At 37.0% G+C, this 72,089-nt stretch overlaps 1 protein-coding gene across 1 annotated transcript; it reads right to left on the bottom strand.

Annotated features, from left to right (window-relative positions):
• Positions 1-44,543: 44,543 nt before the first annotated feature.
• Positions 44,544-45,146, bottom strand: LOC147396597 (uncharacterized). Its single transcript, XM_086450148.1, has one exon. It carries the CDS (start codon positions 45,144-45,146, stop codon positions 44,544-44,546), a length of 603 nt encoding a protein of 200 aa, XP_086306274.1.
• Between the last annotated feature and the right edge of the window lie 26,943 nt (positions 45,147-72,089).

Genomic DNA, 72,089 nt, shown 5'->3' with positions numbered 1-72,089 from the left:
TTGGGTGAGGTAGAAGAGAGTCCACCGAAGGAAGGAATAGGTGGAGATAATGTAACACCAAAGACCAAAATGAAGTTCAATTTAATGAAAGATGCTTATGTTTTTTTATAATATCTATGCTCAAAAAATAGGATTTTGTACCAAAATTAGAAGTACTTGGCGTGAAGAAGAAGTGACAAAATGTCTCTTCACATATGTTAAGGATGATAAAGTTAAATATAAAACGAGATGCATCTGGTCATCAAGATTTGGATGCAAATTCAACAAAAATGTCATCAAGAGTTGGATGTAAAGCTAGAGTTAATGCAAGAATAGATATAGATGGTATATGGTACTTAACAAAGGTGAATCTCGAACATAATCATATGGTTAGTTTAACAAAGTCAAGATTTTATAAGAACAATAAAAGATTGAATGAGCAAGTGAAAAAACAAACCTGAATTGAATGGTAGTGTCGAGATACCTATGCAAATCTTTTCTTTCATTTGCTGCTCAAGTGGGGGGGAATTGAAAATTTGTCATTTGGTGAAAAAGAAGTTAGAAATTATGGTGAATGCGCAAGACGTTTGAGGTTTGGTGAAGGTGATGCTGAAGTGATACACTAATATTTTATGCACATGCAAAAACATAATTCAAACTTTTATCATTTGATGGACATTGATGGTGAGGGACATTTAAAGCATGTATTTTGGGCCGATGCAAGATCTAGGGCATCTTATCAATATTTTAGTGATGTCATTTCATTTGACACAATGTATTTAATGAATAAATATGACATACCGTTTGTACCTTTTGTCAGAATCAATCATCATGAACAATCTGTATTATTGGGGTGTGGCTTGCTTTCAAGTGAATCAATAGAGAGCTATGCATGGCTTTTTACAGCTTGGATATCATGCATGTTAGACCAACCACCTAATGCAATTATCACTGACCAATGCAAATCTATTCAAGGAGCCATGTCTGAGGTATTCCCTAAGACTCAACATCGCTTGTGCTTATGACACATTGTAGACACCCCAATTTACACGAATCCGTAGGAAAATCCAAAATTTCTCGAATTGATTTCGATTTAGAACTCAAGATTTTCGATGGACCCGTATTGCCACTTGGCATCATTATTCATGCATACATGCATAGTTATTGCATCTCATATCCTAAATCCAAAGCCAAGTCCATCCTAAACCCAAACCTAAGTCCATATCCTAACCCAAACCCAAGTCCATATCCTAATCAAAACCCAAGCCCACTCCAAGTCCATTCTCTCACCCCTTCACAAGATGACACATGTTGATACCTCATAAGCCCTCAATACCCAATGCATTATCTAATTGGAAGGTCAACTTCCCTTTTGTGAAAACTCAAGAATGCCCTTCTCAAAAAGTTTAGTCAAACCAAAAAGGTTATTTAGTCTTTAGTAATAATCCATAAAGGCGGGAGAACTTCTCATTATGCCCTCAAAAGGTGGGAATCTTCAAGTACATACATAGAGTTCTCCCATTGGTCAATTTCAAAAATACACTTCCACCCTTACTTTGTGAGTTATTTACAAATGAACCAAGGTCTACTTTTCACCTACCACTCCACCTTTACACATGTCATTCTCCTACTCACCCTCCTAAAAGTACTTTTGTTCTCTCATTGGTCTATTTCAAAAATATACCTCCACCCCTTGCTTTATGTGTTATTTACAAATGAACCATGGTCTATTTTTTACCTACCACTCCACCTTTACACATGTCACTCCCTTATTCACCCTCCCAAAAGTACTTTTATTCTCTCATCTCTATTTACCAAAAAACCAAAGATCAAATAATGTTTTTAGGGTTTCTTCACAAATGTCATATTTACCCTCATACAAATGAAAAATCAAAAAAGAAACAACCTAAACCTTATGTCCATTCTCATTATTTTTAGGGTTGGACCACTTTATCTCCAAAAGTTCTCCAAAAACTCTATAATACCCTCATTTTCTATGAATAATTCATGCTCTCAAGCCCCCATCTCTCAACCTAAAACTCTACTAAATTCTCTACTTACCTCTCATCTCTCAACCTTCAATTCTCCCAACCCACCCTAAACTACATCTTTTAATTCTCAAGTTCATCTCTTAAACTCAAGTTCATTCAAGGCTTCCAAGGGGACAAGGTGGGATAATAGTTGTTTATTTATTTCTTAAACTTGCATCTTCTTCTTCTATCCCTCTCTTTTTCTTTTTAGAAACCTTTATGATGTAATGGAGAACCCTCCTTCATCCCGAGTAGGTTGAACCTCAACCTTGGGCATGGAATGCTTAAGGCGATTTGATTGAAAGGATGGAGGTTGAAGTCTTTTTTAACCCATTCTCATATCATACATCATAATGTACACTATGCACATACATTACACATGTTTGGCTATGATGAAAAAATGTGTAACTCTCTTGATGGGGTTAAAACACTAAGTTTCTAGTTAAACATGCATGCATTAAGGTTATAGATCTAAGAGAACTCCTTTCATGAAACTTTTCTAAAATTATAAACCAACAATTCAACTCATGCAAAAGTGTGCTGACTTCATAGAATATCTTCTCCCATAAGATATTTCTTATGTCAACACCAACATCAAATCCTTTTCTAAAGAGGTACATACACACCATGTGCACCCACCCACTTCATGGATCTCATGCATTTTACTTGTTATTTTAATCTTTTAAAAATGATCAAATCTAAAGGTAATCACCATAAGTGGAGAGAATGGGGTTCTTAACACCTTCCCATTCTCTAATCGAATTCCCTTACCTAGATCTTAGGTAGACCATATATTTTCCATGATTGAGAGTCACTACAATGCCATAGAAAAATTATTTTCGAAAGAATCGATTCGGGTGCCCATTCACACCTATTTTCAAAAAAGAATGGTGGCGACTCCAAACAACGTAGCATTGAGGTTCAAAAATGAACATTCTCATGTCTACAACTTGGTGACTCAACTGGGGAGATTGCGGGTTCAAACCATGACCACTTGGCCATTTTTACAACAACAAAAAAATTCAATATGTGTTTACTAACATTGTTGTTGTTTGTGTTTTGTTTGATACTTTACTTTCTTTTTCTTGAGGAATGGTTGTAATATATTCTTTAACATTTTGTGGGTTGAATACTTGTAAAGGGGGTTGATACTTGTTTTTTTTAAAATACACTTGTACACTTACGATTGCATAGCCCATTACACAAACCTCCTCTACCTATAAAAATTTAAACCCAGATGCTTAGTAGTTTCACGACTCGAGATCGCTTATTTCGGGTATGACGACGAACACATCCAACCCAATCACCAACCTAAGACATGTGTACTTCGGTATGCATTGAGGTTTGAAGAATGGGTAACCGTGAAGTCACCTATAGCCACATGCATTAAATACGATTAGAGACTTAGGACACAATTTTGGAAAAAAGGATTTATCAACCCTCTCATTATTGTAATCTTTTTTCCAATCCAAGGAGATGACTTTGTAATTTTTTTTTAGCCCACGAAGACAAGTTGTATAGATTTTAGGCTTGTTTTTATTTTATTTCTTTACATGTCCCCTTAGGTAAAAGGGAAAATCTTTGTTTATATTTTGCATCATAAAAAAAAAAATTGTACCCTAAGCCAAAAAACAAAGGCTATGTGCCTCAAAATCTTTAAAAAAAAAAAAAAAAAATCGACGAAAATTAAGGTTCTGGTCCGTTTTTAAAGAGCGGACCAGTACAAAAGCATTTCGGTCCGCTCATTAAAAACGGACCAAAAAAAAAAAGAATTTTTTTTGCTCATTTCGTCCATTACATCAGTCTTGACAACTTTTCTTTTGAACTTTATTTTTCTTTTGAGTTTTAAGACTTAAAAATGATTAAATATATCGTTTCTATCGTTAAACTTAGGGCCTACCACTCGTACTTTGTGTTTGATCCAAACGGAGCTCGCTTCTGTTCTACCTATCGATATTGATCTCGACCCAATGCGGCACACTATAAAGCTTGCCATCATCCATCATCGAGGATCAACTTAAATTGAGCCCACAATTCGTAACCATTCCGAATCGGGTCCACGACTCGTATCCACACCAAAATGGGTCCACGACCCATACCCACTTCCAATTGGGTCTACGACCCATATCCATTTTCAAATGGGTTCACGGCCCATATCTGTTTCCAAAAGGGTCAATGACCCATATCCGTTTCCAAATGGGTATACGATCCATATCCAAATCAAAATGGGTCCACAACCCATATCCACTTTCAAATGGGTCCACGACCCATATTCACTTCAAGATCCATTCCCAAATAGGTCTTTGACCCATATCCATATCCAATTAAGTCCACGACTCATCCAATTGAGTCAACGACTCATATCCACTTCCAAATGGGTCCACGACCCATATCCATATCCAATAGGGTCCATGACCCATATCCATTTCCAAATGGGTCTACGACCCATATCCACACCAAAATGGGTCCACGACCCATATCCACTTTCAAATGGGTCCACGACCCATATCCACTTCAAGATCCATTTCCAAATGGGTCTTCGACCCATATCCATATCCAATTGGGTCCACGACCCATATCCACTTCCAAATGGGTCAACGATCCATATCCATATCCAATTGGGTCCACGACCCATATCCAATTGGGTTCACGACTCATATCCATTTCCAAATGGTCCACGACCCATACCCACTTTCAATCGGGTCTACGACCCGTACTTACTTTCAAATGGGTCTACGACCTATATCCGCTTCAAGATCCATTCCTAAATGGGTCCACGACCCATATCCACTTCCAAATGGGTCCATGACCTATATCCACTTCCAACTGGGGCCATGACCCGTATCCATATCCGATTGCGTCCACGACCCATATTTACTTCCAATTGGGTCTACAACCCACATCCTTGCCCAAGGGGTCCACGATCCATGGCCACTTTATGATCCACCTAAGTTGGGTCCATATCCACGACCCACATCTTTTTCAAGTCGTAACTACAACCCGTACACAACGCAAACTATAGCTATCAGTTAATCTACATCTACAAACTATTTTTATCAGTACTGACAAACCTCTAGCTCCGTGCTGGCAAACCTCCGACTCCGTACCGATGACCCTCAAACCCCGTACTGACAAACCTCCGGCTCTGTGTCGATGACCCTCCAGCCCCGCGTTGATAAACCTTTGGCTCTTTGCCAATAACCTTCCAGCTCTGTGCTGACAAACCTCCGGTTCCGTGTCGATGACCCTCCAGTCCCGTGCTAATAAACCTTTGACTCTTTGTCGATAACCTTCCAGTTCCGTGCTGACAAACCTCCGGCTCCGTGTCGATGACCCTCCAGTCCCGTGCTGATAAACCTTTGGCTCTTTATCGATAACCTTCCAACTCTATGCTGACAAACCTTCGGCTCTATGCCGATAAACCTCCAGCTCCGTGCTAATAAACCTCCGTCTCCGTGCCGATAAACCCCCAGCTCCGTGTTGACAAACCCCAACTCCGTGCTGATGAACCTTCGATTTCGTGTCGATAAATTCCAACTCCGTGCTGATGAACCTTCGACTCCGTGCTGATAAACCTTCGACTTCATGCTGATAAACCTCCGGCTCCATGCTGACAAACCTCCAGCTCCATGCTGACAAATCTTTGTCTCTGTGCTGACAAACCTTCAGCTCCGTGCTGACAAACCCCAGCTCCGTGCTGATCAATATCTGGCTCCGTGGAGATCAATATCTGGCTCTGTGCTGACGAACCCCAATTCCGTGCTGACAAGACAAAAAAAATTTCAACCTCAACCAAATTCAAGGCTTTCTTAATGCAACTTTACCATTTAATCCAAATCCGACCTAATAAATTATCATGCATCTTTATTGTGTAAACGATATATTAATGCCTGACCTTTTGTCCACATGTGGCCAAACGACCCAAAAAGAAGTACTTGCCACCTAACAATCCTCCATATTTTCTGCGCTCGCAACCAATTATAAGTACCTCGGAGCAACCTCAACAGTCGACAACAGAAGCCATAACAGACCTTACTTCAAAGCTAGATATAGTGGTAAAGGTGTTCGAAAAACATGATAAGATTCTGGACTTACTAATGGCAAATCCAAGTATCATTCAAGTTGTACAAATTCAAGCATCCGGCTCGAATCAGGCCATGCTAGAACAACCACAACAACTGCCACCAGTGCAGAATACCTTACCACCCATGGCTCCCGCCAATCAGGGGCCCCCAATTCACATCCATTGTAATCCACAACGACCTGAGGTCATTCAAGAGGAAGAATGTGAATTCAGGACGACTGAAGTAAGGAGTACTATAGAAGAGAAACTTGCCAACAAGCTCGAGGCAGTCGAGGAGGAGATTAGAAAGATGAAAGGCATGGACTTTATAAGCGGAATGAGGTTCAGAGACCTCTACGTATACCCCAATGCACCATTACCACCAAAGTTCAAGTGCCCTGATTTCAAGAAGTATAACGGCATCGGATGCCCTCTGTCACACTTGAAGCTTTACTGTGGATCCATGTGCCAATTTGGGGATGACGATAGGTTGTTGGTTCAGCTCTTTCAAAGGAGTTTAATAGGGGCAGTCCTTTCGTGGTTCTCTCTATTAGATCATTCTCGAATCAAGAGCTGGCAAGATCTGGCTACACTATTCTCGGAAGAATACAGATTCAATACGGACATGGGATTGGATAGAAATGACATGGCCATAATGACTCGAAAGCCAAAAGAAAGTGTGAAAGAATATGCCTAAAGGTGGCAGAAATCAGCTTCTAAAGTGAAGCCACCAATGACTGAACAAGAGATGAACACCATATTCATCTCAACTTTGGGCCATTCATTCTATACGCATCTAGTGGGTCATACAACTGTAAGCTTCTCGTCATTTGTCCAAGTGGCAGATCGAGTTGAGGACGTTATTCGGTCAGGTCTGATCTACGACTTGTCCAATCTAGGGGTACCAACAAGGGGGTCTACTCAACGAAAACCAGTAGTCTTGAACAAGAAGAAAGAAGAAACACAAGTTAACAATGTACAACCTGCTCGACCTTTCTTCATCTCAACACCAAACCAGAGGTCGCCAGCACCTCAGGTCCCCTTCAAGGTTAACCCACCCCAAGCTGCACCTATCCCACAAGTATTTCAGTTCGGACAAAATCCAGTGTTTGGTCAAAACCCATAATTTACCCAGAATCATCAAACCAAGCAGCGCAGACCCAACAGGGTCCCTCGAGTCTTCACCTGCCTACCTATGACTCTGTCAGAACTACTCCCAGCATTACTCAGGGGAAAATATCTCACTAAGAGGTAGCCAAACCTAGAAGCAATAAAGGGACCAGGGTATAATCCCAATCAATTATGTGAATTCCATATGGGAGCACCGGGGCATGCCACTGACCAATGTTGGCAACTCAAGCACCAAATTCAGAATCTAATCGATAGAAAAATAATCATCTTGGATGGTTCAACAACCCAGGCACCTCAATAGAATATCAATCAGAACCCGTTACCAACACATAATGGAGGAGGCAATGGGCCGACAGTCAATGACATAAAGAGGCATGAATCGAGCTTCAACCCTTCAATTTTAATAGCACCTATTGGCTCTAAGGTTAGAGTCAATTTGAGGAAAGAGCCAACATCATCGAACATCAATACATTACCACGAGATACAACCAACCAACCACTATCCCAACTTCCAGTTAACCTGGCCAATCTCACCATTCACCCCAATTTCCAAACCTCAAATCCTTCACGACCCCCTTTCATAATACCTTACACCTCACCAACTGCAAGTCCTTCCTCTCGACCACCTCTTATCATACCTTACTCTGCACCTACTTTCAAGTTTCAAACTTTTCCTTCCGACCACCTCTCATCTTATCTTATACCAACTCACAAACCCCAAACATCACTACGTCAATCGCCAAACCCAACCAGCCATCTCTTATCCTCCATGTAAAGCCAGATCCTCAATCCATGACCATCATATCCCCTAAACCCTTCCCATACCGCTCCAGCCAAACCATCCCATGGAGTTACGAGACGATGATTATGACGTCTACAGGGGTTGAGAAGCAAAAAGAGGCCATGGTAATAGACATTGGTCGTATGACCAGATCAGGGAGGTGTTACAAAATATCAGAAAAAGAACAAAAAAGGCAGAATGAGGAAGAGGACAGAAGAAAAGAAAAAGGGAAAGGAAAATTGGTAGAGGAAGAACAAATACCACAAGGGGAACCAGAGAGGAAGAAGAGCAGAGTAACTGATAAGGAGACAGCTGATCTCCTCAAACTCATTCGAAAGAGTGAGCACAACATAGTAGAGCAGTTGAACAGAATGCCAGCTCAAATCAGTATCTTTGACCTACTTTTAAACTCAGAACATAATCGTTAAGCATTACTCAAAGTCCTTAGTAGTGCACATGTACCTGAGACCACCTAGCCAGAAGAGTTGGAAAAGACAGTGGGTCAGATCATAGCCCCTAATCCGATCACCTTCACGGAGGATGAACTTATTAGCGAGGGGTGTGGACACATTGAGCCATTGCACATTATGGTAATGTGCAAGGGTATGATGGTATCAAGGGTACTGATCGACAACGATTCGACTCTTAATGTTTGTCCCTACAAACTCTACACAAGTTAAACGTAGACTTGTCTCACCTCAAGCTAACTAGAAGGACCGTAAGGGCTTTTGATAGTAAGAAAACTGAGTCGTTAGGAGAATTGGATCTCCCCATCACCATCGGATCATGTACTTTCGAAGTGACATTCGAGATTCTGGACATACCCTCAGCATTCAATCTCCTTTTAGGAAGACCCTGGATCCATACCGCAGGGGCAGTCCCTTCTTCCTTACACCAATGAGTCAAATTCATCATGGGACAAAGGGTGATATCGGTCCTCACAGAAAATCTCATACCAGTCGATCGATCACCGGATGTGCCTTATATCGATGTAGAGATGACCGGGGATAAAGAGGGGTTTCACGCATTCCAGTTCATATCTATCAATCATATCCCAAGAGGAAAGGAGAAAACAAGGCAGAATAGTCAAAAACGAACCTAATGATCGGACGAGTGATGAAGAAGGTGGGATATCGTCCGAAACAAGGGTTAGGGCCTAAAAGAAAAGGGAGGGCCACTCTGATCAGTACCCGAAAACATACTCCCTACTTTGGTCTCGGGTTTAGGCCTACAAAGAAGGATATCCTTGACATAAATGATAAGAAGAGAGAGCTTCAACTTGCACGAAGACAGAATCGAGAGCCTAATGTATGGAACTTGGGCAAAGTACCACACATCAGCATCAGCTTTCCACAATAACAAAAAGGGCCGGATAATCTATTAGAGCCATTGTCAACAAACCGCACAGGAGAACCAAATGTTGTAAGTATCGAGCCCGTTCAATCGTAAGAAGACTCATTGGTTGAGTCTCCACATTCTTGTACAGATAGCATGGACATCTTGTTCGGACGAGATTTCAAATGTGGTCAAAAGGAAGAAGAAAGAGAGCCCGCCAAGGCGGAAGTCACAATGGGCGAAGAAGAAAAATCATTGTTCCCCTTTCAAATCGATTGGGGATCTGTCATGAATCCACCCACCCTACAAGTACCCGGACTTGACGACAGTCAACCGGAGGTGATGGTCATATCTGATCCATCAAGGGAGCCACTCTCCCGACATATCTACCCTGCAAAAGAAGGGCAAGTTTTCAAGTATTGAGAGGAATACCCAATCACTTATGAGGTCGCCATGGGGTCCAGAATCCCTACGGCCTCCAAAAAAAATGTCATTAGCAAAATCTCATCTGCCCGAGGACCATAATTAGCCCTCGTCCTCGGAGCAAGACTGTTTTGGGGGCTTACCTTCGTTGCTAATGAATTTGCATGATTTTTCTTTATCTTATTTCAGGAATACAGATAGTCCACAAAATCCAAAAAAATCAAAAAGTTTTCAAAGTCCAAAAAAATCAAAAAAATTTCAAAATCCAAAAAAATAAAAAACTCTACAAAATTCAAAAAAATCGAATATCTTCAAAAACTCAAAAAAATCAGAAATCTTCGAAATACCAAAGGTTTTCAAAGAATTTTCTCAGTTGAATGAGCCTTGTGACAGAGCATAGTATGAAAGAGATGAATACGACTTTGACCTCGAACTCGACTTTGATCTCATGGGGATCAAAGAAGAGTCAGAGGAAGAGGTTGAGTATCCCCCAAAAGAAATCAAAGAACTTATAGAACGTCACGAGAAAGGTGTTCAGCCAAATATAGAGGATACAAACTCAGTGAACCTAGGCACCGAGGATGACCCACAGATCGTTAAAATCGGAGCCCTATTAACGATCGAGCAGAAAGAGGAGATGACAAAGTTCTTACAACAGTACCAAGATGTTTTCGCATGGTCCTACCAATACATGCCCGGTTTAGACACAGATTTAGTCGTTCACAAGTTACCTATCAAAGCGGGAAGCAAGTCGATCAAGCAGAAATTACGAAGGTTGAAATCAGAGTGGACACTTAAGGTCAAGGATGAAGTAATGAAGCAGTTTTAAGTAGGATTTCTCACAGTATCCACCTACCCTGAGTGGCTCGCTAATGTCGTTCTTGTACCTAAGAAGGATGGGAAAGTACGTATGTGTGTGGACTGCTGTGATCTGAATAGAGCCAGTCTTAAGGATGACTTTCCATTGTCGCATATCGACACTTTGGTTGATAATACAGGGGGACACGGTATGTTCTCCTTCATGGATGGCTTCTCGGGTTATAATCAGATAAAAATGGCAGAAGAGGACTAAGAGAAAACTGCGTTCATTACACCTTGGGGCACCTTTCACTATAAGGTTATGTCATTCGGTCTCAAGAACGCTGGGAAAACTTACCAATGAGCCATGACGGCCTTATTTCATGACATGATCCACAAAGAGATAGAAGTATACGTAGACGACATGATAGCTAAATCCAATCTCGACGAAGATCATCTAGTAAACTTAAAGAAACTGTTTGATCGATTAAGGAAGTACAGCTTAAGACTTAATCCGGCAAAATGTGTATTTGGGGCCATGTCAGGAAAGCTATTGGGGTTCATTGTCAGCAGAAAAGGCATCGAAGTCGATCCAGCTAAAACGAAGTACATTATAAATATGGAGCCACCCAAATCAGAGAAAGATATCAGGGGATTCCTAGGGAGAATTCAGTACATTAGTCGATTCATCGCACAACTAACTCCAATCTGTGAGTCAGTATTCAAATTACTGAAGAGGAATGAGCCGAAAGAATGGAATGAAGACTGTCAGGAAGCTTTCGACAAGATTAAGAGATATCTGCTTAATCCACCAGTCTTAGTTCCACCTACACCAGATTGACCTCTACTGATGTATCTTTCCGTACAAGAAAACTCCATGGGCTGTGTACTGGGGCAACATGATGAAACTGGTCGGAAAGAGCTAGCCATCTACTACCTTAGCAAGAAGTTCATAAGTTACGAGGTGAACTATTCGACTCTTGAGAAGACATGTTGTACCCTTGTCTGGGCATCACAACGGCTACGCCACTACTTGCTTAGCTATTCGACTATGCTCATTGCTCGAATGGATCCTTTGAAGTACCTTTTCGAGAAGCGGGCACTAATGGGACGTACCGCAAAATGGCAACTACTATTATCTGAGTTTGACATCACATATGTCACTCAAAAAGCCATTAAAGGACAAGCTATTGCTGACCACTTGGTAGAACACCCTCTGCCCGACTATGAGCCACTAAAGACAAATTTTCCTGATGAAACCATTTTATTTGCTGAAGTCGAGAGCGATGATGAAGAATCTAGTTGGAAAATGTACTTCGATGGAGTAGTAAACCAAAAGGGAAACGAAATTGGGGCAATCTTGGTTAAGCCGGACGGAACGCATATCCCTATTGCGGTTAGACTAAGGTTCCAATGTTCGAACAACGAAGTCGAGTACGAAGCATGCATTATGGGGTTGAAAGCAGCGATCGACCTCGAAGTGGATGAAATAGATGTATTTGGAGACTCAAGTCTGGTAGTCTATCAGACAACGGGAGAATGGAAGACCCGAGAGCAGAGACTGGTTCCGTATCACGAGTATCTTGAAGATCTAAGTTCAAACTTCACCCGAATCTCCTTTACTTATATGCCGAGGGCTAAGAATCAGTTTGCAGATGCATTAGCTACTTTGACCTCAATGGTCAGCATCTCCGAAGACACCATAGTCGACCCTCTTGAGATTGGCATTCAAGACGAGCTTGCGTATTGCTTACCTGTGGGGGTCGAAGAATCTGAGGAAAAATCATAGTATGCAGACATCAAGGCATTCTTAGAGGATCGAACTTTTCCACCTGATGCCACAACGACGGACCAAAAGACTATTCAGAGATTGTCGGGACAGTTCTTCTTGAGTAGCGGAGTCTTGTACAAAAAGTCACATCATGAGGTCCCCCTCAGGTGTGTAACACAAACAGAAGCTCAACGCTTAATCGAGACTGTGCATTGAGGAGTCTGTGGACCTCACATGAATGGGCATATGCTCGTAAAGAAGATAATGAGAATGGGTTACTACTGGATGACTATGGAGAGCGACGGATATCAACATGTTCGAAAATGTCATTTGTGTCAAATCTATGCCAACAAGATCAACGTGCCACCTTCAAAATTACACAATATGACTTCTCCTTGGCCTTTCTCACTCTGGGGCATGGATGTCATCGGGCAGATCAATCCTCAAGCTTCCAATGGGCATCGCTTCATCTTAGTCGCCATCGACTACTTTTCGAAATGGGTAGAAGTAACATCTTACGCCAATGTTACAAGGGGTAATGTCTTGAAGTTTGTAAAGAACAACATCATTTGTCGGTACGGCCTCCCAAGCGGGATAGTAACCGATAACGCCAAAAATCTCAAGAACAAAGACATGTCTAAGATGTGAAAGGATTTTCAGATCACCCATCACAACTCAGTCATTTACAGACTAAAGATGAATGGAGCAGTTGAAGCCGCTAACAAAAACATCAAGAAGATCATCGAGAAAATGGTCGTTACTTACAAAGATTGGCACGAAATTTACCCTTCGCTCTACATGCTTATCGAACGTCAATTCGAACTTCGACTGGGGCAACGCCTTACTCACTGGTCTACAGAATGGTAGTAGTCTTGCCCGTTGAGGTCGAGATTCCCTCCCTTCGGATATTAAAAGAAGTCGAATTGGATGAAGCAGAATGGGTCCAAGCCCGATTCGATCAATTGAACTTAATAGAGGAGAAACGACTTTCAGCAATCTGTCATGGGCAAACTTATCAACGGAGAATAGCACGAGCTTATAACAAGAAGGTTCGACCTAGAGAGTTCTTGCCAGGAGATCTTGTCTTGAAGAAAATTTTATCAATACAAGAAGATGCGAGAGGGAAGTTTTACCCGAATTACGATGGGCCATTCGTCGTCCAAAAGATACTATCTGGAGGGGCGCTGATCCTTACAGAGATGGATGGGGAAGTCTTTCTACAACCGATCAATGCTGATACCGTAAAAAAATATTACGCCTAAAAGTCGTTCCTTGAAATGAAGAGAGGCCATCTTTCTATTACTTGAACAATTATCTACCTTTAGTTAATCTTTTTTGAGCCATCACATTCATTTCTTAACCTAGGACCGAGGCAAGTCACGACAAAAAAAAATCATCATCAAAAGTCAAAACAAAAAAATCAAAGTATATTCCTGGCCCGCATGAGGATAAATTGTGAACAGCTAAAAGTAAAAAATAAAATTCAAAAAGTCGAAAATCTCGAATCGTTGATCTTAAGCTCGACCCAAATCTCCTACCTAAATGAGTTCGTGAGACGCTAGGAGAAGACATAGATCATACTTTCGAAACAAAAATAGACCAACCCTGTGTCCATCCTTTACCTAAATAAATCTAGATTCAGCCTTTCTTATCCTGCCATAACCCTAACCTAAGCCTACGTTTCATCCTATTTAAAGTCCTCTTAGATTAGGGAATGGTTCAAGGTAACTCAACTACGGTGGAAACATGTCATGAGAAATATTGTCAAGTGCAGTTGATTTTGCCACTCAAATCGGATTTCAAGCCACCAAAGTCGTTGGAAGACCCGAAAGGGGAGGTCAAATCGAATATTTGAAAAAAAAAGTGACTCAAAGTGTAGAGTCATTGATCTCGAAGCTCAACTTAAGTCACCGCACCATGAAAATCATCGGAGGAACTCGAGAGGGGAGTCCAGATTTGTTATTCAAGAAAGAGCGCCACTAAAAGAGTAAAGTGTTCGATCTCGCAGCTCAATTTAAGTCACCAAGCCACAAGGGGCACACAGAAATCGAGAAGGTATTCAAAGTGAAAATCTATAAAAGAAGCAAAGACTGAAAGGGCATGGTGAAAACCCGTCAGGGCACTGTTAGTAAAAAAATCAATCTATGGCAAGATCAAAACCACCGACACGATGAAAATCCAAAAAGGGCGTTGATGTGCAAAAATATGGAAATCAGATCTGGTGAAAACCGTAATTGGCACCAGGGGCAAAAATGAAAAAAAAAACTAAAACTAAAAAAAAAAAAAAAACAACAACAACTCCTAGCCCACAAGATTATAAACTGCGAACGGTAAAAATCTCGAAGTACTCAATATTCCAAGGATAACTCAGTCAAAATTCTCAGCCTCGGGGATGACTCTAAAGAGGCTAAGGATTAGTTGACACTTGTATCCTCAGCATTTGGCAAAGGCACCACGATCGTTAACTTTCAAAGTTTTCAAACACAGTCTGTCACAGATCATTCGACAAAAGAAACCTTTTAAAACCTAAAACAAAAACAAAAAAAAATGATGCATCATCAAAATTACTATTTTTGGCCTATGACGAAGAATCTAGGACTTTTCTTAAAATCAAGAGTTTTTGAAAGCAGTAGATATATCTGAGGCCATTATGTAAAAAACCTATTTCATTCATTTCAAATAGTGCTACATCATTCTCATAAAAAATATGGTACAAGAAGGAATAACGGGCAAAGAGCCACTCAAGCATTTCCCTGGGAAGCGTAGTAAGTATCAAGTCATCCTCTAAGGCTTTGATCTGAACAGCTTTGGTCAATAATGATTCTCTCCATATCCAAGGCATGATGACACACCAAATACTCAAATATCATACTATCATGCAAGTCTCTCTCAAGGACAGTCACGCTACACTAAGCTCTCTCAAGATGATCCTATAACTTCCATGAAGGAGAAACTAAGTTCGAAATTCAAAATCAACGAGGGAAAAAGAAAAAAAATATCTCAAAATTACATTGCATGATTTAAAATGTCAATCACTTAAAAAAATCATCAAAATTCTATATAAGATTTCAAACGAGCTCCGTGCCACGAAATCAAGGGTTTCAAATAGGTTAACCTTGTCAGACCCTGTGCTTGGGTAACCACATTCTACAAAAAAAAAAAATTCCACAACCCATCCGACATTTTTAATCATCATGCAATAAATTATTTCGGATTCGTGCAAGTAAAGGGTCTAATTTTTTCTTTACAGTTCTTTGCAAGCAACTCCTGCAAAGAGGGGCAGCTGTAGACACCCCAATTTGCACGAATCCGTAAAAAATCCAAATTTCCTCGAATTGATTCCGATTTAGAACTCAAGATTTTCGATGGACCCGCATTGCCACTTGGCATCATTATTCATGCATACATGCATAGTTATTGCATCTCATATCCTAACCCAAACTCAAGTTCATCCTAAACCCAAAGCCAAGTCCATCCTAAGCCCAAACCCAAGTCCATATCCTAACCAAAACCCAAGCCCAACACCAAGCCCACTTCAAGTCCATTTTCTCACCCCTTCACAAGATAACACATGTTGATACCTAATAAGCCCCCAATACCCAATGCATCATCTAATTGGAGGGTCAACTTTCCTTTTGTGAAAACTCAATAATGCCCTTCTCAAAAAATTTAGTCAAACCAAAAAGGTTATTTGGTAATAATCCATAAAGGTGGGAGAACTTCCCATTATGCCCTCAAAAGGTGGGAATCTTTTAGTACATATATGGAGTTCTCCCATTGGTCCATTTTAAAAATATACTTCCACCCTTGCTTTGTGAGTTATTTACAAATGAACTAAGGTCTACTTTTCACCTACCACTCCACCTTTACACATGTCATTCTCCTATTCATCCTTCCAAAAGTACTTTTGTTCTCTCATTGGTCCATTTAAAAAATATACCTCTACCCCTTGCTTTATGTGTTATTTACAAATGAACCAAGGTCTACTTTTTACCTACCACTCCACCTTTACACATGTCACTCCCTTATTCACCCTCTCAAAAGTATTTTTATTCTCTCATCTCTATTTACCAAAAAAACCAAAGATCAAAGAATGTTTTTAGGATTTCTTCACAAATGTCATCTTTACCCTCATACAAATGAAAAATCAAAAAAGAAATAACCTAAACCTTATGTCCATTCTCATTATTTTTAGGGTTGGACCACTTTATCTCCAAAAGTTCTCCAAAAACTCTATAATACCCTCATTTTCTATGAATAATTCATGCTCTCAAGCCCCCATCTCTCAACCTAAAACTCTACTAAATTCTCTACTTACCTCGCATCTCTAAACCTTCAATTCTCCCAACCCACCCTAAACTACATCTTTTAATTCTCAAGTTCATCTCTTAAACTCAAGTTCATTCAAGGCTTCCAAGGGGACAAGGTGGGATAATAGTTATTTATTTATTTCTTAAACTTGCATCTTCTTCTTCTATCCCTCTCTTTTTCTTTTTAGAAACCTTTATGATGTAATGAGAACCCTCCTTCATCCCGAGTAGGTTGAACCTCAACCTTGGGCATGGAATGCTTAAGGCGATTTGATTGAAAGGATGGAGGTTGAAAGCGCCCTCGATCCGCGGGGTGCGCGGATCCGCTTTTGACCCTTGAGGTTTGGGAGTCGCCACCTAGTTATTGTGGTCTAGGAACCAAACTGACTCTAAAATGGATAAAAACTAATCTACTACAGAAAATCCGAATTCGGGGATCATGTTACGGGGTTGGAAGGTGTTAGGCACCAACCCCGCCCGGCCATTGCCGGTCTCTACTTATCCCAAATAAAGTTACATCGCTAATGACAAACCTAGATTAAAAAAATAATAAAAAAAACTTACATTCGATCTACAAAAGTGCTATTCCCTCAGATTTGGTGAGAATGGCTCCTTGTACCGTATTCCTTACTTCGTTCTATCTCCGGATCTGATTCCTGATCTCCGAGATAAGGTATCTCCTTCTTGGATCTGGGTGCTTCAAATTTGTTGTGGATTTTTGAGATGTTTTTGAGAGGTTTTTAGGTGTTTTTGAGGCTAAAATCGGAGTAGGGGTGTTAGGGAAGGAGTTGGGGCTCCAAAATTAGGGTTTTGGGGAGGCTATGGAGTCTTCTTTACCTACTTTTCCTAGGGTTTTTTCTTTGATACGAAAATAGGGTGTGGAGGCTCTTATTTATAAAGTTTTTTAGAAGCATTAGGGTTTGATTAGGATTTCTTTTAGGGTTTTAATTAGGGTTTTGACTTAGTCTTTAGGGTTTTAATTTAGGGTTTTGACTTTAGTCTTATGAGATTGATTTGATTAGTTTAGATTAGGATTTTGATTTAGGGTTTTGAACTTGGTCTTATGAGATTGACTTGATTAGATTAGGGTTTTGATTTAGGGTTTTGACCTTAGTCTTATGAGATTGACTCGATTAGTTTAGATTAGGGTTTTGACTTTAGTCTTATGAGATTGACTTTAATACTTGACTCTAGTCTTACTTAATTGACTTTAATTTTGACTTTGGTCTTATTTAATTGACTTTAGTATCTTGACTTTAGTCTTGCTTGGTTGACTTTAAATTTTTGGAGAACCCCCCTCTATTATATCTTTGATTCTTTAGACCCCCAAATGGAGGGGTCCTTGCGAACTATCAACAATTTTTCTTGAAAGCCTGATTGATCAATTTTTTTGGTTTAAATTTTATAATTAATTTTATTAATGTTTCACTTTACATTATTTAATGATTTATTTATTAATTTCGAAATTTTTAATTACTAAAATTGTGAAATTACCATTTTGCCCTCGGAGAGGATTTTTTACGTTTTAAGTTGTTTTTCAATGTTCCAGGATGTTTTGGAATCAGTTTTTCGTAAGGAATTCAATGGGAATGTTGGTTTTTGTCATTTATGAAGTTTTTTTTGTATGAAATGGTCGTGAACTTTATGAGGGGTATTTTCATAATTTTGTCAAATTTTGTGAAAATTGGCGAAGTGGTTTACTTGGTTTCGATTTGTTGTTTTATGTGTTTGAGTGGGTTTTCCTAAGCGTAATGCAGGCTCTAGGGCTGTTTTGATGTTAGGGGTATTTTTGTAATTTAATCATTTTTAGTGATTTTTATTGTGAAGCTTCTTTTTGATTTGCAAGATGATGATTTCTACGTTTCTGGGGTCATATTTACCTAGCGTAGCGTGATTTCTAAGTTTTGTCAGTTCGAGATACCTCATCCGGATTTCTGAAACATATCTGGTAACAAAATAAAGCATTGGAATAGACATCCATCATTGGGAACCTTTGCGATCGGGTTGACGACTTGATTAATCAGGCGGATGCAAAAATGGGGTGTCTACAGATGCCCCTCTTTGGTAGAGGATTGAAGCAAACTAGATAGCAAATCTATTTTGGTAGATAGTGCGATATTTGAATGCCAAAGCTAGTGACAGTTCATTTTGCAGCCTGATTTAACAATTCGTCGGGGCGTTGGGATCCTTGAGCGTAAAACTTTCCCGAGCTAGAAAAATGTCAGGTCCTTGAGCGCGAGCTCTCACTGGCAGTGTCAGATCCTTGAATTTTAGAAAATTCTCCTTAACTGATGTAACAACTGTGCAAGTGTGTGGGCTCAAAATCTGAGATAGATTTCAAAGAGTTTGAATTGGAAATGAGTCAAAAATGAAGTAAATTTAAACTGAGCATAAATCCAAGAAAACCCTTGGCGGCATCTGAGCATAATTTCGAGAAAACCCTTGACGGTAACTGAGCATAGTTCCGAGAAAACCCTCGGCGACATTTAGGCATAATTCCAAGAAAACCCTTGGCGGCATCTGAGCATAGTTCCAAGAAAACCCTTGGCGGCATCTGACCATAGTTCCGAGAAAACCCTCAGCGACATCTGAGTATAATTCCAAGAAACCATTGGCGGCATCTGAGCATAGTTTCGAGAAAACCCTAGGCGGCATCTGAGCATAGTTCCAAGAAAACCCTTGGCGGCATCTGAGCATAGTTCCGAGAAAACCTTCGGTGGCATCTGAGCATAGATCCGAGAAAACCCTCGGCGGCATCTGAGCATAATTCCAAGAAAACCCTTGGCGGCATCTGAGCATAGTTCTGAGAAAATCCTCGGCGGCATCTGAGCATAATTCCAAGAAAATCCTTGGTGGCATCTGAGCATAGTTCCGAGAAAACCCTCGGCGGCATCTGAGCATAATTCCAAGAAAACCCTTGGCGGCAGCTGAGCATAATTCCAAGAAAACCCTTGGCGGCATCTGAGCATAGTTCCAAGAAAACCCTCGGCGGCATCTGAGCATAATTCCAAGAAAACCCTTGGCGACATCTGAGCATAGTTCCGAGAAAACCCTCGACGGCATCTAAGCATAATTCCAAGAAAACCCTTGGTGGCATCTGAGCATAGTTCCAAGAAAACCCATGGCGGCATCTGAGCATAGTTCCGAGAAAACCCTCGGCGGCATCTGAGCATAATTCCAAGAAACCCTTTGGCGTCATCTGAGCATAGTTCCGAGAAAACCCTCGGCGGCATATGAGCATAATTCCAAGAAAACCCTTGGCGGCATCTGAGCATAGTTCCGAGAAAGCCCTCGGCGGTATCTGAGAGCATAATTCCAAGAAAACCCTTGGCGGCATCTGAGCATAGTTCCGAGAAAACCCTCGGCGGTATCTGAGCATAATTCCAAGAAAACCCTTGGCGGCATCTGAACATAGTTCCGAGAAAACCCTCGGCGGCATATGAACATAATTCCAAGAAAACCCTTGGCGGCATCTGAGCATAATTCCAAGAAAACCCTTGGCGGCATCTGAGCATAGTTCCGAGAAAACCCTCGGCGGCATTTGAGCATAATTCTAAGAAAACCGTTGGCGGCATCTGAGCATAGTTCCGAGAAAACCCTCGGTGGCATCTGAGCATAATTCCAAGAAAACCCTTGGCGGCATCTGAGCATAGTTCCGAGAAAACCCTCGGCGGCATCTGAGCATAATTCCAAGAAAACCCTTGGCGGCATCTGAGCATAGTTCCGAGAAAACCCTCGGCGGCATCGAGTATAATTCCAAAAAAACCTTTGGCTGCATTTGAGCATAATTCCAAGAAAACCCTCGGCGGCATCTGAGCATAGTTCCGAGAAAACCCTCGGCGGCATCTGAGCATAATTCCAAGAAAACCTTTGGCGGCATCTGAGCATAGTTCCGAGAAAACCCTCGGCGGCATCTGAGCATAATTCGAAGAAAACCCTTGGCGGCATCTGAGCATAGTTCCGAGAAAACCCTCGGCGGTATCTGTGCATAATTCCAAGAAAACCCTTGGCGGCATCTGAGCATAATTCCAAGAAAACCCTTGGCGGCATCTGAGCATAGTTCCGAGAAAACCCTCGGCGGTATCTGAGCATCATTCCAAGAAAACCCTTGGCGGCATCTGAGCATAGTTCCGAGAAAACCCTCGGCGGCATATGAGTATAATTCCAAGAAAACCCTTGGCGGCATCTGAGCATAATTCCAAGAAAACCCTTGGCGGCATCTGAGCATAGTTCCGAGAAAACCCTCGGCGGCATTTGAGCATAATTCCAAGAAAACCGTTGGCGGCATCTGAGCATAGTTCCGAGAAAACCCTCGGTGGCATCTGAGCATAATTCGAAGAAAACCCTTGGCGGCATCTGAGCATAATTCCCAGAAAACCCTTGGCGGCATCTGAGCATAGTTCCGAGAAAACCCTCGGTGGCATCGAGTATAATTCCAAGAAAACCCTTGGCGGCATCTGAGCAAAATCCAAGATAACCCTTGGCGGAAACTGAGCAAAATCCCCGTTGGCGGAAACTGAGCAAAATCCAAGATAACCCTTGGCGGCAACTGAGCAAAATCCAAGATAACCCTTGGCGGCAACTGAGCAAAATTGGCGAAGGAATGAAGGACTTTTGGGAAAGAATGAATGAATTTGGAAAAGACTGATCAGAGTGAATTGAATAAATCTGGAAGATACTGAATCTGGAAGAGAAATGATCGAATCCAGGAATGATTGGATCTGGGAATACCATATTAGTTGATCTCTGGACACAATCAAATGTGAGATCCGAAGTGCTTTTGTTTGAACCTCAAGGATTTATCCAAAAGTTTTATGAATTTAAAACCTGAGTTTTTATTTCTTTTGAACCTCAAGAGTTTTTTGAAGAACTGTTATCAAGAGGGTAACATTAAGTTTGGAGTTCTCATTATCTTTTAGGATTAACATTGCTCAAAAACAAAATGTCCCTAGTTTGACAATAAACATGGCATTGAACACATCATTAAAAAATGCCCCTAGTATAAGGGGGAGAATTACATATTTAGAGGAAAAAGAAAAATGCCCCTTGTATGAAGGTTTGAAATATTTGATTATCACAAGCGCAATAAAGATCCAACTTTTAATTTTGATTAATTTTATTGAAGATTTTGAGTCAGGCTCAAGAAAATAAAATATTTCCTTTTGAGACTCATCATAGAATTCACCCTTCTCTCCATTGGTTCACTTGGGGAAGTAAGAATTTTCAGATCGATCATAGACAAGATACTTGTGGCTTCTGAATCTATGCCTGGTTTAAGCTGAGTATTGAACTTGATGATTCGAACTTCTGATGTTTCAGCTCGGGCCGCTTTCAGCTTGGGATTTTCTTCTGTTTTTCTTTATTGCTCTAACTTTTGCCTAGATCGCCTTTTCAGGTTTTCAATCTACCGAGCTTGCTCTAGCTTTTGCCTAGATCGTCTTTTCAGGTTTTCGATCTAGTGAGCTCTTTCTTTTTTCTTTGCTCTGATTGTTGCCAAAATTATCCTTTCAGATTTTCAACCTTGTGAGCTTGCCTTAATTTTTGCCTTAGTCGCCCTTTCCGGGTTTTCAACTTAGCAGGCTTTTTCATTTTTTTTTTTATCTTTTTCTTCTCCTCTGAAGTTCTAGAATTACTGTCTGATCATGCTTCGCTACCCTCCTTGACTTTTTCACACGGTACTTAGGAGGACTTTTATAGGTAGGCTTGGGACTAGGCATAAAAAGAAAGGAATTTTGAGGCTCAAAAACCCAAATGCCCCTTGTGTGGCATTTCATTTAAAATTTTTTCTTGACCTTTCTTCCCCATTTTGGATGATATTTCTTTTTCTTTTGAATTTTTTTCTTTTTAGATTTTTCCTTTGTCGGGGAATCTATATATATTTTTTATTTTGTTGTGGTCGGGCCTGAAGTAACTTCTCAGGTTGCCTACGTACCCCAAATTTTTGGGATCAGACCAAAACGTAGTTCAGATATTCCCTCCCCTAGGTTAGGTGATCGGGCTAAGAAATAAAAGGCACTATTTTTCTCTTTTTGAACAGACTGCAAAAGGGGTTGAGAAAGGAGAATAAAGAACTAGGTAATAGGAAAATTGATTCGGCCAAAAATGGCCTCCTTAAATGTAGTACCGTTTGATTTGGTCAAGGTTAGTTGGTTCTAGTAACTCGATTCCATCATGATCTTGAAGTCTGACAGTTTTTCCTGACAGTATTTCCTTAATGAATGAATTTCTCCAATTGGGTTCAGACTTTCTCCTATAGTCGAGGAGGAGTATTCAATTTTCTTTGAAGTCTGATAGTTAAATCCTTGACTTGTAAATGATGAGGTTTGACCTTTTTGTCAAATGCACGGGTGACTCTTCTTAGATAAGCTTGCACATGGTACAGGGCTTTAACTCGTTTTCTTCGATCAAGTTTAATTCTTCATACTACTGTCGAACCCAATCTGTTTCTAACAAATGATTTTTCAACAAGACCCTGAGAGACGAAATTTCCATTTCAATTGGCAAGACTACTTCCATGCCATACACTAAGGAGTAGGGAGTAGCTCCAGTAAAGGATCGAATTGAAGTTCGATATGTCTATAGCGTGAATGATAATTTTTCTAACCAATCTCGACGTGATTGACATATTTTCCTGATGATAGTCTTGAGACTCTTAATAACTGCTTCAACCGTTTCATTGATCTGAGGATGGTAGGGGGATGATTTGTGCTTCCGGATTTTCTACTCTAAACATAGAGTAATGATTTATGCTTTGAAGTACGACCCATTATCAGAGATCAGTTCAAAAGGTACCCCTATATCGACTGATAATATGTGATTTGAAACTCAAGATGTAGTAAGAATAGTGCTGATACATTTTATAACATCTTCTTTGATTCCATCGATATAGACGAGTATCTATTCCGTCTTGAACAACACCCAAGCTTGTACCTAACATACCCTCATATGATAACACGAACAAGTCTTTTGAAATTTCTGAGTAAATTCATTATCCCCTGGTGTTCCTTTAGGGATAAGATGGTTTCGATTTGAATCTCTTTAGGAATTATTTTTTGTTTCGAGGTCAAAGACCTTCCTTTCTCGATTAAAGGTTGAGCCCGACTCTTATCTTCTTGTTTAGAAACGAAATCTATTAAATTATTAGTTAATTCGTTAATGCGCTCGAGGTATTCAAAAATTTCCTTTATCCGATCAATTTCAGATGGGGCAACAGACACCTATAGACTCGATGAACTAACCTGACTCAATAGGAAAGAGTAGACTCAATCTAAGGAAGACATGACCTTGCTGGAAAAAAAAAACTCGAGCTAACCCAAATGACTCATGAAAACTCAAGACAAGTACCCACACGAGTTTGATTAGGACTGAGGACTGAGATATTACTTACAACCGGTAGGATTGAAGCACTATAATCTTCAAAGAATAACTGAACGATGTTGAGAAATTTTGAGGTCATTTCTAACTGTTGACTTGATATTGACGTTTACTCTAACTGACCGGATTTACAACCCTAGCTAGACGATAGACGATTGAGCTTAGATACAATGATAACCCTTAAAACCTCTTTGAAGGTGAATTTAACCAATTTCAGTGTCACCCCCTTGATAACATTTTAAATGAACCCTGAGATTTTATAGAATTTTGTACACCAATCCGTTAAACAATTCATCCATTCAATGATTATTCAGAAGAAAAATAATTTTATTGCACTCTTGAAAATAATGTTTTTATTGAATAACAATTTTCACAATACTGATTATTTTTTGCAATCATTTTCTTTTTAGAAAACATATTTTGATAATTTTATAAGGTCCATGCAAAAAACATATTTCAAAAAAATTTCATGCAAACATAGATCTTTTGTAAATCATTTTCTTTTCTTTTGGAAAATATTTTTCTCTGAAAAATAGTTTTTTGGAAATCAAAAATCGTTCTTATTATTTTTGAAAAACGTTTTTTCTTAGAAAATATTTTTTCTAGAGAATAACACTTTTTCTGGAAAACACTTCTTTTGGAAAACATTTTTTTTTTCTGGGAAATATTTTGCCTTTGTAAACTATTTTTCTTCTTTGAAAATTTGATTTCTATTTCGATTTAAATGGCCCGATCCATCAGGACTGTTGGATCGGGATGGACTGGGTCATTATCATAAAAAAATGGATTCTTTATTTTGTCGGTGCACCCATTTTGATTTTCAAAAACAATATTTTTGATCCTTGAGGACAATCATACACTCTGATCTCACCATTCACATCACTCACATACATTCATCAATCAATGGACTCCATTCAATAAACAACCCGGGAACACCCACGATAAGTTCGAGTTGTGACCTACTGGGAAGGTTTCTAGACTCTAAGCTTACTACGTGCAATGCATTTTTATCTAGCCACCCTTGCCCAAGCACACCTATATACGTTTCGATACGTGGTGACTTGGTTTGATATACCTTATAGGTGATAATTTAAAATCTCAATTCACTTCTCTGAAGCCAAAAACAGCCAGTTTGATCTCCAGTTGAGAGGTGGCGCACAATGCTGAGCAAGGGCCCACTTAAATACCTCTCGTCTAGAATAGACGTAGTTTATCCCCCTCGTATAGTAGGGTACAGCGGGGCAAGATCTGCTTAGGCACCGATTTTGACCAAGAAGTGCAATTGATACACTTAGATTATCTTTTATACCTACGGGTACGAGTCAAGGGTTGTAGCTTTCATAAATGGTTTGGCATCCCACGAGGGGACCGACCACGTACTAGTACTACGTTGGCAATCGGGACATGTGACTGTGTGGCTCACAATAGGTCAAAGGTTCAGGTCGCTCCAGCCTGGGTGCATCAATATACCTCTCAGAATCACCTGATCAGACGGTATTGATGCCCCCAGTTTGATATACCCTAAGGTACGTGACTGGAGTTGTGGTTTCATGAATAACGTCGCATCTCCGAAGAGACCGGGCTACGCACTAGTGCCACGTTGGCTATATGGGACGTGTAAGTGGGTAAAACAGTAAACGTGCTTGTGGTGTGTGCAAAATAGGGTGGGGTGTGCCCGGGGCCTTTTTCAAACACGTGGGCCCATGGGCCAGATTATGTCATCACATATGGATATCAAATGAATATTGATCAAGAAAATAATCCAAAACCCATCACATTGAAATTAAGATGAAATCAAACCCATCACAAATATATCTTTGATCTTGGCAAATCAATTAATGAGCATGGCATATAATAATTGATCAAACAAACATTGCAATAGGCATAATTTTTATAATTTTTAAGGTCCAATCAATGATCACTTTTTGGTGATTCAAAATAAATCGAGATTCCAATAGGTATTACATTGATGATAGAATGACAATGGTTGAGATGAGCTCACTCTCAAGAACATTAATTGTGCCAACATTAGATAAATTCAGATTTCTATGAATTAAGAAAATACAATCTGAAATTGCATCGATGATATCTAAGGCTCCCGATAACGAAATCGAGTGAACTCAAGTTCTAAATTAATCTACTCGATGAGATCTATATTTTATTAATAGGTGTCCAGACTTAATTCTCACCAGAATGTTCTGTAAAAACGTTTCAACGTTGCTGTCCCAACCTTCATTCAGAAACAATTCCAGATTTACAGATTGAACTTGCATCGATGATATCTAAGGCTTCTGATAATGAAATTGAGTGAACTCAAGTTCTAAATTAATCTACTCGATGAGATCTACGTTTTATTAAAGGTTCCCAGACTTAATTCTCACTAGAATGTTCTGTAAAAAAGTTTTAACGTTGCTATCCCAACTTTCATTCAGAAATAATTCCAGATTTACAGATTGAACTTGCATCGATGATATCTAAGGCTTCTGATAACGAAATTGAGTGAACTCAGATTTTAAATTAATCTACTCGACGAGATCTATGTTTTATTAAGAGGCTCCCAGACTTAATTCTCACTAGAATATTCTCTAAAAATGTTTTAATATTTCTGTCCAACCTTCATCATTCCATCATTTTCATAGGTCAATTTGAATCTTTCATTATTTAGGGGTCATCAAAAAGTGATCTTTAATTGGAGAAAAAAAAATGCAATACCCAAAATCATCTACAATCAAGATAAAAAATAAATAAACAGAAAAAATAAATCCAACTAAATAATAAAAAAAACTAGGTCATCTTGGCAATGCTCCCATACTTGGGGTTTTTCAAGTTTGATCCTCAATAGTCCCCAGTGGAGTCGCCACTAAAAGCGCCCTCGATCCGCGGGGTGCGCGGATCCGCTTTTGACCCTTGAGGTTTGGGAGTCGCCACCTAGTTATTGTGGTCTAGGAATCAAACTGACTCTAAAATGGATAAAAACTAATCTACTACAGAAAATCCGAATCCGGGGATCATGTTACGGGGTTGGAAGGTGTTAGGCACCAACCCCACCCGGCCATTGCCGGTCTCTACTTATCCCAAATAAAGTTACATCGCTAATGACAAACCTAGATTAAAAAAATAATAAAAAAAACTTACATTCGATCTACAAAAGTGCTATTCCCTCAGATCTGGTGAGAATGGCTCCTTGTACCGTATTCCTTACTTCGTTCTATCTCCAGATCTGATTCCTGATCTCCGAGATAAGGTATCTCCTTCTTGGATCTGGGTGCTTCGAATTTGTTGTGGATTTTTGAGAGGTTTTCAGGTGTTTTTAAGGCTAAAATCGGAGTAGGGGTGTTAGGGAAGGAGTTGGGACTCCAAAATTAGGGTTTTGGGGAGGCTGTGGAGGCTTCTTTACCTACTTTTCCTAGGGTTTTTTCTTTGATACGAAAATAGGGTGTGGAGGCTCTTATTTATAAAGTTTTTTAGAAGCATTAGGGTTTGATTAGGATTTCTTTTAGGGTTTTAATTAGGGTTTTGACTTAGTCTTTAGGGTTTTAATTTAGGGTTTTGACTTTAGTCTTATGAGATTGATTTGATTAGTTTAGATTAGGATTTTGATTTAGGGTTTTGACCTTGGTCTTATGAGATTGACTTGATTAGATTAGGGTTTTGATTTAGGGTTTTGACCTTAGTCTTATGAGATTGACTCGATTAGTTTAGATTAGGGTTTTGACTTTAGTCTTATGAGATTGACTTTAATACTTGACTCTAGTCTTACTTAATTGACTTTAATTTTGACTTTGGTCTTATTTAATTGACTTTAGTATCTTGACTTTAGTCTTGCTTGGTTGACTTTAAATTTTTGGAGAACCCCCCTCTATTATATCTTTGATTCTTTAGACCCCCAAATGGAGGGGTCCTTGCGAACCATCAACAATTTTTCTTGAAAGCCTGATTGATCAATTTTTTTGGTTTAAATTTTATAATTAATTTTATTAATGTTTCACTTTACATTATTTAATGATTTATTTATTAATTTCAAAATTTTTAATTACTAAAATTATGAAATTACCATTTTGCCCTCGGAGAGGATTTTTTACGTTTTAAGTTGTTTTTCAATGTTCCAGGATGTTTTGGAATCGGTTTTTCGTAAGGAATTCAATGGGAATGTTGGTTTTTGTCATTTATGAAGTTTTTTTTGTATGAAATGGTCGTGAACTTTATGAGGGGTATTTTCGTAATTTTGTCAAATTTTGTGAAAATTGACAAAGTGGTTTACTTGGTTTCGATTTGTTGGTTTATGTGTTTGAGTGGGTTTTCCTAAGCGTAATGCAGGCTCTAGGGCTATTTTGATGTTAGGGGTATTTTGGTAATTTAATCATTTTTAGTGATTTTTATCGTGAAGCTTCTTTTTGGTTTGCAAGATGATGATTTCTATGTTTCTGGGGTCATATTTACCTAGCGTAGCGTGATTTCTAAGTTTTGTCAGTTCGAGATACTCATCCGGATTTCTGTAACATATCTGGTAACAAAATAAAGCATTGGAATAGACATCCATCATTGGGAACCTTTGCGATCGGGTTGACGACTTGATTAATCAGGCGGATGCAAAAATGGGGTGTCTACAGAGGTTGAGGTCTTTTTTAACCCATTCTCATATCATACATCATAATGTACACTATGCACACACATTACACATGTTTAACTATGATGAAGAAATGTGTAACTCTCTTGATGGGGTTAAAACACTAAGTTTCTAGCTAAACATGCATGCATTAAGGTTATAGATCTAAGAGAACTCCTTTCATGGAACTTCTCTAAAATCATAAACCAACAATTCAATTCATGCAAAAGTGTGTTGACACCATAGAATATCTTCTCCCATAAGATATTTTTTTATGTCAACACCAACATCAAATCCTTTTCTAAAGAAGTACATACACACCATGTGTACCCACCCACTTCATGCATCTCATGCATTCTACTTGTTATTTTAATCATTTCAAAAATGGCCAAATCTAAAGGTAACCACCATAGGTGGAGAGAATGGGGTGCTTAACACCTTCCCCATTCTCTAACCGAATCCCCTTACCTAAATCTTAGGTAGACCATACTTTTTCCATGATTGAGAGTCAATACAATGCCATGAAAAAATTATTTTCGAAAGAATCGATTCGGGTATCCATTCACACCCATTTCCAAAAAAGAATGGTGGCAACTCCAAACAACGTAGCATTGAGGTTCAAAAATGAATATTATCATGTCTACACACATAAAAAAGAAGGTTCCTGAGAAATTGGGTAGTTTCAAATAATGCAAAGAAATTGTTCGAAAGTTAAAAATGACAGTGCATAATTCTTTAAAAGTGAAAGAGTTTGAATAGGCATGGGGGAAAATGATTGAAGATTTTGCATTGCAAGATAATGATTGACCTCAGTCTTCATACAAAATTAGGTATAAATGGGTCTCAGTGTTTGTGAAAGATCACTTTTGGGTGAGAATATCCACGACTCAACAAAGTGAGAGTATGAATGCTTTTTTCGATAGTTATGTGTAAAGTAATTTATTAATCAATATGAGATTGCATTGGAAATGAAGTATGAAAAGGAAGCTTTGACGGATTTTAACTCATTTCATAAGGAACGAGAATTAGTTTCGAATATGCCTATGAAGGAGCAATTGCACTCACTTTATATGAGCAACATATTTGCAAATTTTCAAAAAGCAGTGTAGAATGTGGTAAATTGTTGATACACACTTCTATCTTAAAATGGATTTCTTTTTGCATGTGATGTAAAAGAAATGATGACAATTGAGGGGATTAGTGAGGCCATCATGAAGAAGTTGGAAGTTTTTTACAATGTAGAAAAAGTAGAGGTGCAATGCACATGTCACTCATTTGAGCTTCGAGGTATTTTATGTAATCATGCAATATGCGTTCTTGATAATAATGATGTCACAAAGCTTCCATCTCAATACATTGGACAATGATGGAGAAAAGACTTTAAGCATTTGCATGGCCTCAAGTGTTTTGATGAAGTGGGTATGTTTATATGTGATCCGATAGATCGTTATGATGACATTTATAAGCAATGCCATGAAATTGCAGAGATTGGATTGATGTCAGATATGAAATACAACTTAGCGCTAAATGCTATTCAAAAAGTGAAGGATGAATTGCTTGTTTTCAATGAGGAAATCTTGACAAAAATCTAATTGGAAGTGTTGAAGAAACAAATACCATTAAGATTATTAATCCCATTCAAGTTAGGCGTAAAGATTGGCCTCGTGAATTAAGGTTGAAGTCAACGGTTGAGAAAGTCATGAATGAAAAAAAGAAAAAAAGATTAGTATTTTTTTTATATTAACAGAACTGAGTTTTTTTTTTTTTTTTTTTTTTTTTTAATGTTTTAATATTATAAGTTTAAAATTTTATTACAGACATGAAACAATCCAAAGAACATGTTGTCGAATTCTGTCCATGAGACTAACAACAACCAACAGGTTAGTATTTGTTGTCTTTCCTAGATGTAAGTTTTATTCTAATATAAATTATTTACTAACAATGATTTTATATAAATATTGCCTGGAGAGTCACCCGTGGAAGAAGTGAATAACATCATTCTATATCTTTTATGCAACTAAGCATCCAGATTGAGCATCAAGTTAACCCATTCATTGAAACACAAGAAAACATAAATATAACAGTAAGTTAAATGATAGTAAGTACGTACATGTATTGAATATTTATTGTTGGGTCTAATTTATGTTAATGTTTAAAAATTTGTAGGAAACATTCGAGTTGATTGATAGTCAAGTTGGGGTGCAATCATCTATTAGTAATCCTTCACCTTTTAATACTAATGGGCCACCAATTCATATTCTAAGATTCGTTGCAAAGTATCGGTAATATCTATTAGTGTTGAGCATTTTAAGCAAATATTTAGTTGAATTCTGTTAGTATCTTTTGACTAACAAATTTACCTTAATTCAGATAATTACTAGTCATGAAATGAACAAAGTGTCTAGGAAGTTGCACATTTTGCTAATTTACAAAATTTTGGGGACTTCTAATTAGCAAGTCTCAATTTTTTTTTAAGCCTGGTTCTATTTTTTGTATTACAAGTGATTTTCTCACTCATAAGTAGACAGTGCATGGCATTTGATCCAAAACGTTTGTGTTGTTTTTAATTATTTAGAGTAAATTGGTTCAATTGGATATGTTATTTTAAGCTTTAGCTTTATATGGAGAGTTAATTATATAGCTTATGTTTGTACAGGGCGAGGGTCACACAGTATCAAAGTACTGACCCTAGATGGAAATATATTCCTTAGGCTTCTAATGACACGTGATTGTCGGAAGCCTTAAGAGTATTGTGTTATGGAATTAGAGAAAAGGGACATGTGTTTTCAATTAAAATATCCGGTTATTCAAATTTGGATTTTTTGTGGATATTGGGTTTGATATAATAGATATCTTTTTTGTATATTTTGGAGTGATTAAGTAATGGTCTTGATGTGTCTGGAAAGATGGTTACTTTTCATTTGTATTAAAGAAAACTAAATTAAAAAGTTATCTTAATTTCTCTCTAAACTAGTTAAAATGTAATTTTTATGGTTAAGACATGATTTTTGTTATAGAAGAATGACATTACAATGTGAAATTTATGTTCCTTAGGATTCTATTTTTTTCTTCTCTCAATTGTATCTTTTGATAAACATTATACATTACTTCTTATCCATGTATTCCTTTGGGCTAGGCATAAGATGATGCTTCAATATACAAATGTGAATAGAGACGTTGTAATGGGTGATATACATTGACTTTTGTACCAAATACTCAAACTATAAATTCATTTACTTTTGTCTAAAATACTTAAACTATAAATTCAATAACTAGAACAAAAAAATAGACTTGAAATCAAAGAAATTGAAAGAAATATGAGTGCACTCTCTAAGTATAAATTGAAGACCAATCCATATGCATATAATAAAATCAAATCCTCTTTTACAAGAATAGAACTGACCCACTTGAAACTACCAAAACCTACAAGAAAACGAAGGAGGTGAAGATATGGGAGGTAACCCATCTCCATTTAGGCCAGTTGGAAAACCAACAACTAGGGTATTGCAGGTGATATATTTACAAAGGAGGATTAGTTAATTAACGTTAAAGAAGGCAACTGCTTGTAAAGATGGGTTAGCTGACAAGATGAGAGGCAGAGACTAGAGCCATTGTTTGTGCCCACACCTTCAGTCAAGCCTTCACATCTCTTGGATCAACACCTGCATCAATTAATTAACAAATTCATTAATTTTGAAACCTCTTTTGGCCAAAATAGGATAACTCATGGCCTTTACATACAACAACAATAAAATAAGACAAAATTACCCAAATAGAGAAATAAAAGAATAAGGAATTGAGCAATCTAAACAAGAAATTTTTGAACTCTGTATCTCTCCAAATAAAGAAACAAAATAATCCAAGGAATTGAGCTATCTAGTCCCCTAGTCATAATTATTCAAAAAAATAGGATTATGGATCTTATTCTACCATATATTCTTTTAATGCCAGCACAATTATCTCAACAAGCAAGTATAACCCATTTCAAGGCTTAGAACCATAACTCTTATAATACAAGATACATCATATTTTAGAGCTCACCAAATTCCAAACTGAATTGAGCTCACTTTATTGTGTCTTGAAGAAGAAAACATAGGTGACGATGATCTAGGGGAGAGTGCCATTGATGGAAATGAGATCGAGTGGTTTTTAAGAAGAAAAAGATAGGTGATGATGATCTAGGGCACGATTTAGTAGAAACGCCATTGATGGAGATGAGATCGAGTGATTTTGAATAAGAATAAATGAATCCCTTTTGTTCTCTCTAGGGTTCGTTCAATCCAATAAAGATGCACGTTGGTGAAGAACAAGAATGAATGTCTTTTGTTCTTTGCAGTCAGTCAATACAATAGAATCGCACCTTGCTGAAGAAGAAATAAATTCAAGTTTACCTGGTTTGATTAAACTTCAATCCAAGAAATGAGGAGAGAAGATGAGAAGATAGGAGATGACTTCGTCCAAGCTATTTGTCTTGAGGTTCTGCAAAAGAAAAAGAGATATAGAGAAGAGGAGAAGACTTCTTTTAGCTTTAACCCAAGTTTTTGTTTTTGTTTTTTTTTCTTTGAAAGATGACATGGCTGTTGATTCATTAAGTAGGTGACGTGGATACTAAGCCACATCAGAATTGTGAGAATCATAATAGAAGGCCTATGTTACCCCAACATTACTCATTAATATTTGAAGAAACCACAAATAGGACTATGAGAAATAAATAACACAAAATGCATTATTGTAAAAAAAAAAAAAAAAAATCAAGGAAAAAATGAAGTACATGAGTTGGAGAAGGTTTATGACCGCTTGAAAAACAAGTAGGTTTATATAACTTCTAACTCTCCATCCTTTGACTTGTCAAGGGTGTAGCTCGGCAGTAAGATGCGGCGACAAGAGTATGCTCATCTTGGTTGTGAGTTCGAAACTGAGATCTTCTAAAATCTACTATAAACTCAACAAAAAAACTAATTTCTTACGATAAAATGATAAAATAGAATATGCATTTGACAAACCCAAAATTCTCCTTGCAATGGATGTGCATAGTTAATAATTGAATGTCCATATCAAAATATCAACCCTAATAACATCATTATGGGGACATGAAGGCTTTCACTACGGAGTAGTGAGATTATTCGAAATCCTTATCCAAAACATTGGGCACACTTTTCCATGATTCAGGAGCTCTGGACCTTAAAGAAAAATATAAAAAAAAAATGCATTGCATCAATATCACAAAATGTTTAATATATCTTGCATCAAACCTATGCGAGCATTTTATTTCATGTATAAATGTTTTCAAATAACCCCAAGGGGTTGGCTCAATGGCAATTTCAGACCGATAAGCTATTAATGCCATTAGGTCGTGAGTTCGATACCCAGTATGAGCATTAATTCCTTAGGAGCCACCCATGAGAGCGCACCCTCACTTATCGTGTGTGATGTGTGGGCATTGTACATGCCCTGGTGTGACGGTCATAACTTCTGTCACCTAGAGTTAGGTGTAAGCTCGCCCTGGAGCTATCCGGGAGCACCCATATAACAATATGTAATGCTCAATATGAAACCATGTCAGCCCCGTGCCAGGGCATATCTGTTAGCTTAGTGGCATTTTTGTAATAAGGAAGTATGACCGGCCTCCACTTTTGATGTTTCCTTCTGGAAACCTAGGAAATAAATATTATACACCTTGTAGGAAGGGTGTCTAGTGCTTCTCAATCCCCGGTCTACACCCACGTTGACTGAAGTCCTCGAGCCAAGCTGCGTGGAAGTCCCGCGTGTCATAGCTTCATCTATTGCTTGTAACACACCTTATTGCTTTTATAATGTGTTACACTGTGTAATTCAATATTATATCAACAAAGTTGCCTCCAGACTTTACCTCATGTTACCTCGTTTACTTGTTTACTAGCTACGTTTATGGTGTACGATCATTTTTTTACAGGCTTGCAAGTGGATTGACATCCCTTGCGCCGCACAACCTCGCTTCGAAAGAACACGGTTGTGAAACCTGGGACTAGTTCTTAGACAAGACCATGGTATATAGACTAGGCAAAGCCCAAATACAAGCCTGGTCCGTTGTCTACAAGTATAGCCAGTTATTAAAAAAAATGTTTTCAAATATGCTTGAGGTGTAGGTCTCGGGGCGAGGCCCACTAAAAAGATACTGAGGTAAGGGGGAAGGCAATATTGCAACAAAGGCAGCGTTTATGAGGCGCACAAAAATTTTTTTTGGCGGCGTAAGCTTAGATGAATATTGATTTATTAAAAAAAAAAAAAAAAAGGTATATTTTTTATCTATTGTAGAGTTTCTATCTATTATCCATATAAAAAGAGAATTGTTGGTTGGACTTCTTATTTGGACAAAAGTGCCTCTTCAACTTCTCTATTCAAATTCCAAAATCGGACTCTTCAAACTTTGCGGCACTCTAGACTCTACCTCTTCATCATCTTCTTCTTCTCTCACCTCTTCTCTTATTTGTCGAATCGGAAAATTCTACCTATCATAAGTTGTTTTCATGTTTAATACATTGAATCAAGTAGTGAAGGGAGCACACAAAGCCCAAGTGATTCGTCTAATCGTCTCCCGCTTATTCAAAACCTGGTTTCGAAGTATTCTATGAACATATTGAGTTTCTCAAACCGAACGCATGCACTTTTAAGAAAGACTACTATATTACAAGAGGAAGAAACTGTACCTCCAATTGAAGGTCTAAAAGCAGTTTTTCTTGTTTCTGTTCTTATTTATCTAATTATAAATATATAATATCTGGGTTGCTTGGATCACTTTGTGTCTCTGCTCCATGCATGGTTTTTAAACTCGTCCGAGACCGAGACGTATCACCCAAGTTAACTCGGTATCAGAGCTTAACGAGACCAACTCACAAAGTGTTTTGAGACGACCGTGTATCGTGAGATAAGTGAGTCATCTCGGACGATATTTTCCAATATCTCGGGCGATACGAACGAGACAGCGCAAAACATGTTTAACTCACGAGTTAAACGAGATGTATCGGATGAGATTTTGAAAATCTCATTCAAGTTAACCGAGACAAACGAGTTAAATCCTCAACCCTCTATTCTTTCACCCGCTAAATCAAATTTTTTTAATTTTATATTTTTTTTTATTCATTTTTTAATAAGAATCATTTCAGAATTTTTAAATGGTTAAAAATCATTATCTCAATGTCGAACGTGACGAGACGTATCATCCGAGTCAACTCGGTATTGGAACTGAACGAGGCGAGACGTAATACCGAGTTTAAAAACCATGGCTCCAAGTAATGATATTCTTTATAAGGTACTTTTTTTTCGTTATGTAACCTGTTTCCTACCCAATTGAGTTGAAGAAACTGAGGTCAAGATTGGAGAAACAGAAGAATTATTATTTTCATGCTTTCTATTTTTAGCACACATACAATGTGGTTGTCGTGACCCACTTTCAGTGGCTTTTCAATTCTATTCATCAAATCTTTCAAATGAATGAAGTTGCATCCCCGTTCAATCCAATATATGGCATTGTGATATTATTGTTCTCAAGATGCAACATTTTGGTATCACTACTAGAAAAAAACCCTTATACCGACGGTTAGATCCATCACTATATGCTCATAAGGCTGTCGTAGAATGTTATACTAACGGCCAAGTTTTTCGTCACCACTCGTTGCAATTGAATTCGTCAGTAATTGTTTTAGCAATGGCCACATAAAGTTACCATTGCTATATCCCTTATTTTCTGAAAAAAATTTGGCGTGAAAAATTCTTTTTCATTAGTTGTTTACACCTTTACCGACAAACTTATTTTCCGTCGCTATATCTAATACTGATAGACTTGGAAAGTCAGTTGGTATATGCTATTTTGTTTATATAAAAAAAATTCAAAATTAATTCAATAATTAAAATCAATTTTTTATGCATAATTGAAAATCAATTTCCCTTTTATCAAATCATGTGGCTGGCTTTTTGTTGGAATCTTGAAATAGACTAGGTTGAGAAAAGTTTGCTTGAAACCCAATACAAAAGCTTTAGGACACCCCCATTGCAAATTCTCTCCTCAAATGCCTATTTTGGTGGTGTTAGAATTTGTTTCTCTATCACCTATGTTACTATTATTATTTTTACTGGCTTGAGTTTCAACTTTCAAGTAGGTGCTCCTCAAATCTCAACCTTTTTTTCCTCAATAAATAACCCCACCATTCCTGCAAAATATATAAATTCTGAGACCTTGATGAGAGATCTACAACTCAAATTTTTAACCCATCTCTTCTCACATTTGAAAGGAGCCAAAATGAAAAAAAGAAAAAATAAAAACTTCAAAACTGCAACACCCTATTGACTGTGACTTCTACTAGAACTTCAATAAACAGTAGACAAAAAGGTTTCAGCCACCTTCAAAGATCAGGCTATTCAAACTTAGCTAAGGTGGCTCAAAAGACTGAATTCTTAGTATTTGTTACAAGATAGTTATAATCACAAAGCAAGTAGAAGAAGAACTAAAATGAAAGCTACCAATCCGCCTTATTTTCCATCTATGATATACCTAAAACCTTTTTATCCTTGTAATGAGAAACAGAGTGGCACATCAGCATTACATGTATTGCCACAGAGTATACTAGAATCATCAAGAAAAGGGGTTCGGCTAAATATAGATGTCGATTTTACAAGTATATTAAAGTAGACACATATTGTGCGTAAACCTGCATCATATTTGAAATTAAATAAGAATCAAATTGCATAAAGGTAGATGATCAATAAGAATCAAATTGAAAATGTCAATGAATAGGGAACTAATCTGTTTTAACACACAGTAAGCTAAAATAAGATAATTAGCACAGAAAAGCAAAATAAAAAATAAAAAATGAGACTACCCTTTTAGGCGATGTGTTCATCATTTGAAGCACTTTGCATCCAACAGAGCTTCATAAACAGAATAATCGCACCAACCTCACATTCATAAACAGAGAATGGTGAAGCTCTAAACGAAAGATAGAGATGCACGTGCACGACATAAAGCAGCTATTATTTAAAGCACGAGCTAAATTGCAAATTGAGTGAGAATGCATGAGTTGCTCTTATCACATGAAACTATTTGGGACCTACCCATTGGCCAAATGAGATATATATATCTGGGTCGGGTTCCGTAGACACATAAAGCTACTCATAAAGCTACAATGCTTTTGTCTTATATGGTTAAAAAGGTTCGGAATGGGCTGATTTTTTGTGAGGATGATCTCTGTGGTGAGGGTATCATTCTTGCAAAAAATCATTCTATTCCAAAACTTCTTACCCTATCAAAAGTGATTTACAAAAATTGGACGATCTAAAGTTTTCAACTTGTAAACATGGGACTAGAAATTTCATAATGGGCTGATTTTTGGCAAGGATGATCTCCTCACCATAAAGATCATCCTCACAAAAATCAGTCCATTCCAAACATTTTTGCCCATATAAGATAAAACATGTTGTAGCTTTATGAGTAGCTTTATGTGTATACGGATCCTAATCCTATATATAAAGGGAAATGTTCAGCAGCAAACATTTTGGCAAAACATTTTTCAAAACATGGGTTAGAGGTTTTGGAATGGGCTGATTTTTGGTGAGGATGATCTCTACGGTGAGGAGATCATCATCACCAAAAATCAGCCCATTCCAAAACCTCTAACCCATATTTTGAAAAATATTTTGCTAAAATGTTTGCCAAAATGTTTGTTGGTGAACGGGACCATATATAAATATATATATATATATATGCGGTCCCATCTTTGCTACATTTCTCTAGTCACCAAAAGGGTTGGATTTGTCTCGACGTAAAACTGCAATCAGGACAAGTGACACATTCCCAATGTTGCCTATATTCAAAGTTAAACAAGAAATCCATTCAAAAATTTAAAATTAAAAAAAACAAAAACAAAAAAAACATTAGAATGGTTATTGGCAAATACCAATAAAGCACCGGCAAAGAGGTCAAAGTTAAGAATGATTTGCAATTTTTTGCTTGAACTTGCCACAACAGAAAAAGTTTTAAAGCGGGATATATCACACTCAGAGCAGATGCTACTCCCTATAATGAACAGAAGATAAGCATGGGTACTACTACTAGGCTAGGAGAGGTGAAACACAAAATCTTTGTTTCAACATAATAAAATGTTTTAGATTTTGAGAGAAAAACAACCTGTACCCAATTATAGAAGTCTAAATCATAAAATATATCTTGAGATAAAAATTTCAACTTTCACACATTTGCATTTGAAATCAATCTACAACATAGGATGGTTAAGGTGGTTTAAAAAGATAGAAGGTTTAATACTATGCATTCTCAGAATTTCGTATAACAATGAAACTTGGGAACACTCTAGTGGGGTAGTGTCAGTGAGAAAAACTAGATAACTAATTGTCTCTTTGTTTTTTGATCAGCCATTGTCTTTCCTTATTTGACATAGTTAACTTTATATCAGTACCTGTTTGATATGCAAGATAGGTATAAAAATGACGTGCTTCAACAATACAGCCTACGTGCACGGGAGAAAAGAGAGGAGATGTTCTTATTCATTGTTTTTCTCTTTTGTTACAAATTTAGAATACAGCCATGAGTTTTATATATATATATATATATTACAATTAGGATTCCTAAGAGATAAGAACCTAACCGTGTTTCCTAAGAGATAGGAAACCTTATAACCATGTTCATCAAACAAGGAAACCTCCTAACCGAATAGAAACAAATTTTCCTTGATTTTCTCTCAACTCCAATACTCCCCCTCAAGTTGGTGCGAAGATATCAAGAACGCCCAACTTGTCAATCATATCTTGAAATGAAGCAGTTGGAAGCCCATTGGTAAAAAAGTTAGCTAGTTGTTGATGACTTCGAACAAAAGAAGTACATATAGTGTTAGCTTGAACTTTTTCTCGAACATAGTGACAATCAACTTCGATGTGTTTTGTTCGCTCATGGAACACTGGGTTAGAAGCAATATAAATTGCAGCCTGATTATCCCAAAACATTTCTGACAGTTGGGAGGACTCGAAACTCATATCCTATAACAATGCATGGAGCCAAACAATTTCACTAGTAGTCGCTGCCATGGCTCTATACTCTACTTCAGTACTCGAGTGTGCAACAACACTCTGCTTCTTACTTTTCCAGGTTACCAAATTACCTCCAACAAATGTGCAGTATTCGGTTGTATACCGTCGATCAATCGGACATCCTGCCCAATTTGCATCAATGTAGGCTGTAATATAACTATGACCAATCTTTTTCATCCATATTCCTCTTCCAGGAGATCCCTTCAAGTACTGCAAAATTCTTGTAACTGCATTCATGTGATTAGTTCTAGGCACATGCATAAAACGCCTAACCAAGCTAACTGCATAGGAAATATCAAGGCAAGTAATTGTAAGATAAATCAACCTTCCTACTAATCGTTGGAATCGACCAAAATCAGACAACAATTCACCATCCAAGTCAGTTTTTCCTACACTCTCAGTAGGAGTGATTGCAGGTTTTACATCCATTTTTCCTGTCACATGTAACAAGTCCAGCACATATTTTCTTTGATTAATAAATATACCTTTTTTTGAATAAGTAATCTCTAAACAAAGAAAAAACTTTAGAATTCCCAAATCCTTAATAGCAAATCGTTTATAAAGAACAACCTTAAGTCTTGAGATTTCTGTTTGATCATCACCTATAATTACTATGTCATCAACATAGACTAGAACTATTGGTAGTTCCGAAAGTAGTCCTTTTGATAAACAATGAAGAATTGGCGCCACTTCGTAAGAGCCCACTGCTTTCAAGCACGTGATTGAGCTTGGTGTACCATGCTCGAGGTGATTGTTTGAAGCCGTAGGTGGCCTTGTGTAACTTGCAAACCAATCCTACACAAGATTCTTGAGGGTGTCTAGGCAGAATACTGATATACACTTCTTCTTCTAAGTCTTCATGCAAAAATGATTTTTTAATATCTAACTGGAATAATTTCCAATCATTATTCATAGCTAGTGACAATAAAACTTTGAAGGTATTCATTTTTATGACTGGCGCGATGTATCTTTGTAATCTTCTCCATAAGTTTGGGTAAACCCTCTTGGAATCAACTTGGCCTTATGTCATTCAAGAATGCCATCACTGTTGTACTTTATCTTGTAAACCCAATGACATCCTACAGTTTTCTTCTTAGGAAGTAATGATACCACAGACCAAGTTTTGTTCTCATCCAATGCTTAGAGCTCCTCTTTCATGGCATGTTTCCATACCAATTCAAGATTAGCTTCTTGAAAAATTTTAGGCTTTTCATAACTTGATATAGCATTCAAAAAGGCTAAATAAGACTAAGTTACATAATCATAAGTTACACGGTCCTGTATAGGATAGGCCATAGTATGATAAGTAAGATAGTCCTTCAATTTTCCAGGAGGACGAGTTTCCCTATGAACTACTTTAGTGGATGGGATCGGATCAATGACTGCAACTTCAGTAGGGGCTGAGTCAGGAGGATTAGTCACCATAGGATCATGTTATTCTATGTTATTAATCTCATTGACGGAGCTAATGCTTGGAAGTGGTACCAAATCTGCCAAATACTCCCCCTAGGACCGATTCCCATACTCAAGTTGAAAATAAGATTCAGCTTCATTAAAATGCACATCACGAGAAATCACTAACTTCCTAGCAATCGGATCATAACATTTGTACCCTTCTGTGTGAAAGAGTATCCAACAAATACACACTTGACTATCTAAGCATCAAACTTGTCATGATTAGTAGCCTGGTGATGGATATAACATACACATCCAAAAATTTGCAAGTGGGAGGTGGCTGGCTTACGAGTCAACAAGATCTCCAAAGGAGATTTGAAGCCTAAAATGCGACTAGGAAGCCTATTAATGAGATAAGTTGTTGTTAACACCCCCTGAGACCAATATGGCTTCAAAACAGTCATCTAAAACATTAAAGCTCTTGTAGTTTTCAAAATATGTCGATTTTTTCTCTCTGCAACCCCATTCTGTTGTGGGGTACCCACATAGCTAGTCTAATGAATAATGTCGTGGCTGTGAACAAAAATAGGCAATTGATCTTTTGTAAATTCAGACCCATTGTTAAAGCGAAAATTTTAATTTTCACATTAAATTAAGTAGTCACCATACTATGAAAACCTTGAAAAACAGAGCATACCTCATCTTGAGATTTTAAGAGATATATCCAAGTGGCACAAGACTTATCATCAATAAATAACACAAAATATTTGTAACCATCATAAGAAGTGATTGGGGTAGGGCCCTACAAGTCAGAATGAATCAACTCAAAAGGTTCAGTAGTAACTGACTCAGAAATAAAAAATGGCAAACGAGTTTGCTTTGTAAACTGACAAACATCATAAGTACTAGATTTAATAGAAAAAAAAAAGAAAATAAAGATGATGAAATACGGTTAGATGGATGTCCAAGCCATTGATGAAATAAGCAATTTTCGAACATATCACTAGTATGGCAGGCTTTATTGATAGGTTTAAGCTGATAGAGACCATTTAAATAGACTCCTTCACCAATCTTCTTTCTCGACACTCGATCTTGAAAAATAACAGTTGTAGGAGAAAAAATGACATCACAGTTTAGTGAGTTAGTTATCTTCCCAACTGACAACAATTGGGCAGGAAATGATGGCACAAGAAGGGATTTAAAGTTGGGTGAGCCAGAGAAAAAAATTATTTTCCCAGCGCCTTGAAAATGCACTATGGTTCCATTAGCTATGGAAACTGTCTAATTGTCAAAACTTGGGGTAAAATCATGTAAAAATCGTGAGTCATTGGCCATGTGATCAGTGACCCCAGAATCAATGATCCAAACATTATTATGAGAAGAAGTAAGAAAGGCATGAAGGTTACTTGACGCATGAGTGTAGACACCCTATTTTTGCACTCGCCTGATTAATCACCTCGTCAACCCGATCGCAACGATTCCCAATGATGGATGTTTATTCCATTACTTTATTTTGTTACCAGATATGTTTCAGAAATCCAAATGAGGTATCTCGAAATGATAAAACCTTAGAAACCACGCTACGCTAGGAAAATACGACCCCAGAAACATAGAAATCATCATCTTGCAGACCAAAAAGAAGCTTCACGATAAAATTCACTAAAAAAATGATCAAATTATCAAAATAACTCTAAGCTTAAAACATCCCTAGAGCCTACGTTATGCTTAGGAAAACCCATTCAAACACATAAAATAACAAATCAAAACCAAATAAACCATTTCACCAATTTTCACAAAATTCAACAAAATTACGAAAATACCCCTCATAAAGTTCACGACCATTTCACACAAATTTTTTTATAAATGACAAAAACCAACATTCCCATTGAATTTCCTACGAAAATCCGATTCTAAAACATCCTAGAACATCAAAAATCGCCTTGAAACGTAAAAAGTCCTCTCCGAGGGCAAAATGATAATTTCACAATTTTTATAATTAAAAATTTCAAAATTAATAAATAAAATATTAAATAATTAAAGTGAAACATTAGTAAAATTAATTTAAAATTTTAAACTAAAAAACTTGATCAATCAGACTCTAGGCAAAATTGTTGAGGGTTGTCAAGATATTTCTTCAAGGACCCCTCCATTTGGGGGTCCAAAGAATTAAAGATATAATAGTGGGGGGTTCTCAAAAAAAAATTAAAGTCAGTCAAGTAAGACTAAAGTCAAAAAATTAAAGTCAATCAAATAAGACTAAAGTCAAAATTAAAGTCAATCAATTAAGACTAAAGTCAAAATCTTAAAGTCAATCAAATAAGACCAAAAGTCAAAACCCTAATAGAATTCTAATTAAATAATAATTCTATTTAAAACAATCCTAACTAAAATATAACTCTACCTAAAATAATTCTAATTAAAATACAACTCTACCTAAAATAATTCTAACTAAAATACAACTCTAACTAAAAGAATTATAATTAAATACTAATTCTATCTAAATCAACCCTTAAAAAATCTATAAATAGGGGCCTGCACACCCTATTTTCGTATCAAATAAAAAACCCTAAGAGAAGTAGGTCAAAAAGCTTCCCTAGCCTCCCATAAACCTTAATTTTGAAGTCCCAACTCCTTACCTAACACACATATTTCGATTTTAGCTTGAAAAAAACTTAGAAACCCTTAAAAAACACCCCAAAATCCATAATAAATTCAAAGAATCCAGATCCAAGAAAGAGATACCTTACCTCGGAGATTAGAAATCAGATCCGGAGATAGAACGAAGCAAGGAATACGGTACAAAGAGCGATTTTATCAGATCTGAGGGAATAGAATTGTTGCGTTCGAAGGTAAAATTCTTTTATTTTTTTTAGCTAGGTCTCTTTGTTAGCAATGTAGTTTTATTTGGGATAAGTAGAGATCGGCATTGGCCGGGCGGGGTTGGTGCCTAACACCTTCCAACCCCGTAACATGATCCCCGGATCCATATTTTTGTAGTAGATTAGTTGATTTATCGGTTTAGAGTCTATATTCGGTTCCTAGACTGTAATAACTAGGTGGCGACTCCCAAACCTTAAGGGTCAAAAGCGGATCCGCGCACCCCGCGTATCAAGGGCGCTTTCAATGAGTATTAGAAAAGGGATCAGATTCAGAGAAGAGATTCTTATTGAGTTGTTGTAGAAGGCGAGTAAGATGATTTAATGAGATAGAGGTATTAGCGACTGCTGCTCACTCTATTTTATCAATACTTTTGTCAAAAGTTTGACGAAGATGAGGATGAAGCTGCCAAACACAATCCTTGGTATGATCTATTTTTTCACAATGATCACAATGATAGGTATCTCACTTAGGCTTGTGTCGATTATCTTTCTCCTTTTTATTAAAAAATTTCTTCTTGTCATCTTTTCCAACAAAGAGAGCACTTGCTTTACCTTTATTAGTATGAGAATTTGATTCATTAGTCATAACTTTTTTTCAAGTTTCTTCTCGCTGAATAATATATCTTACACTAGACAAGGAAGGAAGAGTTGCATTCATGAGAATATTACTTCTAAGATTCTCATTATCAGGTTTGAGACTACTAAGTAAGGATAAAATCTTATCTTCTTCAGCCCTCTTCAAGAGAGTCTTAGCATCAACAGTATGAGGACGATACATCTCTAACTCGTCCCACAATTTTTTTAAATGCCCCAGATGTTCTATAAAGGTTTTTTCGTTTTGATCTTCAGTAGCGATTTCACCATTTAATTCAAAAATGCTGGTTGCATTATTTTGATTGCCATACAGCTCCGCCACAGAGTCCCACAATTGTTTTGCAGAATCTAAGAAAGTGAAGATCTCTACTATTTGTGGCTGCATTGAGTTGAGAAGCCACGATTTCACAAGTTGATCATTGCAGATCCATTCTTCAAGCATTGGATTTGTGGTAGTCGAACGAGCGATTTTTTCGTTGATATACCCAAGTTTTTTCTTGCCGCCCAAGAACAAGGACATAGCTCTGGACCATAGAATGTACTTGGGACCATTCAATAACACAGATGACAATCTCCAACTAGGATTTCCATCTGAGTCCGCCATTGTTGAATAAAAAATAATCTCAACAAGAAAAAAATAAGCAAATCACCAAGAGTGAACGGATTCAAAAACCTGCTCTGATACCATGTAGCAAATTTAGATTACAAAGGAGATGTTCTTATTAATTGTAATATATATATATATATATATTACAATTAAGTTTCCTAAGAAATAAGAACCTAACCGTGTTTCCTAAGCGATAGGAAACCTTATAACCGTGTTCGTCAAACAAGGAAACCTCCTAACCAAATAGAAACAAATCTTCCTTGATTTTCTCTCAACTCTAACACTACCATATTATTATATGAGAATTTCTAGTTAGTACAAGAAAAGATATTCTTTACAATATGCATAACATCCAAAATATGACACAACAAAAGATCTTTCTAATGTGGTAAATTGAAAAAAAATGTTCTTCTTCTTCCAATTCTTTGGTAATTTGCAATCAGGATACTTCAAAGCAATCAAATAAAATTCAAGTAGGAAGAACGCGATAGATCCTTTCTTCTCAAGTTATTTCGAAGGTTATCAAACTGAGTAAAACAAGTTCATAAATAAAAATAAAATTAGTCTAAATCAAACGAATTACTTACTTGGTTAATCCAATTGGGAATCTTCACAAAAAACTCGAACTAAAGCGAGAAAGAGACAAGTAAGAGTCAAGACCGACTAAAACAAATGATTGAACTGAAAATATGATTTAATTCTAAAAAACCCTAAGTCTAAGTCTTTTAAACATAAATTAAACGATAAACTCGCCTAAAATCTGTCAAAACGTGGTTGAGATCAGAGCTAAAATATCCTAATCTCAATCAACAAAATCCTAAAAAACCTACATGTTGGTGCGAAAGCTTAACTGAGTCAATTTCGTCTCGATATTAAAAACCTAGAAAATGAAATCTATGGTTTAGGGATCAATCGCTACATTGTAAAATTGAATAAACATTATAGAACTAGGGTTTTGATTTAAATCGAACCAAAAAATAAAATCAAACTATACTATCAAACCTGATCAAAGTTTCGATATTAGATAAAAAATTAAAACTAAAGTCACTGAAGATTATACAGAGAAAGAGAGAGAGAGAGAGAGTTCAGTAAAAAATAAATAACAAATAAAAAACCAAAATCATTGAGTGAGACTGAGAGCACAAACCCTAGAATAGTTCAAGAGTGGGAAAAAAATAAACAAACCTGATGAACAGTGTTATAGATCCAACTTGAATAGATGGAGTTGAGAGAAAGTGCGAGTTTGTTTATTTAAGGAGAAATGAATATAGGGGAATTCGAGAATCAAACCAGATCGAAGAGAGAAAGAGAGAGAGAGAGAGAGAGAGAGAGAGAGAGAGAGAGAGAAAGTGAGCAATTCGAGAATCAAACCAGATCGAAGAGAGGAAAAGAGAACAATTCATTTTTCTTCTATTAGATTGGGAAGAAGTGGGTTTTTTTAAAGAGTGGCTATTGGCATCCCAACTTTTATATATTACACTCTTATTAAAAATAAAGAAAATTCTTATTTTAAAAAGCTCTATTGCGACAACTACATAAGTTACCGTCGGTGATTCCAAACTATAGCGAACTTTTAGCATTTTCGCCGCTAAATATTGTCATTATAGGTCAATTTTCTTATATTGTATGTGACTCTATTTTGCTTCCATAGTCAAGTTTGGATTGTTTGGTGGGTATGCTTGAAGATTGGATATGGCCTTAGTTAAGCATTAAGTTGACATTGGTGTTATCGAGTTAAATGTGGTTAAGTTTTATGTGACTAGGTTATTTAGTTTTATTTCATTTAGTGTTCTAAGACAAGTGTTTCATTGTCATTTGCTGAGAGTAACTGTATTTTAATATTCAGTCTGCTCTTGTATTGTCTTCTCTTATCTTCAAGAAGGGTTAATATGAAGGTGGACTTGCTGGTCTAAAGTCCTTGAGAGCGTTAGCACTCATTTGAGTAGACGTTTATGGGATTATGAATTTTGCAACAATAGTATTTGCTAATGAGATGGAACATGGCTTGGAATGCCCAAACTATCCTTGGCCTCATAAAAGTGTTCTTAATTCATACGACCATGCATTCTGAGTGAATATTTTTTTTTTTTCGTCTGAATTTGTTAAATCGATATCTAATTCAATCTTAAGAAATTGATATTTTGACACAAAACCAAACTAAGACTTTATATTGGATTCTTTAGTTTTGATGATTGTATAATCATAGGGTTGTTTAAGTATTGTGGATAACAAATTTTACCAAATTTAACTCGGGATTCATGAAACAAGATTGCAAATAATTTTATATTGATTTTGATAATATAAAAATATAGATCTTTGTATCTTCCTCTAATTAATAGTCAAGTACAAAGTTAAGATGACGTGTGTAGCTTTCTTCTCTTTGGGCTTTGTGTGTGATCAGCTGAAAAGGTTGCTTTGGAGGTGGCTTTGCTTGTGCTTGATTTTCTTTAAAGGCTTTTGTAGATTTTCTTCTTTTCGGACTTCGTGCTTTATCGACTGAGAATGTTGTTTTGACTATGGCTTGGTTTGTATTTGATTTTCTATAGATTTTCTTTTTTCTAGGCTTTGTGCTTTATCAGTTTAGAAGAATTTCTTGACTTCTAAAGAAGGGATTTTGAACTTGATCTTTATAAAGGTTTATGTAGATTTTCTTCTCTCCGAACTTTACAATTTATTGGCTGAGAAGGATTTATTAGCTTCTGAAGATCTTTTGATTTTGGTCTTCCCTTGAATCAAAATCCAAGTTTCTCTTGAAGGGCTTTGCTTTTTCTCTCGAGGGGGCTTGAGAGCTTTGTTTTTTCTTTTGAGAGAAAGTGATCCTAGTCCCCCTCCTTTCCAACTGAGGGAGGCTTTGGTATTTATAGACTTAAGGATCATTTAGCTTTCCAATTATTCCCCTACTTAAAGAGCTTTGATTGGTTTATTTAAAGGTTAAACTCATCCAAATCCAATTTTAAAGATTTTATGGATTGTTGTTGGGACAAACTCATTTATTTGGGTGTAGGGTTCAATACTTAATATGTAGATCACTTGACCTTCTTTAGATCATGGGCTTTATCTGCAAAAGACCAAATTATAAGAAAGACGTTCCAATCAATGGGCCAATTTGAATGTGGGGGCCTATTTATGGATTTTAAGGACTTTATTTTGATTTACAAAATTTGTAAGGATCTTCATAAAAATTTGATGCCTACAATTACATTCGAGATAAATTGGAATATATCATCAATCCAAGTCTAATATTAGTTTTGTCTGCAAATGAAGACAATTTAGTTGCTGAAATGATGATTTTTGGGAGTTCGAATATTTCTATGTTGAATACTCGTGTTATTTACTCTCTACTAATCAAAACTTCTTTCAAAGATGTGCAAATATGGACCGTATTTTTTATATTGCAGTAGATGTTTTTCTACCTCAAAGGACAATTTGCCTACAAGTTGTAAGTTGTTAAGTGTATCAATGAGCTACCTTTTTTCTCATGTAACTAACAATATATACTTCCTTGATTTTCTTGTTCTAATATTAGACCCTAAGGTAATTGCACTTTTTTTCTATATTTATCTGTGGACTTCCATTTTGTTGGTTCTCATTATAGATCCAAATGAATATTGTGGATTATAATTCAGATTTTAATTTGTTGCTCAATCTATGCTTCCTGATTATTTTATTATATTAAACTTCTAAATAGTAGTATTATTTGTTTATTTATTTTTGTTTAAGAGGTTTGAAATTGTAAGAAGTGCAACTTAGCTAAGTGGTAAGAAGTTTGGAGAGTTGTTCTCATGTCCTAAGTCCAAACCTTCTTAAACCCATACTTTTTATGTTTAACACTAAGCATATTACATGGCACTAACTACTAATCAAGCATTTACCTGTATAAAAAAAGTTGTTTGAAATTGTGAAGAATCACGAGGGATAACTAAAATATTAATTATGATTTTTTTCCTTTTATACACACTATTTATTCTTGCCCTTTTTTTCTCATATGTTCACTTCTAAATTATCTCATTGAGTTTAATGATGTTTAGAACATATTCCCATCTTATTTAGTTTGAACATTTTTATCATTTTCTAATTCTGCAATGGAGGGAGCAACAGAGTGAGATCTAGTGTGCTTGAAAACATTGAATGAAGTTCACTGGTTCTATGACCATATAAACCTTATGGAAGACTGTAGATGCAAAAAATTTCTCTACCTTGTAATCCTTACCGATAAAAGTTTTCTCATTTTTCTGTTCTCCTGGGAGAACCTACAATAAAGCCACTCTGATGCCCAAGTTAGAATTTCTAGCACAAGTAGTGTAGACTATTTTCATAGAGAGAATTGCATACCTTTGTGGCGTGATTTGCCCTTATATTTATAGGATTTTTTGCCCTTAAATTTTCTTGGATTTTCTCCATGATCCTTGTCTGAGTGGTTACACCTATTTAGAGATTTGCCTTGATTTTCGTGAAAGTAGTTACATATTTCTTATTTCATGAGATTTGTTCTAAGCTCTACACCTTCGAAACCTGGAAAACCTATTTATTGTTAAGTTGGATAATCGGTTAGGTCATCATGTAGTTCGATTTTCAGCTAAAATTCCTTAAGATTGCCACGTTTCGCTTATTCAAGAAATATCCTCAACAATACTCCCTCCCGACGTTTTGGATCTTGATCCGACACCCCAAGACAATATAATTAATGGTGGACATATTGCAATTTCTTGTTGTGTGGCTAATCGATAGATTCCCATTAATAGCATTAAATTTGGAGTCCAACCGTTTGAACTTCCAAGGCGGCACTCTGAATGATTTCCTTCATAATACACGCTATCTATTGCTCTGCTCTACGACGCATTTATGGGTTGTACACACGTGGTGTTTCGCCATTAGTCGGTTTCGCACTCTCATTTGTATTTCTTGCCTCATTCCTTATGCCAATCAATGTGTCGTCTTACTATTATTGCCTGGTTTTTCAAGTGCATCTAGGCCTTTCATTTGTTGTGCATCTCAAGGCTCTTGAGGCCTATAAATAACCCCTTCCTTCTCGTTTTTCATTTTTTACTTTTCACTTTCTACTCTTCTCCATTAGCTCTCTACGTTCTTGCCTTCATGTTCTCACTAGCTCAGCACCAGCGTGTTTACTTTAACAAAGTTCCCACTTCCAATGTTTTCCTTCGACCACGAGGTTAGAGAACAAGACCATATCCTTCTTCTCAAAACTTTTATCATTTTTTTTCCTCTTCTTCTTTTATGGCTAGGGGGAAGACTTATTCCCCCACATACCCTCCACTAGCTAAGATCAAGGGTACTTATGATATCCCTGATGATGTGGGCGCATCTTTCATAGATGAGCCCTTACCTTCTCAAAGCTTTTCCCAAGGTACCATGGTGGTATACTAGGGGCAGTTTAAAGTTGGCCTCCAAGTTCCTCTAATTAAGCTAACTCGGGAAGTCTTAAACTTTTACCAGAGTGCTCCAGGCCAAATGTGCAGTAATTTTTACTACTTAATCTATGCCATAAAGCAAATGAATACTCGGTTGTGAGAATGTCTTCAACTCGGGCTCCTCAACATAAAGGCTTAATTTTCTTTGAAGAGGTGGCTTAAAAAATAAGGGTGTTTTTATTTAACCAAGAGGAAGAGAAGCCGTCCTTGTTTGAGCTTTTTGACTCAGACAAGGAATGGTTTTTGTTACCGATAAAATTGACTAGTCGGTGGGAGAGCGCAACTAAGGATAAGCTTCTCCCTCTCGCATTCAACTCATCCAACAGATTCGATGAGTTTTCTCCATTCAACTTTTACAAATCTTCATTCTGTTTTTGAGGTTTAACTTTTCCCTTCTCATAATTGCAAGTTCGAGCAAATAGAAGGGCATCGGCAACTCGGTAGTCATCACACACCTACTCTCCAACTCGGAGTTGTATCATCGAGTCATCGAGTTTCTCTTGCTCACTAATTCTCACATAGAGGGTGATCAAGTGAGGCGATCAAGCTCTACTCATCGATTTATTGACGATGAAGACATGTCCCTCCGATCCAACCGACCAGCACCCTTTATCAACTTCGACGCCTTCAACGATGAGGTGGTGGAAGTTCCGCCTTCCCCTCACCTTGAGGTGGAGGGAAAGGAAGAGAATGTGCAGCCTCTCTTCAAGAAGCTGAGGAGGGGTACCGACCCCTAGCCTTCCAAATCTGGGCCCACCGAGTTCACCTGAGTCCCAACTCCAACTATGTTTATATCATTCCACCTTCGGCCCATGTCGATCCATCCCAGGCTTTGACTTCCACCACTGGGTCAAGGCCTAGGGGAAATCGACCTCCTAGGTACCCCCTGGGTTACTTCTCCATTCGTGGCCAGTTGACAAGTCACAAAACAAGATTCCGTACTATTTAACTTTCAGATTGCAAGGGCAATATTTGAGACGTCGTGTCTTTCGAAAGATAGGGCGATCACTAATAAGTATTTTGCGATGATCCAGCTCGATTTTTCTGTGACATGTTTCGAGCTTTGGTTACGGTGAGCCTTCTTGATTATGTTGACTTCCTTTTAGAGTTTACCTGTTGAGTTTTAACCTTTGTTATCTTTTTAGGTTCAACACGGTGTGGCCAAACTCAGTCAGTTTAGGGATGCGGCACTTACCGATCTCGACAACGCTGAGGCGATCCCAAAAAAGTTACAAAGCGAGAGGGATGCGGCCTCATCCAACACATTGAAGAGCTAGGAAAACTTGGATGCCATGAGATCCAAGCTAAAACAAGTGAGAAGGGATCTTGTTTCAACGGAGGGAGAGATCGATTTACCTAAGGGACTACTCGAGGTCAAGGAAGTAAAGAAAGAAAAAGTGTTAGGGGACCAACTCGTTCTCATTCAGGCCCAGCTCAATGCCTCATAATCGGCATAGGAGAAAGCTTATAATAAGCTTTAAGCCAAGCTAAAGTAAGTTTAGCTGGCTCTAAAGGACGCATCTATCCCTACAAACCTTGCTAAGGCCTCCAAGGGTACTAAAGGTGCTTTCGATGATACTGAAAGCGTCCTCAATCCTCGGGTTGCGGATCCGCTTCTTTGGAGTTTGGGAGTTGCCACCTAGTTATTATGGTCTAGGAACCGAATATTGACTATAAATAGATAAAAACATTGATCTACAAATAGAACGGGTCTGGGGATCATGCTACGGGGTTGAAAGGTGTTAAGCACCAACCTCTCTCGGCAAACGCCAATCTTTACTTTTTCCTAAAAAAAATTGCATTGCTAAACAGAACTAAAAAATAAAAAAATTACCTGGTTGATTGCAACAACTAGTTCCCTCAGAGCTGGTGAAAAGCATCATCGTGTAAGTTTTTTTACTTTTTATTCGTCACTGGATCCGCTTCTGATTTCTAGGACGAGGTATCCTTCTCTTATATCTGAGTATTTTTGTATTTTTTTGGATATTTTTTGGAGGGTTTCTGGGTTTTTTTGAGCAAAAACTGAGATTTGGATGTTAGGTAGGGAGTTGGGGTTTCAGATTTAAGGTTTTGGGAAGGTTGGGAGGTGTTTCTGACCTCTTTTTCCTAGTACTTCTCTTGACCTATAAGATTGGGTTGTGGAGGCTCCTATTTATAAAGTTTTTAGGAGATTTTTAGTTTGACTAGGTTTCTTTTAGATAAGGTGAATTAGGATTTAATTTGGGTTTTGAATTAGGGTTGGGAATTAGGGTTTTAATTCTTACGTACAATGAAAGAATATTTTTTAAGTTTTTTGGAGAACTCCCCTAATTCTATTTTTAATTCTTTGAGCCCCCAGATGGAGGGGTCTTTTAATAAATCTCAGGTGGGCTCCATTTGAACAAGTGGGCTACCACTTAAAATTTGGCCCGTGGGCTTGATTGATTGATTTTATTTGTATAAAAATTTAATCTAATTTATTAAGATTTTATTTTATATTAATTAATATTTTAATTATTAATTTCAAAATTTTAAATTTTTAGGTTTGGAAAATTATTGTTTTACCCTCAAAGAGGGCTTTTGCATTTAGAGGTCGTTTTTCAATGTTTTAAGAGGTTTTGAAATCAATTTTTCGTAAGGAATTCAATGGGATTATTAATTTGTGTCACTTATGGGTTTTTAGAGTGAAATGGTCATGACTCTATGAGGGGTATTTTCATAATTTTGTCAAATTTGGTAAAAATTGGTGAAACAGTTTATTTGGTTTTAATGTACTATTTTATGTGTTCGAAAAGGTTTTTCTAAATATAATGTAGAGTCTAAGGATGTTTTGATGTTAGGGGTATTTTGGTAATTTATTCATTTTAGTGATTTTTCTCATAAACCTTCTTTTTATTTCAAGAATGATGATTTCTATGTTTTGGGTCATATTTTCCTAGCTTATCGTGATTTATAAAGTTTTTTTTGCTTGAGATACCTCATCCGAATTTTTAAAACATATCTAGCAACAAATAAAAAAATTGGAATATTCATCCATCATTGGGAACCGTCGCAATCAGATTGACGAGTTGACTAATCAGATGAATGCAAAAATGGGGTGTCTACAAATGCCTATCCCTCTCTCAATGCTATTTAAACAAAACGCGTGTAATTGTCTTGTAATGGTTTCAACTTTATTAATGAAAGACAATTTTCCTTTTCTCTTTAGTTTCTCAAGGCAACTTCCTCAAGCCCTATAGTAGAATGAATTGGGTTCACCTAAGGAACGATTACTCGATTGTATGATTAAATCCGATGAATTGACTGAAAATCTACTCCGAACATAAATAAGTGGTAATTAAATTTGATCAATCGAAGTTCTAGATCGGGCTGGGGTCTCGAAACGATCCAAGACTTTGATAACATAATAATCGAGCAAACTTGTAGATCGGGCTTGGACATCAAAACGATCTAAGGTTGACAATTAATAGAATAACCAACCAAAGTCCCAGATCGGGCTTGGATCTCAAAACGACCCAATACTTAGATATACGATTGAATTATGGATTGAACCCCAGATCAAGCTCGGCTCCCATGACGGGACCACGGCTTTCATTAAACCAACCCCCAATGGTTAGGCTCGACTTTCACAATAGGCCAAGGCTTAGATAAATACTATAATAACCGATTGAAGTCTCAGATCAGGCTTGACCCCCAATGTCAGTCTAAGGCCTTTTGATAAACTAATTCTTTAGTTGGGCTTAGCTCCTATGAAGAGCCAAGGCTTTATGCTATACCAACTCCTTAGTTGGGCTCGACTCCAATGACAAGCCAAGATTTTACGTTATACCAACTCTTCAGTTGGGGTCGGCTCCAATAATAAGCCAAGGCTTTCACTTAGCATAAGACTTTAATATTAATCGACGAAAATCCCAAATTGGGCTTGGATTCAAAATAGTCCAAGACTTTAATAAATAATGGAATGCAGCATATCTAAGAGAGAAAGAATTTTTTATTGATAATACTTCTTGAGGTTGAAGGCATTCTATGGTGCCGTGATTACATCTCCTGGTATAATTTTTAGGTAATACATTCTTACTTCTCTTATTATATGTACGATGTATAACCCTTCCTAGTTAGCTTCGAGCTTCCCCACATATTGAGCTCTCGTGTATTGGAGAATACCTTTCGTATCACCATATCTCTGACCTTGAACGCTTTCTTTCGTATTTTTCAATCATAGAATCTTTTTAATTGTTGTTGATACTAGCCAAGCCTTTTCATTACTCGCTTTCGAGTTTCATTTAACTAATTGAGGTTCTATGCTATTAACTCCTCATTTATGTTTGTCTCAACAACTTGTATTATTGTTGTGGGGACTTGTACCTCAGTAGGGATGATGACCTTAGTTTCATATGCTAATGCGAATGGTGTTAATCGCGTGGCCCGTCTGGGTATCGTTCGGTATGCCTACAATATGCTGTGTAATTCTTCCACCCATCCTCCCTTATGGTCGATTAATCTTGTCTTCAAGTTATCCAATATTGTTTTGTTGGAAGCTTTTGCCTATCCGTTCTCTTATGGGTACCTCGGCGACTACTGGAGTGAATGTATCCCATACGTTTTACAATATGAAAACACTCAATTTCCTGTCGTTATCTAAGATTACTGCATATGGGATCTTGAAGTGCGTTATGATGTGCTCTCACATAAATTTGATAACGTCTTCCTCCCTTATCCGAGTGAGTGGTATGGCTTCTATCCATTTCGTGAAGTAGTCCGTTGTCACTAATATGAAAATCTTATCCCCTCTCCCTAGAGGTAGAGGTCCAACGATATCCATCCCCCAGATTGTGAACGGCCAGGGAGCTACCATCGGATGGAGCTCGTCTGAGGGTTGAAGATTCAAACGATCATATCTTTGGTATTTATCACACGATCTAATGTACATTTTGCAATCTTCTTGCATCCTCGGCTAGAAATACCCTTGAATTAATGATCGACCTCCTGAGTGATTCCCGCATATTCCTTCATGTATCTCTACCATTACTAACTCCGACTCTTCTGAATTTAGGCATTTTAGAAGTGCCCCATTGTAGACACCCCATTTTTGCATCTGCCCAATTCGACAATTCGTCACCCGACTGTTGTGGATTCCTAATGATGAGCATAAAAGAACTTGAAGGCTTGTGAGTACTTCTTGATTCCTTCTATTTCTAGTCTTTAATCCCCCTACTCGTCACGACTCGCCATAGAAATTTACGCACACTTAGGATTGCTACACCTTACACCTAATTTAGCAAGCACGTACGCTTAGGTTTGCTACACAGTTCGACAACTTAGAGACTTTGTTATACTAAGAAAATATAACTTTGGAACTTATAAATACTCACATAGTGACTGAAAGAAACTTCAAGCTAAAATTCAAAAAAAAATCGTAAAAATCACCAAAATGATGAAAATAACCTTCATAAATTCGGACCTACGAAAAATCTCGAAAGTACTTCCATTGCACTCAGAATGCGATTTCGAGTCTAACGGGACCCAAATCAATGAAAACAGAGAAATCTACAAAAAAATCATCAAAATGATGAAAATACCCCTCATAAATTTCAGACCTACGAAAAATCTCGAAAGTACCTCCATTGTACTCAGAATGTGATTTCGAGTCTAACGGGACCCAAATCGATGAAAACAGAAAAATTCAAGAAAAATCATAAAAATTCATAAAAATGACCAAAATGCCCCTCAATATCCAACTCTAACATAAAGACCTTGATCTCTAGGAAAATAAAATTCAAATTGAAAATCAAATTAAAATTCAACCATAGGAACGAATTTAAAATTTAAATCAAATTTTAACCAAAAATCAAAATAAAATTCAAATTGAAAATTAAACTAAAATTTAATCAAAATCAAATAAAAATTCAAAATTTAACAACAATTTAAAATCGAAAATCAAATTAAATTTCAATTAAAATATAAAATAAAAATTAAACTAAAATTTAATTAAGAAACCAATTAAAATACAAAATCAAAATCAAAATTTAAACATCAAACTTAAATATCAAATTAAAATATCGACCAAAACCAATCGAAATTCAATTCAAAATCAAGTTGAAAATCAAGTTGAAAATCATTTGAATCAGTCAAATTGATCAACCAATCAAAATTAAATTAAAATTGAATCAACCAATCAAATTTTAAAATCAAATTGAAATTCAAAATCAAATTAAAAAAATTCAAAATCAAATCATAATCAAATAGAAGTCAAATTAAAATCCAATCGATTAAGCAAAGTGAAAATTAAAATCCGTCAAACTTTTAAATCAAAATCCAATCCATCATTTAACATTGAAATTAAAATCCAATCGACCAATTAAAATTGATCAACCAAATTCAAAGCTAAAATCGACCAATCAAATTCCAAATTAAATCAATCAACCAAAAAAAAAATCCACTCGATCAAATTAAAATCCAAATTCAAATCCGATTGAATTAAAATCGAGTTCCAACCGACCAATCAATTTAATGGTTTATGAGAAATCATTAAGCGAGTAGCGTGGGATCACCACCCCCCATTCTCCACAAATAAAAAAATAAAAAATAAAATAAGAGAAAAAGAAAAAAACGTGGACACACATTTTCTTCTCCAACTCTCTCTTCCCCATGTCCTCTATCTCCCTCTCTCCAACTTCTCATAACTACCCATGTCTTCCACCATCTCTCCCTCTCTCATGTTTAATGGTAGAACCATCATAATAGAGGATCAAGGGAACCATTGAATAGAAGAAAAAACATTTTTTAGGCTACCCTTTAAAAAAATAGCAACATTTTTTCCACCATTAAACCTACAACCTTCTTCTTCCTTCTAAAAAAAAAGTTACACCTTCTTCTCCATTAACGTCCTCAACTCCTCTCTTCCACGTTGGACGATAACCTCACTCCTTCTTCTTTCCCATTTTAAAAAGAAGAAAAAAAACTGCAACAATCATCTTCTTCCATTAACATTTTTTCGCCTTCTTAAAAAAAAATCAAGAATAAAAGATACCCCCCAACCATTTTCTTTCTTTCACTCTCTCTATTTTCTTTATGTTCACTATATCCTTTTTATCAACCATTCAAACAACTAAAAATAAAAAATAAAAAATAAATTTTGGAGAAAAATTCACATGTCAAATTCGCAAGATCACGACACTACTCATAAGTTATTTCGAGTTTTTTATTGAAGGAATCCAAGCATCCGAAATCATTCGACAAAAGTAATTTTTCTTTTTTCATTTAATTTTTTATTTTATTTATTTATTCTTGATTTTATAATTTTTTATGTATCTGAATGGATTCGTCAATTTTTGAGGTGTACGTGGCACTAATGACAATTTTTAAAGTTTCTGAAATATTGATGGATCAACCAATTGATTATTAATATTATCGGATCGATTTCCTCATTTTATAATATTAATGGATTAATTCGTTGATTTTGCGAAATGTATAGGCTAATTCATTGAGTTTGATATACGTGGTAATTTTAGAAAATCAAAATTTCCTTCATCAAAATTATTGAGTCTACTCACTGATTTTTGGTACATTAGAAATTTGAATCGATTTTTATTTTCTATAAAATGGATATGTGAGTTAAATCAATGATTTTGGCACACGTGACGATTTTGAAAAATCAAGATTACCTTGATCAAAATTGTTGAGTTGACTCACTGATTTTGGTTACTTTAGAAATTTGAATCGATTTGTTTTCTATAAAATGGATATGTGAGTTAATTCAATGATTTTGGCTCACGTGATGATTTTGAAAAATTAAAATTTCCTTCATCAAAATTATTGAGTCTACTAACTGATTTTGGGTACATTAGAAATTTGAATCGATTTGTTTTCTATAAAATAGATATGTGAGTTAATTTAATGATTTTGGCGCACGTGACGAGTTTGAAAAATAAAATTTCCTTGATCAAAATTGTGAGTCGACTCACTAATTTTGGGTACATTAGAAATTTTAATTGATTTTTTTCTATAAAATGGATATATGAGTTAAATCAATGATTTTTGCGCACATGACGTTTTGAAAAATCAAAATTTCCTTAATCAAAATTGTGAGTTGACTCACTGATTTTAGGTACATTAGAAATTTGAATCAATTTTTTTCTCTATAAAATGGATATGTGAGCCAACTCATTGATTTTGTATATATTGGAAATTTAAAATCGAAGTTTTCTATGAAATAGGCACGTGAGTCAACTCACTGATTTTGTGTACATGAAAAATTTAAAAGCGATTTTCTAAAAAAAAATCAACGAGTCGACTCACTGATTGTAATACACATGACAATTTAAAAAATTGAATTTCTTTGATCAGAAATGTGTGGGTTAACTCACTAATCTAATTCACATAACGATTCAAAATCGAATTTCTTTAATAAAATGTCGTTAATGAGCCAATCCACTAATTTTGTATACGTGGCATTAAGAATCAATTTCATATTATTCAAAATGTGACCGAATTGATCAATTAAGTTTTGATGCCACGTAAGCCTTATTAAATCGTGGGATTCTTTTTATACAAAATTCGAGAATCTATGTAATTATCTTAACCATAAGATTCGTTTGACAAACCCGACATAAATTGATGATGATGATTATACCATGGTCTTGACCCTAGTCTTATCCTGTTGATCATAGGTTAGTTTTGGATCATTGTAGAGATCGATCATCTCGATCGGGCGGGTTCAATGCCTAACACTTTTCGAAACCCATAACCTTACCCCTTACCCATCTCTCTGATTCGTGGACCGACCCATATTCATTTGGAGTTAATTTTGGTTCCTAGACCTAAACTAGATGGCGACTCCCTATTTTTTTAAAATTCCTAAGATACATAATCGGACCCACTGGGGACATTTAAGGTCAAACTTGACCCGATCCAAGACTATCCTTAGGTTAACTTTTTTTTTCTTGAGTCAACTCAATTGACTCAAAGAAACTCTTAGATTTTGTCTTTTCTTTCCTTTGCATATGATTAGGTATGTTCAATTGTTTATCTCTATTGATTGGATTGATGATTGGATATATTTGATTTGTATGGTTGGATATTTTCTAAAAAACGTCATAGGCGGTTTTTGTCCCTTTACACACACTCACGAGCATGCATACTCATATTTACATCATGTCATATTCTTATAAACCTAGTGGCCGGATCTAAGCTAACCTGATCCTTCGGGATACGGGGGACGCCCGTGAACTCTACAACTTCAGTACAGTACCTTCGGGTATATCAAACTAAACCTAGCGTCAATCATATAGTAAGCCTAGAACTTAGGTGCAGTCTTATTAGGCCACGACTCGAATTGACCATAAGTGATTCCAAGTTGCTTTTCTTTAATCTAATCAAAAGATAAGTTGGTGAGCCGATCCACACCGCTCAAATTGAACCCGCAACATCGGTCTAACCCAATAAATGTAATTGAGAAGTTGTGTTGACTAATCGCTTTCAAACCCATTGGCTCGATTGGTAAGTTGATCTTTCAAATCAATATATGAGCCAATCAAGTTAATTGGTTTAATAAAATGTCAATAAGGTGATATATCATTTTGTAGATCCATTGGGTAGAATCGGTCCAAATGTGATAACTGAGCTTCTTTTTCCAACCAATTCTATTCAATGGATCGGACCTTTCTTTTAAATCAAAATGGTTGAATCACATTAAAGATCATATCAAAATATAGATGCGGCTTGTTTTTAATATGTCAGTAATAGGAGTTAGTTTCTTTTGGTTAGATGGCTCATGATGATGTACGATTGTTGATGGATCGAGCCTTAAACACATTCACTACTGTCGAGAAGTACAATTTTGGTGCATATGGACTTCAAAGCGTATTCTCTCTCAAGTCAGTGACTATCAACTGGAACCTTTTATGTGCCGCGGCCAATTTCTAGGATCCGAACTACCACGTATTCTGTTTTGGTTCAGTTACACTTTGTCTAACTCATGAAGATTATTGTAATATTATGGGAATAAGCACATTGAGTCAAATGATTCGTCTTCCATCGAAATCCAAATTCACAAAAGAACTCTCGAAAGGATTAGGGGTTAAGCCTAAAAAAGCAAGAGGATTCACAGATCACAGTTTACTGAACATGCGAAGACTTCTTGAAGTACATCAAACTCCTAAACACGAAAATCCTAGGGATTTCACTCTAGAACCTCACAGGAAGGTTAGAGACTTTACTTTATGTCTAGGGGTATTGTCAACATATTTCTCGATTTCATTTAGGACGGGTCATCGATTGTTGGGCTTTTTCGCATATATTACCGGACAACTTAAAAATAAGGCTAACCCAGTTCCCACAATACTCACCGAGGCTTTTGAGGGATTATCAAATGAGAATGCACCAGAAGGGGCAAGATTTCGAGGAAGTCCACATTTACTTTTATCTATGGTTATGTATCCAACTTCGCATTGCAGAATTCCCTCAAATCAAGAAAAGTAAATGGGAAAAATTTGTAGGAAAAGAAACATTGGTGGATTTTACATCCGTGAAAGATTGGAGGGACTGGCTCTTAAATTTGAGTGCATAAGATATAAATTGGGATAAATTAGGATCAAGAATTAATGAAGGCACCGTGCTTGCTTCAAAGGGATCTGATCATGTAACGCTCACCAGACTGCTAAATACATATTTTTAATGTCCAAGGATGATACCAAGACAGATAGGATTCCCTTTATGGATCACAATACTCCCGAGGAATCGACATCCCATTAAGGAGCTGACTGTGCACTTGGTGGAACACATAGCTACCGCTTGGGATCATCGGATGCTTACTGAATCAGAAGATCAACAAGCATTCAAGAAGTAGAAGAAAGGAGTAGAAGAACATGTCTAAAAAAGTAGAGTCCTAGATTATGACGCCCCGCCAAACGCTAACACAAATCCCCATGTCAGATCTCGAGGTACGAGGTGGCACCTCGAAATTTCAACATGGTCTCCTCTGTTTATGTTAGCATTCCAAGGCCTTCAACCTGCACCTGATAAATGACATACAATCCTGCATATACATACATAATATAATAACTAACGGAAGCCTATATACATCTAATATCGAACGATAGATCAGAGTGCTGAAGAAGGAATTAATATACAAGATTTTACAAAACTCCTCACTCTAACAAAAGTCCTAACGTTCAGGACAAAATCTATAATACTCTTGGACAAATCGATACAACTAGGGGTATAATCCCAATACTCACCAAATAACGAAATCTGGCTGTCTATCTGATCCACCAGATGATTCTCACTCGTTTTCTACACTTACCTCGCCAAAGCTTCGGATCTGAAACTAAAAAAAATGGAGAAGGAAAGGGTGAGTAACAATGGTTACCCAGTAAGGAAGCAACAATTTCTGCCAATAACATTTCCTAACATGAACGAATAAACATACTGAATCATTTTAAAATAAACAAAGTTTTACAGAAGAAAACTACAATTAACTGGTACGTATAGCCAGGGATGAGCAACTAAACATTTTAAAGCTGACATTATATCAATCAATAGTACTTACTATAGCATTTTCTTTATATACGAATCTAATTGATCAAATGAAAACATTAAACATGCATTTCATTTTATATATCAAAATAAGACAACATATACATAATACACAATAGTGGAGTATTGAAATTAGAGAGTTGGGATTCACGACTAGATCGCTCCCAGTCGGGACATGATGTTATAATTCTTCTCTGACTTTTAGTTCCTGATTTTGTGGCCGGTCGCTGCACTTACCACGCTTGGTTGACCATTTATCCAGCTCAGGCTAGCCGTTTGACGTGACCGTAAGCAATGGGTTTCTTTTAGATGTGTCAGAACGTTCGACTACTATAGATTGTTAGTGATCACTGACTAATCATTTTCGTCTATGCCTATCAGGCGTACATGTGATTCCTAAATATACAAATTATTCGTATACGACCACATTTACATTACAAGTTCACTGGTAAAGATAGAGAGGAATATCCCGGATTCCAGTTGTGACTTCACTCTCATATGCATCCCATAACACGTATAAGCTTGGTGGTCCCTACCGTACATCCCATGATAGTACACCACTCCGGATGATATGGCACACTATCCCTTCAAGCATTCAGAGACTCTTTAACAGCTCACAAAATAGCTATATATATATATTACTTTCATTTGAAAACAAAAGAGAAATTAACAACACAAGGTTGAGAATAGATATCCAGTTTCCTGCCATGCAAGTGTGGCCACCCGGCCTAAAATAAATAACATAACGGAAATGTAAACAGTGCCTCGCACTAACAGAAATTTAAATAAACATGTAACCAACAATATTATCCCTGGATATCTGTTCATCAACATACACACAACACAATAACATAAAATGTAGACATCACCCCTCGGGTGTGACTTTGACATTTTACCGTTTCATACCTTTTTTTCTTTTTTTACAGTTTTCAATCTCTTCAATAAAATATCCATTTTCTGATATTCATCAACTCAATATGAGTTCATTGAATATTAAATTACATTTTCCAACTATAGAATTTATTTTTATCAATAATATTGAAAAAAAATACAAATTTTATATCAAAACGGGGTCCAAGCAGTGCACAAGACCCAATTGATAGGAATAACTCGTTAAAATACCCTACCCACGTATAATTTGTTAAAAATACAATTAAACATATCAAACATGCATTTTCTGGCGTGAATTTTTGAAATAACAAAAGAATTCTATATTTTGGAAATACATCAAAAAAAATTTGATAAATTCTTAAATGCAATTTTCACAATCTATGATTACTAATAGAAATTGAAAGCTCATTACTATGTCTAGGCAAAAGGATCGAAGCGTATGCACGAAAATCGAGGCGATTGGTGAAGAAATAGAGACAGACCGAATTTCGAAGCGACTGATTTTCAAAATCGGCCCGGTGGTTTCGAAGATCTCGATGTGCTCGTCCCTTCTCCCTTCTGCGGCGGAGGACGGTTTGACCCCGAAATAGATGAAATCCAAGGTCGAAGTTACGAAATCTCCGTATATACGTACGGCTGATTTTCAACGATATCGGGTGAAAAAGAAGATGAAATGAATGGATCTTGGGTGGGTTTTATAGATGTCGAAGCTACGGATCTTTTTCCCTTCTGCGGCGGTGGTCGACGGCGAGCCGTTTGCGAAGGATCTAAGATAGAAGGTCGGAGAAAAAAAATAAATTTTTCGTTTTATTTGTTGTGGCTGTATGGACGAGTTGGGGAAGATGAAGTCATAAAAAAAATTAAAAAATTTATTTATAGAAAATTTGGGACGAATTCGATATTTTGTCAATTGTTTTGATTGACGATAACTTGACCATTCGGACTCCAAAATTGACAAATGAATACTCTATTTCGGCTAATTTTTCGTTCCGGATCTAATGGTGTAGTCAATTTATACAAATTTTATCTCTAACAAAAAATTACATTTTTGACCTGAGGTGACCCCTAAACTTGATGTCATTTTCGTTTTTGACGATAATTCGACTTCCTGATCTCCAAAAATGAAAAATAAATAGTCCATGTTTAATAATTTTTTGTTACGAACCCAATAGTATGATCAAATATTAATAATTCGTTTTCTAACAAAAAGTCACTATTTTAGCCTGGTCCGACTCGGTAATTGAGGATTTGGTAACTTTTCTATTCGGACTCGCACTTGAGCGTTTTTACAGGCTAAACTATGTTTTTCGATCATTTCAAATCCAATGGTGAGGTCAAATTTCATAAAAATATGACCAGAACTAAATTCTCCAATTTTACCCTGAGTCCCACTTTCAAGATTTTCTCAAAATTTTAACTATTTATTTTTTTCTCGAGATACAAATTGAAAATTCAGGGTGTTACATAGATCAAGTCAGTTTTACTTTAAGATGAGAATTTCCTCATTTCTTTTGTGTTCGCATTTGTCTTATTGGTACGATTTTAATGATAAGTCTCTTTCAATAAGGCCCTAATTAACAATAAATCACCTCATTAGACACAAGATCGATCATCACAACTCATCAATTATAATAATAAAAACAAATGTTATCAAAAATGATCATTTACCTACCACAAATTCTTAATTCACCTTTGATTGGGTTTCAAGATACTATTACGCCCAAACTTAAGCATCTGCCACCTAGTTAGAGTAGAGAGTCAAGTCGTTTGGGGAGAATATCAGCACCAAGTGAACCGTCAAAGATGGCTTTTGAATCTGAACTTGTGGAAATTCGTAAGATCTTAGCTGTATTTGCAATGGATATGAACAACATAAAAAAGCAAGGTAGAAGTGCTAGAACAGATCTCTGAGTCAACAAGAGACCACCTTGACTATCAAATGGGCAAGAGACCAGAAGGTAGCATAGCTAAGAATCTGGATAAGGTTTATGAACTTGATGGAAATAATTAGTACTTTAATGAGAATCAGATGTTAGCCAAGAGAATGACTCAGTTGGAAACAGTCGTGAAGAACATAAAAGGGATTGACGAAATCGCAGCAGGGATAGAGGCTTTGAATCAAATCCCTAAGATCCATCTGCCCGAGAAGTTTGTAATGCTAGAAATGGAAAAATTCAATGGAGTAAGCTATGCAAAAACGCATCTTAAGGTATATGTCACCAACATGCACACAATGGGCCTTAGAAACGAACAGATAACATTGTTGTTCCAACGTACTCTATCAGGATCAGCGCTATTATGGTTAATGTCCCAAGATCCAACTGTAATAGGGACATAGGAAAATATGTTAAGGATGTTCTGGCACCAATACAAGTACAGCACTGTGATAGAAACTTCTCGAAGGGATTTAGAATCCACTAAGCAGAAGAATGGGGGAAATATTTACTGATTTCATTAGTCATTGGATGACTAAAACTACACAAATGTGGGATAGATCAGCAGAAAAGGAACAAGTGACAATCATCTTGAAAAACCTCTCGTAGGGGTATGCTCAGCATTTAGTTACCCAGTATCTCCCCACATTTGAATCCTTTTTACAAGCTGGAAGCCAACTTGATAATGTTTTTACCTCTAGGATCCTTCCCAACTCTTCTGACAACAAAGCCAAAAAACCCTTCACTAATTTCAAACCCAACGTCAACCATGCCTATATAGCCAACACTTCCACCATCCCAATTCAATCCCCAGCTCGAACCAATAATCAGGCAAATTTGGGTAGAGCCACCTTCAACAGTTCACAAATCTAGGGGTGACACTCACTGTAGCTTTCTAAAAACTATTGAAAAAAGGGTTTCTCATCCCTATCCAACCTCGACCTCTGCCAAACCCCCTACTAGCTTCACATAACACTAACGTCTTTTGCGAATTCCATCAAAACTCTGGTCATCATACTGACCGATGCATCTCTCTCTGTCATGCCATACAAAATCCCATTGATGATAAAAAGTCATCATTCCTACCCCAACAACGCCAAATGTCACTACCAATCCACTACCTACATATCAACCTCTGCCAACACTGAATATGGTCTCCAACACTCAATTATCATTCGACCCAGCCTCTCTCATCCATCCAATTTACACCAAACCACGCAGTTATCCCCTTGTCGGAATAGCTTTCATTGATGAGGTCTATGCCACAAGCCATGAGCCATTTGATCTAACTGAAGATGAATTATACTGTCTATCCCTACCTTGCTACGATAGCCCATCATATACCAATTACCTCTTGGCATAAATGATCTCAAAAAATTCATTTTTTACAGCAGATGAAGATCCTTACCTATTGGCCGAAGAAGATGAGCCATTTCCACTCTCTTGTGATGAAGTCAAGCATATGACAAGGGGAGGAAGAGTCTTTAAGCCACCGGAACTCAGTACTGACAATCCAGCTACTTTGGAAAGAAAGGAAAAAGTAGGCCCCATCCAGAAAACCATTGAAAAGGATGATGTTGTGATCAAACAATTGGAAAAGGCAGGCGCCAACATTTCAGTTTGGGGATTGCTCATGGCTTCCACAACCCACAGGGAAGCTGTTCTCAAAGCACTAAACGCAGCCCAAGTTTCCTTCAACACATCTCTGGATCAACTGGCCAGTATAGTAGGGGCAACCTATGCTGAAAATAGTCTGTCCTTTTCAGACTTAGATATCCCAAAGGAAGGGCCGAACTACACAAAACCGCTGCATATCACAGTTGACTGCAACGGAATGAGAATCCCTTTAGTCTTGGTAGACAACGGAAGCACATTAAATATTTGTCATTTAAAAATTGCAACTTGTGTTGGTTTAAAGGCAGAAGATTTCAAACCAACTAGTTAAGGTGTCAGAGCTTATGATAATACGAAAAGGGATGTACTAGAGACTTTACAGCTACGAATATCCATGGGTATAACAGACTTTCCTGTGAAATTCCAAGTCTTGGATACTCAGTCATCATTCAACCTATTACTAGGAAGACCATGACTGCATCAAATCGAGGCCATACCTTCTACTTTGTATCAGAAGATTAAATTCATCAAGGAAGGTTTGGTGATCACACTTCATGGGGATGTCGAAATATGGGGATTGTAAACGAAATAAAAACCGAGGATAAGTCACTGCCTGAAATTCAACCCGAACAAAAAGAAATACAACTCAGCAGGTTTGAATTTAAAAATATTAATGCTGTTCAGTGGGATGATTCTGCAAAAGAGCTGGTTCCTATCGATATTACATTCAATTGTTGTGTGGCCAACATGTTCAAAAGCATGAAATCCTTCCCAAGCATGGGCTTGGGTCGTAGACAACAGGGGATCAAAGCTGCACTAGCCATTCAAGAAGTAGTTGGGACATTCGGATTGGGTACGAACCTACCAAAGAAGACTGGGCCCAATATTGAAAGATAAAGAAAGATAAGGTGAATGCGAGGAGGCAAGTCATGTCATCGATCTAATCAACATGAAGCCTAATTGTAAAACCCTTAATGGATATTTCGTGAAAGCAGGGGAAGATTTTCCTTATTGTGATTTTCTAGAACCCTTCATCGATCACCTCACGGAAACCTGCCAGCCGGGATTTGAGATTTTATTTGGAATGAGTTGGCCTGACAAGGAAGAAAACGAAGTATTTGAAGAACTTGCAGGAACTGATGACTGGCAAACAACCGTGGATTCACTCAATACTTCTCAAATGTTTCTTGAAGAAGGAAACGTATCAGTCTTGTCAGTCAAGAGTGGTACTCAAAACCCAAAGTCTATAATCAAACCCGTAGTCAGGTCCATTTCCAATTACCATGTAATGAGTCCTTTGCTGTATATCGAGTCTAGTCATGTTGAGTCTGTCGAGCCCACAGTAAGTCCTGTCTCCCCATCTATCTTTAATAAAATAGAAGAAGTTTCTGATTACTTCGAGTGTAATAATGATTTAACTGATAATTTGACTTTGAATGACGAATCTTCTGACGATGAGACTCCTTTCGAATTAATTAAATTACTTGAACAAGAAAATGAACGTCGGGCTCAACCTATAATGGAAGAAACAGAATTAGTCAATCTCGGGACTAAAGAAAATCCTCAAGATATTCAAATTGGAATCACCTTATCTCCCGAGGAACACAAAGGGATAGTAGATTTGCTCAGAAAGTTCAAAAACATATTCGCGTGGTCTTATAAGGACATACCAGGAGTAAGTACGGATATTGTTCAACATCGGATTCCATTGCATCCCGATGCTCGACTAATAAAGTAGAAACTTCAACGTATGAAGCCAGAATGAACTTTAAAGATTAAAGAACAGGTCACTAAGTGTAGACACCCCAATTTGCACGAACCCGTTAGGAAAATCCAAATTTCCTTGAATTAATTATGATTTAGAACTTAAGCTTTTCGACAGACCCACATTGCCACTTGGCATCATTTTCATGCATACATGCATCATGTAATATAATTTTGTATATTCAACCTTGTCCCTAATCCACTCTAATTTCCTACCCCTTATCATGAACCAACCCGGATCCATATCCCTTTCCTATTAACCAATCCATCACCCATACCCTAACCATAGTCCACTTCCTAACCAAATCTAAGCCTAAGACGAAGTCCACGTTTTAACCCAAAATTCAAGCCCATTCTCTAAACCCAATGCCATTCTAAACCCATAACCCAAATACATTTCCTTGTCCAACTTAAGCCCAAGAAAAAGTCCATTCTCTAAGTCCTAAATCAAGTCTACTCTAAGCCCAACACCAAACCCATTCTCTCATACCCCCCTCAAAAGATGACACATGTTGATCTCTCATAAGCCCGCAACACCCAATGCATTATCTAATTAGAGAGTCAACTCCCCCTTGTGAAAATCCAAGAATGCCGTTCCCAAAAAGGTTGCTCAAATCAAAAAGGTTCTTGGGTCTTTGGTAATAATCCATAAAGTTAAAAGAACTTTCAATCATATCCTCTAAAGGTGAGAATCTTCAAATACATACATAGAGTTCTCTTATTAGTCCATTTCAAAATTATACTTCTACCTTTGCTTTATGTGTTATTTACAAATGAACCAAGGTCTACTTTTCACCTACCACTTCACCTTTACACATGTCATTCTCCTACTCACCCTCCTAAAAAGTATGTTTATTCTCCCATTGGTCTATTTCAAAAAATACACTTCCACCATTGTTTATAAGTTATTTACAAATGAACCAAGGTCTACTTTTCACCTACCATTCTACCTTTACACATGTCACTCCCCTATTCATCCTCCTAAAAGTACTTTTTGTTCTCTCACCTCTATTTACTAAAAACCCAAAGATCAAAGAATGCTTTTAGGATTTCTTCACAAATGTCATCTTTGCCCTCATACAAATGAAAAATCCAAAAAGAAATAACCTAAACCTTATTCCATTCTCTTTATTTTTAGGGTTGGACCACTTTATCCCCAAAAGTTCTTCAAAAACTCTATAAATACCCTTATTTTCTATGAGCAATGGATACTCTCAAGCCCCTATCTCTCAACCTAAAACTCTACCAAAATTTTTACTCATCTCTTATCCCTCAACCTTCAACTCTCTCATCTCTCAACCTTCAACTCTCAAGTTCATCTCTCAAGCTCAAGTTCATTTAAGATTACCAAGGGGACAAGGTGGGTTAGGATTTAGTTTACTTTTAAGTTGCATCTTACTTTTCTATTCCCTATTTTCTTTTTTTTAGAAGTCTTTAGGATGTAATGGAGAACCCTTCTTCATCCCGAGTATATTGAACCTCAACCTTGGGCATGAAATGCTTGAAGCGGTTTGGTCGAAAGGATAGAGGTTGAAACCCTTCTTTACCCACTTTTATCTCATGCGTCATAATGTACACCATTCACACACACCACACATGCTTGGCAATGATGAAGAATTGTGTAGCTCTCTTGATGGGGCTAAAACACTAAGTTTTAGCTAAGCATGCATGCATGCATTAAGGTTGTGGATCTAAGGGGACTCCATCCATGAAATTTCTCTAAAATCCTAAACTAAGCTTTTAACTCATGCAAAAGTGTGTTGTTTCCATAGAATATCCTCTCCCATAGGATATTTCTTATATCAACACTAACATCAAATCCTCTTTCAAAGAGGTACATACTCACTCTATGCACACACCACTCCATGCATCTCATGCGTTTTTGTTATTATGATATTCTTTTAAAAAATGGCCAAATTTAAAAGGTAACCACCTTAGGTGGAGAGAATGGGGTGCCTAACACCTTCCATATTCTCTCATCGAATCCCTTTACCTAGATTTTAGGTAGGCCATACATTTTTCAAGAATGAGAGTCACTACAATGTCATAAAAAAATTATTTTCAAAAAAATTGTTCGGGTACCCATTCTTACCCATTTCCAAAAAAGAATGGTGGCGACTCCAAACAACGTAGCATTGAGGTTCAAGGATGAACATTATCATGTCTACAACTTGACGACTCCACTGGGGAGATTGCGGGTTCAAACCATGACTATTTGACTATTTTTAAAAAGTTTAAAAAAAAATAAAAACAAAATTCGATATGTGTTTACTAACATTGTTGTTGTTTGTATTTTGTTTGGCACTTTGTTTTCTTTTTCTTAGGGAATGGTTGTAATATATTCTTTGACTTTTTGTGGGTTAACTGCTTGTAAGGGAGGGTTGATACTTATTATTTTTTTAAATGCACTTGTGCACCTATGTTTACATAGCCCATTACACAAACCTCCTATACCTATAAAAGTTTAAACCCGGATGCTTAGTAGTTTCATGACCCGAGATCGCTTATTTCGGGTACGGGGATGAACATATCCAACCCAATCACCAACCTAAAACTTGTGTACATCAGTATGCATTGAGGTTTGAAGAATGGGTAACCGTGAAGCCACCTATAGCCGTATGCATTAAATAAAATTAGAGGCTTAGGACACAATTTTGAAAAAATGATTTATCAACCTCCTCATTATTGTAATTTTCCCGATCCAAGGAGACGATTTTGTACATTTTTTTTTAGCCCACGAAGGCAAGTTGTATAGATTTTAGGCTTGTTTTTGTTTTATTTTTTTACATGTCCTCCTAAGTAAAGGGGAAAATCTTTTTTATGCTTTGCATCATAAAAAAAAAAAAACAAATTTTTGTTTTCCTTGTGGCTCAAGCTAAAAAACAGAAGCTACATGCCTCAAAATCTTTAAAAAAAAAATTGGAGAAAATTAAGGTTCTGGTCCATTTTTAAAGTACAGACTAGTACAAGCCCTCTGGTCCGCACATTAAAATCGGATGCTAAAAAAAAAAATTTACTTATTTCATCCCTTAGATCAGTCTTGACAACTTTTCTCTTAAACTTTATTTTTCTTTTAAGTTTTATGGTTTAAAAATAATTAAATAAACCATTTCTATCGTTAAGCTTAGGGCCTACCCCGTGCCATTTTGTGTTTGATCCAAACGGAGCTCGCTTACTCTCTACCAATCGGATTTGATCCCGACCTAACGTGGCATACCATCAAGCTTGGCCACAATCAAATCTATTATTATCCACGTTCCATACCCACTTCAAATGGGTATACAACCCATACCCACTCCAAATGGGTCCACGACCCATATCCATCTCAAATGGATCCACGACCCATATTCACTTCCAAAGGGGTCCATGACCCATGCTCACCTTTAAATGGATCCACGACCCTGATCCCCTTTCAAATGGGTCCACGACTCATATCCACTTCGAATGGGTGTACAACCCATATCTATTTCAAATTGGGTCCAGGACCCACATCCGATTCGAATAGAATCCATGACTCATATCCATCTCTAATTCGGTCCAAGACCCATATCCAATCTAAACCGAGTCCACATCCATGTCAAATAGGATCCACAACTCATATCTATTTCAAATTGGGTCCACGACCCATAGTCAATCTGAACCTGGTCCATGACCCGTATCCATTTTTAATTGGGTCCACGACCCACAACCAATCTGAATCGGGTCCATAACCCGTATCCATTTCTAATTGGGTCTAGGACTCATATCCAATCCAAATTGAGTTCACGACCTGTATCCATTTCGAATTGGGTCTA

This window comes from Akebia trifoliata, chromosome 8, assembly GCF_017979445.1.
Source record: "Akebia trifoliata isolate Shusen 1 chromosome 8, ASM1797944v1, whole genome shotgun sequence".
Taxonomy (NCBI): Eukaryota; Viridiplantae; Streptophyta; class Magnoliopsida; order Ranunculales; family Lardizabalaceae; genus Akebia; species Akebia trifoliata.
Note: the sequence above shows the minus strand (reverse complement) of the source record. Positions and strands in the feature narration are given on the sequence as shown.

What these genes read in the sequence shown, in the direction of transcription:
- LOC147396597 (XM_086450148.1), bottom strand. Translation starts at nt 45,146, where the DNA reads ATGGCGGACTCAGATGGAAATCCTAGTTGGAGATTGTCATCTGTGTTA.